At 40.9% G+C, this 60,948-nt stretch overlaps 1 protein-coding gene across 4 annotated transcripts; it reads left to right on the top strand.

Annotated features, from left to right (window-relative positions):
* Positions 1-1,429: 1,429 nt before the first annotated feature.
* On the top strand, positions 1,430-59,327 carry WDR59 (WD repeat domain 59). Of its 4 annotated transcripts, none has more exons than XM_081118164.1 (27): positions 1,430-1,637; positions 5,123-5,172; positions 10,211-10,346; positions 11,400-11,485; positions 12,563-12,643; positions 15,500-15,537; positions 18,111-18,199; positions 20,314-20,430; positions 23,902-23,979; positions 25,129-25,285; positions 27,517-27,596; positions 28,875-29,007; positions 29,140-29,264; positions 30,809-30,973; positions 32,924-33,019; positions 33,167-33,323; positions 33,798-33,867; positions 37,482-37,635; positions 41,027-41,083; positions 46,541-46,674; positions 47,815-47,896; positions 50,946-51,058; positions 52,335-52,485; positions 52,582-52,654; positions 53,851-53,977; positions 54,133-54,275; positions 57,909-59,327. In XM_081118164.1, exons 1-27 carry the CDS (start codon positions 1,584-1,586, stop codon positions 58,142-58,144), a joined length of 2,982 nt encoding a protein of 993 aa, XP_080974290.1. In that variant the 5' UTR covers positions 1,430-1,583; the 3' UTR covers positions 58,145-59,327. The 4 variants fall into 4 exon arrangements, with proteins under 4 accessions (XP_080974290.1, XP_080974293.1, XP_080974292.1 ...); XM_081118166.1 differs by having other exon boundaries at positions 1,467-1,637; positions 10,255-10,346; XM_081118167.1 differs by lacking the exon at positions 41,027-41,083 and having other exon boundaries at positions 1,456-1,637; positions 10,255-10,346.
* The last annotated feature ends 1,621 nt before the right edge of the window (positions 59,328-60,948 follow it).

The following is a 60,948-nucleotide window of genomic DNA, read 5'->3' as shown; positions in this document are numbered from 1 at the left end:
AGAGAACCTAATCACCACTTGTCATGCTAATCACAGCAGTTCTCAAACCTTTTTTTTAAAAAAATATATCTTTATTGATTTCAGAGAGAGGAAGGGAGAGGGAGAGAGAGAGGCAGAAACATCAATGATAAGAGAGTCGTCATTGATCGGCTGCCTCCTGCACGCTCTTAACTGGGGATCGATCAAGCCCGCAACCCGGGCATGTGCCCTGACTGGGAATCGAACCAAGATCTCCTGGATCATATAGGTTGATGCTCAACCGCTGAGCCACGCCTGGCCGGGCGGTTCTCAAACTTTTTGATCTCAGGATCCTTTTACACTCTTAAGAATTATTAAAGATCTCCCCCCATCCCCACCAAACTTTTACGTGGGCTATATCTACTGATAATAATTATTAGAAATCAAAACTGGGAATTTAAAACATAGTCATTATTTTACTTTACATTAACATTAATGATACTTTTTTTTTTTTAATTCTCACCCAAATATATTTTTTCCATTGCTTTTCAGAGAGAGTTGAAGGGAGAGAGAGAGAAACATTGATGTGGGAGAGACACATAAGTTGGTTGCCTCCTGCATGGGGCTGACCAGGGCTGGGGATCTAGCCTGCAACCAAGGTATGTGCCCTTGGCTAGAATCGAACCCAGGACCCTTCAGTCTGAGGGATGACACTCTAACCACTGAGCCAAACTGGCTAGGACAATAATACATTTTGTAAATGAAAAATAACTATATTTTCCAAAACAAAAAAATTTCAGTGGGAAAAGTGGCAAATCTCTTTAATGTCTAGCTTAATTAAAAAAACCGCTGGAGAAGCAGTTGAGTTTGGCTTCAAGTCATCAGTTTGGCTCAAGTAAACTTTTATAAACGTTGAAAACAAAACAAAACACTCAAATTCCTTGATTCTCACATCTGCTTCTCCCTTTCAGTCTGTTTCAATATATATCATGCAGCCTCTGGAAAACTCTACTGTACACTGGTGAGAGAAAGAAAGTGAAAAAAGGCAAATAACATCTTAGTATGATTATCAAAATTGTTTTGCCTTTGGAAATCCCTGGGATCCCTGAACACTTTGGCAGGTGCTGCTGTACCGTATGAAACAATAAATTGTGCATTCAATGACTTGATGGCACACCTCAGGGGAAGAGGTAACCTATAGTTGGAACGAATGTTGAGTTTTGGTCTGTAGACATCCCTGGCCTTACCGGCGAGGAAACAGGGAGGACAACAAGCCACTCACCTCGGTGAGACGTTCTGTGAGCTCTACCTGGGTTACCCACGTTCTACTTGACCTTGGAACTACAACTCCCAGCAGATCTTGCGGCAGGGAGCGTGTGTCACTTAAGCCGAGTGACGGAAGTGGAGGGGGCGTGCTTGCTCCTGTAGGAGCGGTGCCACAATTGGGGGAACCCGGAAGGGAGGCGGAGCCAGTGTTTGGGTCAGCCAATGGTTTGCAGTCAAGCGGAGGGGGGCGTGGCGTGGCAGGGTTCGCTCCGGGGCTGCGTGGGGCTCGCTCAGCCTGGGAACGCGAGTTTGTGAGGTGGAAACGCGTGGTCCTGGGACCGGGGCGACCAGGGCGGGAGATGGCGGCACGATGGAGCAGCGAGAACGTGGTAGTGGAGTTCCGCGACTCCCAGGTGAGCCGGGGGCCAAATGGAGCCTTCTGGGCATGCGCCCTCCCGGTTCCCCTCCCCCACGCTGCCGGGTCTGTCTCTGGGGCGGCGGGGCCGCCCCCTCCGGCCGGTGGTGGGGAGATGAACTAGGGAACAACCGGAGCTGTCAGACCCGAGAGTGTGAGGGGGCGGTTAGGGCAGGCACGAACAGGGTTCCGGGGTTACCCGCGGGGGTACGGAGAGTGGGGTCTGCCTTGGGACCCCGCGGCGCAGAGATTGCGCGCGAGTGAGGGATGAGGAGAGGCTTCCCAAGGCCAGGACGGTGGGCGAGAGGGTGCTTGCTTCTCGAGGCCGGGGGCCGCGCTTAGTGACTTTGGGCCACTCTCCCAGCTCTGCCTCACAGGACTTTGGGGTGGAGTTGGTTTAAAAACACACAGAAGAACTTGAACGCAAAGTGCATGTATCAGCGCCTAAGCTTTTAAGTGGTTGCTGATGCTAGAATTGTGGAAAATCCCAGATAGTGAGTTCATAGGAGTGTGCGCTGCCTTCTTGCCTGGGTTCGAATCCCAGCTCAGTCCCTCGCCTGTCATCACCCTCTGCGCATTAGTTTTCTCACCTGTGAGAAAGTGTGAATCGTACCTACCTAATAGAGTTGGCGTGAGAATTTGGAGGTCATACATTTAGAAAGTGTAAATACATTTACAGTGACAGGCACATGGTAAGCCTCAAAGAGCGTTAGCACTTAGTAGGGATTTTTACCATTTTTTCTATTTCCTGTCTTCTATATGCCAGGTCGTGCTGTCATTTGTCTGCATTTTCTTTTTCTAATTCATGAAAGAGCCAGGCAACATAAGTAGATGTTATCCCCTTTTTCCCAGCGGGGAAGCTGATCCTGGTTTGGCTGATCCCCTGACTTGACCAAGGCCTTTCATTATGTGGCAACAGGCAGCTGTCCGCAGGACTCTTATTGGCGTTCATTACACTACCCTACTTCCTACTGTGTGAGCCTATCACACAGTTGCTCCTCAATAAATATCATAACCACCCACCCCTTCCCCAGCACCTAGGACAGTGTCTGAGTGATTCTCTTTTTACTCAGCAGATATTTCTAGAATACCTTTTGTGTGCCAGGCTTTCATTCATTCATTTATTCAACAAGGATTTATTGAGCTCTTGTGGCCAGGTGCACACTGTGCCTGGCACTGTGTTGATACTCAGGTGATTTATTCTGAAGGGAAAATGGATTACAACAAGGGGTTGATGTGGTTTCTTCTTTCTAAAACCTCATCTGGTTTTTGCCATAAAGACAGTGTGTGGAGGAGCCACCTACCCATTTGTTCTGTAGTGCTCTCTGATGCATAGTTCCCATGGAGAGTTTGAGTAGCATCATTCTGATTAAAGGATCCTGAAACACTTTGCACTGTGAGCATGGTGTCTCTGGGAGGCCTGCTTTCCCAAGGGAGGTGCCAGACTCCTAGGCAAAAAGAACCATATTCCTGTTATCCATATTGTTAATTGCTTACACTGGGGACTAAGAAAAAAATCATGTATGGTACCTCTGAGCCTGCTAATATGGAAGCTGCTAATCTCTAAACCCTTTAATTCTCATAGAAACCTAGGCAGTTTCACTCAGAAATATAATTGAAGAGACCTGCAGAGAGGGTGCTGACACATATGTTAGGATGCTATGAAATAGTATCAAATAATTAAACTGAAACAGCAGTTGTCAAAGTAAGAGGACAGAATGAATTGGGTAATTTAACTGCCTTGTGGGAGCTTCTGTTCTTCTTTCCAATTTTTCTATTCAATTGGAAGGGTACATCTTAGCATGACTTAGCATGGTTTTATGGTTGAATCTGGTGCTAATTAGGAGGGGTAGGGACCCATTTTATTAACTATTTCATTAATATAGAAACAAAAAGTTGAAATTCTTAATATTGTCTTTCTGAAAAGAAAGGCCAAACAATAAACTTTTCAAAACACCCTACATCTTTTAAAAATCATTTAAAAAAAATTAAAGCTTTTAGGTTTTATAGTGAAAACCCTCAGCCTGAAAGGTGAAGCTCTTTAACAGCTTATACAAGCATCATCCACTTTATAAAATAATGCCTTGAGCTGTTACTATCACCAGTTAATAGTGAAGAACCTGTGCTGCTTGGCAACTACTCTGAAGTCGTCGCTGGAATCAATGAGTGTTAACACTGTAATCTTGTAGGGCCACACTGTCCAGTAGAATTTACTGTGATGATGGAAATGTGGCCATTGAACACTTGAAGTGAGGCTAGTGTAACCGAGATACTGTATTTTTTATTAAATTTTAATTAATTGCTATTTAAATAACCACTTGTGGCTATTGGCTATAGTATTGGAAAGTGTAGTGGAGATTGGAATAGTTTCCACTCAGAGAGGTAAGGCGGCGGAATGTGCAGTTAACAAGTCTCTAACTCAATAGTGTCAACAATAAAAATAAATTTAAAAAAATACTACAGGGTATGACTATTGTGATGGTGATAGGAATTTAGGACTCAACACAGCTGTCTGCTGAATGTCTCTACTCCAGCATTTGTGAGATAGCTCAAACTCAGTATGTCCAAAGTAGCTGATCATACTCTGGGACTTCTCTCCCAGCACCCCAGCTTTTTTTCCCCGATCATACTCTGGGACTTCTCTCCCAGCACCCCAGCTTTTTTTCCCCTTCCAATATGTCTTCCACATAGCAGTATTAAAAATCCAGGTTTAATGAGGTATAATTAATGTACAGTAAAATTTACCCCTTTTTGTGTACAATTTGTTGAGTTTTGGCAAATGTATGTAGTCCTGTAGCTATCACTACAATGAAACTACAGAACATTTTTGTTACTCTAAAAACTTCCTGGTGCCCCTGTGTAGCCAGTGGCTTCAGCAGGGGTGGTGTTTGAATGTTACATTGTCATTCAGCTTAGAGGAGTTCATGCCCCTAGCAAAGGCACTGGTGGTGTCTTTGTGTGTGTGTGTGTGAGAGAGAGAGAGAGAGAGAGAGAGAGAGAGAGAGAGGGAGAGGGAGAGAGGGAGAGAGGGAGAGAGGGAGAGAGGGAGAGAGGGAGAGAGGGAGAGAGGGAGAGAGAGAGAAAGAGAGAAAGAGAGAAAGAGAGAGAGAATGAATGATGTTGTCCTAGGTCAGGTTTTGCTTGGGAGGAGCTCTGAGAGCTCTGTTTGCTCCATCCTAGTCAGATTCTTCAAGAGCTCCAGGACTTCTGTCTCCTCAATTTAGAATATGCCAGCTTGTGTGTGTAGTCCTGGTGTTGCAGGGAACAGATAGCAACTGCCCTGTTGTGGAAGGTAAATGTGAGATTTGGATGAGCACTAGAAGGGAATAAAAGTACCCAATGTAGAGAACTAATGATTCCTGCCAGCTGGGGACTGCCTTCGCCGTGGGAAGAGGAAAACCCCACAGTGACTGATGACCTGTCTGTCTTCTTCAACCTGAGACAGCTTTGCTAGCAGAACTAAATCTGTTTTCTCTCTCGCAGGCAACTGCAATGTCTGTGGATTGTCTGGGCCAGCATGCAGTGCTCTCTGGGTAAGTAAGCTTGCTGTTTGTCTGCCCTGACTTCTGGGAACAAATAGCAAATTAAGAGGTTTCTGGGAAACTTGAAAATACTCTTATACTTAAAGGTTATAGTCATAGGGTTTAGTTCTGCTATCCTAGAGACCTCAGGGGGACTTCTAGGGATTATTTGCAGTTATTTTTGTCTCTGCCCTAAGAGGTAAGCAATAAAATTCCTTTAAATTTTAGTGACTTGTAGTTTGGTTTTAAACTTGCAATTTTCTGTTTACTGCCAGACTCTTCAGAAGGATGCCAGCTGGTATAGTTTAACAGGTAGTTACTAGGATTTAGGGGATCCCGGTTCTCTTTTGGCAATGCCATTAATTATGAGCCCTTGGACATTTCAGTTGCCTCCCTGGACTCGGTTTTCTCATGAAGAAGTTTAATTTCACCATGAATAAATTGAACTACCTAATTTCTATAGTGTCTTCTGGCTCAGAAAGTTTAAGACTGGTAATTAAGGGCCATCTCTGAATTTGCTAATCACCCTAACATTGTGCCAGTGTGGTAACATTTAATGGACAGATCCCCCTTTTCCTTTTTATTTTTTTAAATCCTCACCCGAAGATATTTTTTCCCATTGATTTTTAGAGAGAGTGGAAGGGAGGGAGGGAGAGGGAGAGAGACAGAGAGAGAGAAACATGAATTTGGGAGACATACATCACATTAATCTGTTGCTTCCTGCGTACACGCCAACTGGGGCACAGGAACTAAACTGCAACCCAGGTACAGTCCCTTGAATGGGAATCTAGCCCACAACCCTTCTGTGCGAGGGCTGCTGCTCTACCACTCAACCACACTGGCCAGGGCTCCCCTTCCCTTTCATATTGCTCTAGATTAAACTCCTACCTCTCAAATTCAGCTGTATTTTCATTTAACTTAGTTGTTTATGAATCCATTTATAAACTAATGAAGTATTTTCTGTTAACCTCATTTTATTTTGAAATCATGTTTTAATTTACCTTTAATAAAGCACATAGCAAACATTAAAATAATTCAAAAGGATATTCAATGGAAAGTAAGTTTCCTTCCTCCCTCTGACTCCACTGCCCAGAGACAATTATCAATACCATTTTCTTGTGTCACCCTGATGCATAAGTAAGGAAAAATTGCTGTGTTTCTTTTCTGTCCCCTTCCTACTCACTTTTTTTTTTAAAGAGCTTTATTGAGATATAATTCACTTACCATACAATTCACCCATTTAAAGTTTAGTATGTATAAGGCATCCCAAAAAATGTATAAATACACTTTGAATAATTATAAAGGTAGTGTTTATTAAAATACATTACATTTTCAAAATTGAGCTATCAGCTGTTAAAGTATTATACATTTTTGGGAACACCCTGTATTATTAATTTTCTACTTAGTTTTTAAACTTTTGTTTTTGGTTAATCCTTGCCCTAGGATATTTTTTTTATTGATTTTTAGGTAAAGTGGAAGGGAGAGGGAGGGGGGAAGAGAGAGAGAAACACTGATACGAGAGAGACACATCAATTGGTTGCCTCCTGCACGCACCCCAACTGGGACTGGGTTCGAGCCTACAACCTAGGTATGCTCCCTTCACCAGGAATCAGGCCTACCCCCCTATGGTGCTCAGGCTGACGCTCTAACCACTGAGCAACACCTGCCAGGGCTAATAGCCACCAGATGACATGATATTGTACATATTTCCAAATAGTATACATATACTGCTATATCTTGATTCATCCATTGTAAACATTACAAATTGACTTATTACAATAGAAGATGACGATTTAGCACACTTTTACTTTACTCTGTGAGTCCCTTATATATATATGCCCTTCCCCACTTCCATTACAGTTATATAACAGTTGTTGGATTGAATTGGTGTTTAGGGTTCTTTTTCTGAATTATTGTTGAGAGATCTTAGGTCATTCTGATTCTGGACTGTGTATGTGACCTGTTCTTTCTCTTTGGAAGCTTTCAAATCCTATCTGTGTTTCTAGTGTTTATCTCTAGTGTGTGTGGAATTTTCACTGTGATTACTTTCATGTGTGTCTTTTCTCATTCACGTGTGGGCACTTACAGGGCCCCCCCTTTTTTATGTTATTGTTTTTTTAAACAAATGGAAGCATAACATACACTTGACATCATGCCGCTGTATTCACAACCTATAAAATACTCTCAGGTGCCCTGAATATCTGTCTCTCAAATGTTAAACTTCTCAACATTTACTATAAAGTGTGGATATTGTTGTTTGTAGCATTCAGAAAGAGAATGGGGTTAGGTAAATGGAAATTATGTAAATGGAATTATGCAGGTGTTCCTGTTGTGGTGTGTTCTTAGATACGTATACATATCGCACCATGACCTCCTGCTTCGTGGGTCCATGCTCAACCACTGAACTACACCAGCTGGGCCATTTCATTGTCTTATAGTGAACTTTTAAATATGTGTAGCACAGTGTATACTTAAGTGAACAGCTCAAGTAAATTTTTAAATATACACACCCATATGTGATCACCTTTCCAGTTAAGATGCAGAATAATTTTTAGCACCTTGGATGGCCTTTTCAGTCTGGAAATTTGTATCTTTTAGTTTGAAGAAATTTTCCTGCATTATGTCTTTGATAATTTCCCTGCTTCTATTTCCTCTTCTCATTCTTTCTGGAGCTACTGTTAGTCGTGTTGAATATCCTGTATGGATTCCCTTTTGGTCTATTTGTCCTTTTTTTTTAATAATTTTTTTTTTTTTTCAATTAACACTGACATACAATATTATGGTCTTTTTGTCATTTTATTTCACATTCTGGGACTTTTCAACTTTCACTTCGAGCTCTTCTATCAGATTTCTCTATTTCAACTATTATTTTAATTTCCAAGAGCTCTTTCTTGGTTTCTATTCTTTACGTTGTCTTCTTTTACCTCTCTGAGAATGTTAATTCTAGATTTTTTTCTTTCCTCTCCACTACACCTTTCTTTCCTCTCCACTATCCCTTTCTTTCTTTGGATCGTGTTGGCCTCTGTTTTTCAGGTTTCCTCTGGTGACTGATGCTCCTCAGCTTTCTGTTAATATTAGAGAGTGTTGGAATCTCTGTTCACATGGGTGGTGGTAGAGTTCACTGTAGGGAGATCAGGTGGGAACCAGGCCCTTTTGTTGGAGGGTGCCCCCAATGTCATTATCTCCAAGGTTTTATTTGTTTGTTTGCTTTTTCTTGGGCTGATCATTTCCTCCTGAGAAGAATCCTCCTGCCACTAGTCACTGAAGACTAAAGGCTAAGCATTATGAGTGCTGAGTAGGGGGAGAGGCCTGAGGATCTCACATGGCACTTCACATCCTGTTCTGAGCACAGCCCCTTCCTCTTTGCCGTGCCTCTTGTCCCAGGCCTAGACTTCTCTGAAGTAACTTCTCTAAAGCACATCACCTACTCTCTACCTGGGAGAAGGAGCGGTGGAGATGCTGGCTTTGTGGGGTGCTCTTAAACTACTCTCCTCAGTGTTCTTTCAAGCAGTTCTGCCTGTTTGGTTTGGTTTGGTTTTGTTCTGCTTTTGGTTCTCCAGCCCTCTCTCTTCCCCTTTCCTGCAGCCTGAAGTCTCCAACTCCTGAGTAGTCCTGCCAGTGTGAATCAGCTTTTTTCTCATGCACTTCTCTGCAGGCACTTGGGCATTAATTAGCTTTCTTTACTCTAGATCAATTTTCAGTTGTCCATCAATTTTTCGTTTCCTCTCTCGTTTTCTTTGTCTTTGTGGGTTTCTGTTTTTTATGTTCTTACTCTTATTTTAGTAGGTCTTTAAAGGGGAACGAAGATAAACATGCATATTCAATCAGGCATGTTTTTCCTGAAGTACCCACTTTCTGTTCTGTATTTGCTCTGGAATGCCTCTCAAGTCCCCTGTTGAAACCCCTTCCCCCCCATATGTTTAGCTCTTAGCCTTTTCCTGTTTTTTGTTCTGATGGCAAGATGCCAGCCAGCCAGAGGTTCTAGATCTTTGTTCTGCAGCAACTTTTTAGAAGTCTCGGAAGTTGTGTGAATTTGTGTCTTACCTATGCATTCCTTCTTCTCCCTTAACCATCCCTCCTAGGGTGTTTGCTAGGGTTTTCCATGCCATTTAAAAAATATATACGTTTTTATTGATTTTTAGAGAGAAAGGAAGGGAGAAGGAGAGAGAGAGAGAGACATCAATGTGAGAAAGAAACATTGACCATCTGCCTCCTGCACTCTCCCTACTGGGGATCGAGCCTGCAACCCAGGCATGTGCCCTGACCAGGAATTGAACTGTCAATCCTTTGGTGCACAGAATGATGCCCAGCCAACTGAGTCACGCCGGCCAGGGCTTCTATGCCATTTCCTGTGTTTTATGAGTAGGGACTACTAATTATTAATCTTTTTCTTCATTTTTGAGCCCACCTATCGTCATTGATACCTAGGGGCTTCTAGTGCTCTCTAACAGTGAATCGATAGCTGATGGCTGCTGAGATGTTAATTCACATACCAAGGATTTTTCATTTTAAAAAAAGAAAATAAGTGAACACAGGACATCCCTGTTTTCATTTCCTTTATATTGATTGGTACCTTGAACATTATTGGCATTTAATATGTTATTTTCATTATTATTTTTTGTTATTATTTTCCTCCTGATAGACTTCATTTAGTTCCCTTTTCAGGTAGTCGACTTGCAAGGAATTTTGAGATTTTCTACAGGATATCTGGAGTAATGTAGAAGTAGTGACTGTCCTAGCTGGGGGATTGGGAAAGGCTGGGAGAGAGGGGCAGGGCTGGAGCTGGGTGTGATGGGAAGAGGTCAGACTTTCATGGATGTGGTAGGGAAGACAATCTCCAGAGGTAGATTCACAGGAATGTGGCTCCTGCTTATCTAACAGCCACCTCAGGTACTCTTGTCACTTGCATGCCTTTCAAAGTAGATAAAGGGTCAAATATATCTGGCGTGTTTTTGAGCACTGCTTACAAATCATATGTAGTTCTAAATGTGCTTTTCTGTCTCAGTGCTAATGCTGTTACAGTGTCATCATGCTGATGTTGTTCTCCTAGCCGCCGGTTCCTATACATCGTTAATCTAGATGCCCCTTTCGAAGGTCACCGAAAGATCTCTCGCCAGAGCAAATGGGACATTGGAGCTGTGCAGTGGAATCCTCATGACAGCTTTGCCCACTACTTCGCAGCTTCGGTGAGTTTAAGGAGTATAGGAAAAGGCTTTTAAACTTGTGATCTGGGGCTGAAAGGTGTATGTCCTATGTTGATTTTTTTTTTTTTTTTTGAGCCTGAGTTAATTAAGCCTCAGTTGCTTCATCTAGATGAGACATGGGTGATGATACTCAGTGTATAGTGTGGTGAGAAAGAGCGGAAGACAGGTTCGTTAAGGTGCCTAGATCATAGACTGACAATAGCAGACCCTTTGGAAATGTCAGGGAATATTAGAAGATGAGGGGAATTTCTTTTTACTCCTAGTCCCATTGGAAGCTATTTTGAATCCTAATCTTTTCACAGGACTTTCACTGATTTAGAATTGGAATCAGGCATTTCAGGATAAAAACCTCAAAATGTGACACATCTGAGCTGACTCTGAGCTGAGATGAAATTTAGTCATATATATATCAGTTCAGACATTATTATTATTATTATTTTCAGTTCAGAAATTATTAAACTGCTTGTTAATTAGTATCTTTTATTCACTGTCAGTTTGTTTCATATACTCATGATAGTTAAGGAGCCTTTGCTGGTTTGTTGTGTTTTTAAGCAAAATATAGTTTGATCAAAGCTTTTTTTCCTTCTTTTTTCCTATTGTAGTATTTCCTTGCCCATTTTCTCTGTGTCCTTCTGCTTAAGTCTTTAAGAAATTTGATAAAGGCCTATTTTAAGGAGTCTTGTGTAATTTTGTCTTCTAGGACAACCTTTTGATGGTGTTTTTGTTCTTTTTCTTCTGCATCTGTGTTTTTAAAGTGTGGTAGATTGATTCTAGGCACTTGATAATGAGAAGAGTTAGCTAAAAAAATTCTGGCGTGCCAGCAGCTGGAGAGAGATGGGTATGTGACCTTCAGAATGGGGAGGAGGTTCTTCTAGTGGTCTGGGACCATCTCCATTACCCATAACTCACATGCTCAACCTGTAGGATCTTTGCCATGCAAGTTGGTTTCTATATGGCCCTTTCTTGGGCTTAAGCAGATTGGGATGAGAGCATATATTCTGATGTACTACTTGCTGCCTTCTTTCCCGTTTTTAGAGTAACCAACGGGTCGACCTCTATAAGTGGAAAGATGGCAGTGGGGAAGTTGGCACAACCTTACAAGGCCATACTCGTGTAATCAGGTAGGCACAAGCCTTCCACAGCTCCTTGGGCTGTCTTGCTTTGCCATAGTCCTTTGGGGAGCGAAATGGAAACACCCACCTCCTCCCACAGCTTGACTCTCTGTGTTGCGTTGGCCCTGGGTAGCTGTTAGGTCGTTAGCTTGTACTGAGGTGATGGCTTTCACAGCGAAGAACAACTGGCATTTAGGAACCAGCATCCATATAGTATTAACTTTGATCCCAGAAAATACTTAGACAGGTACAGAGTAAGGATTAGAGCTGATTTTTGCCGCAGAAGGGAGAAGTTATGTTAGCAGAATCCCTTAGGTTACAGTCAGCAGTGCCCAGGAGTAGAGACATCAGGGAGCAGCCTTTTGCTCTTTTTCCTGCAGTTGTGAGTCACCACATAGAGCTCCTGCATCACAGTCCATTATCTAGACATGAAGTTGCCTTCCACTCATGGCCTTCTAGTTGACTTCTGGAGTGTTCCTTGATCCACCCTTTCTGGGTGGGGAAAACGTATTCTGGGAGGTAGCAAGCAGGGAGTGCAGGAGTGGTGAAGTGGACTTAGGAAGTAATGGAAAAGACTAGACCCCTGACTGTGCTAACTGTTCATGTAGTAACTGCCTTTCTAGGCATGAAGGAACGAGTAGGGGGACCAGAGGCCTGCTGGCAACGTGGCAGTTTGCCACTGCTTTAAGAGATGTTGGTTTTACTGAACATACCTGTGGTTGAGACTGATTTAGAAAATGAAAAGCCAAAAATTTTCCTTATTTTGCCTGTACCATTTGTGCCTGCATGTGTATGTGCATGCATGCGTGTGTGTGTGTTTTAAGTTGAAACACTCCATTTATTTTTTGGGAACACCTATAATATAGCTGGAGATGATAGGGGAAAAGGACCCGAAAGTTTCTTTCAGAACTCAGTTGAGTCTGTTCATTCCCAAAGAACTTTGGAGATTCCCAGCCTAAACCATTTTAAGAGGCCCATTATTAATAGTGACTTTCTGAAGCCACTAGGGAATAAATCTGCTAGTGCATTGGAACCAGACTTTGAATTATTTTCTCTTCATTGTTCTGTTTATTTCTGTGTTCCCAGTGACTTGGACTGGGCAGTGTTTGAACCAGATCTCCTCGTTACCAGCTCTGTGGACACCTACATCTACATTTGGGATATCAAGTAAGAATAACCAAAAGGCATAACCACATGGTTGTGGGACAATTTGGAACCTTCATTTTAGAGATCAAGTATCTTAGTTTGGTTCCCTAAATGCAGACCCTGAGACAAGGATACTTTGCAGATATATTATTTAGGAGGTGAAATAAATGCTGTAGGGGATGGAGAAGAGACAGGGTGGGGAAGGCCACAAATAGGGGGTGTATTATCCATCTGTGTACTGCTATGAACAGGTGAGGCTTAGTCTTACTGGGGACTGCTAGGTGCTAGTGTAAAACTCCCTCCTCAGAGGTGTCCCACCCTGAGGGCTAACAAAATGGGGGTGCTGTTAACTGTCAGTCATTGATTGTTTCCAGGGGCCTTAATTCTCTGGCACTTTAGTCCTGTCACAACGAGTTGCAAAGTGGGCTTCAGCAGCTAGGGAGATTTTTTTGGGGCAAAGAACACAGGTGCTAGCATTTGGAAGTTAGGTGAGGTTTACTCAAGTGGCAAGTGATGGTGGGGGAATTTTGATGGGCACAGACACACATCTGCTACTGCAGGCAATGCAACGAGGCACCTCTGCTCAGCTCTTTATTTGCTCTTTGTGACGCTTCAGTTCCCCATATGTAAGGGGGGCTGAGAGCCACTTGGTAGGATTACTCTTCATGGGGTAAAGAGCACTCATCCTAGGGCCTGGCACCTTGTAAGTTCTTTTTTTCTTTCTTTTTTAAAAAAATTGATTTTTTAGAGAGAGGAGGGATGAGAGAGAGCGAGTGAGAGAAACATCAATGGGTTGCTTCCCACACACGCTCCAACCAGGGGTCACACCCTCAACTGACTGTGTATGTGTCCTAGAGGCATAACCACATGGTTGTGGGACAATTTGGAACCTTCATTTTAGAGGCAGGAATCAAACCTGCCTTGGTATATGGGATGATGCTCCAACCAATTGAGCCACACCATCCAGGGTGCCTTGTAAGTTCTTAATCAACGTCTCTTTCCCTCTCCCTTTGTAGAGCAAAGTTCCCTTTACCGTCACAGTTCGAGGTGACTAACGAGAGGGTATAGTCTTTAGAGTCCCCCAGACGGGATACTTTTTCCCCTCACTAGGCTGCTGTGCTCCAAATGGCAGTGACTTTGTGATATTTTACACTGAAAGGTGGACTGTAGTAGAAGGCAAGCCAAGTATTGAGGTATGACAGATCTGACAGGCCAGTGAAAGGGATTCATGGAGAGTAAGAGTGTGTACAGCTGACATCACCTGCACTCCCTGCAGGTTAGCACCTCAGAGGTGATTAGTCTAAAGGCAGCACCAGAGAGAGGAAAGGAACATGAAATCCAGGAAAATGAAAGAGAGAAGCTCTTTTTTCTTTTTAAATTGAATTTATTGGGTGATACTGGTTCATAAAACCATACAGGTTTCAAGTGTACAACTCAAAATATCGTCTGCAGACTGCATTGTGCACCCATTGCCCAAAGCAGTCTCTTTCTCCATTTATACCCCTTTGCCCACCTCCACCTACCTGCATTCCCCTTTCCCTCTGGCTATCACCACACTATTGTCTGTGTCTGTATGATGTATATATATTTTTTTTGCTTAATCCCTTCACCTTCTTTCATCCTCCCCCGCAACCCATCTCCCCTCTGATAGCTGTCAGTATCCATGTATCCATGTATCCATGCCTCTGTTTCTATTTTGTTCATCAGTTTATTTTGTTCGTTAGATTCCACATATAAGTGGGATCATAGAAACAAAACCCCCAGAGAGCTCTGGGGCAAGGTTAGAGTATTCCTCATTTACATGAAACAGTTGTTTCCTAACTTAAAGATTAAAAGACACTGAACTGAGATTCCTTTTAAGGTTTTCTAAATAGTAAGTATAAGCTGCAGATTTGCTTTGTCTGGCCCTCCCAGCCCTAGGGTGCTGCTCAGTTCTGTAATTTTACCATTTGTAGTAAGAGCCTCTCCGAGAATCTCCTGTTGTACCCAGGAGTAGGTTGTTTTTTTTTTTAAATTGTGGTTATAAAACAAAAAAAAATTTACCATCTTCACCATTTTTAAGTGTCCAATCAGTAGTGTTAAGTATATTCACATTGTTGTGCAACGGATCTCCAGAACTTTTTCATTGTGCAAAGCTAAAACTTTGTACTCATTCTCAGCTTCCCGTTTCTCCCTCTCCCTAGCCCCTGGCAATCACCATTCTGCTTTCTGTCTCTATGAATTTGATTACTCTAGGGACCTCATGTAAGTGGAATCATGCAATATTTGTCCTTTTGTGACTGACTTATTTGACTTAGCGTAATGTCCTCAAGGTTCATCCATGTTGCAGCATGTGATAGGATCTCATTCCTTTTTAAGGTCTAATAATATTCCATTGTGTGTATATAACACATTTTGTTTATCCACTCCTCAGTCGATGGACACTTGGGTTGCTTCCCCCTCTTGGCTATTGTGAACATCCAGAGTAATTTTTTACCCCACCTTTGAAATACTGTTGGGAAGGTTCTTGCAGAGTTACTCCTCCATGACTCTCCCCTTGTTCCATTAGGAGAAATGACACCCGGAAGGTATTCTTTTGGCTTTCTCTGCTCCTACATCGGGGTCACCGAGGCCATGCTGAATCATGTAATTCATTTTCTGTGGATACAGCTGCATGATTTGAAATTCAGACTTGGCCTCAATTGCAGTGGCTGACAAAGTTCATCTGCCTGGAAGGAGACAAGTTTCTCTTTATGTTCTTTTTAAGGCCATCACATTCCCACTGAACTCCAAGTACTTACTGAAAGGAAAGTGAAGAAAAATGTGCAGAGGGTGAAAAGCACCAGGTAGATGGTAGCATCTGAATTGCGTGTTTGATTTCTGACTTTTATATTTCAGAGACACAAGGAAGCCTACCATTGCACTGTCTGCTGTAGGTGAGTGTATACTCCCCTGGCTTGTCTTTACACTATTTCTTCTATTTTTTCTCTCACACTGACTGCTCCAAGCCTCATGTTTCATCATGGCAAGTTGGAATTTTAAGTCCCATATTGCAAGGGGCTTGCTTCAGGCTGCTCTTAGAAGTTAGAGTCAGGACCGTTGAGTTGTGGTCAGGTACTTATGTCAGAATGCAAGGATAGGAGCCAAATTGATTTATTTTTAAACTTTTTATTGTGGAAAATTTCAAATGTGTATAAAAATAAAAGAAAATGAAGTACCTTTTGTTCGTCATCCAGTAACAAGAGTTGTCAAAATACTGCCAGTCTTATTTCATCTTTACCTCTACCCACTGTACCACCCCCTAGTGTATCCTCTTTGGGATTATTTTGAAGCAAATCCCAGGTATCCTATCATTTCATCAACAAATATTTCAGTATGTATTATTTATAAGAGAAGAATCCTTTAAAAAAACATAATTTTAATACTGTCAACCTACCTAAAAATATTAACAATAGCTCTTTATTATCATACGTTTAAGCAGTATTCAAATTTCCTCAATTCTCTCTTTCTCTCTAAATAATTATTTGAATCAGAATCCAAGTAAAGTCCATACTTGCAAGAGGTTGATACATTTGTCATCTTTTTTAATCAGTAGGGTTCTTCTCCTTTTCAGTTTGTTTTTCTTTTTCTGCATTTTATTTATTGAAGAAACCAGGTTGTTTGTCTTGTGGTTTCCCCACAATCTAGATGATGCTGATTGTGTCCCTATGGTGTAATTTAATACGGAGGCACTGAGTCTTTGCAATTATTTTCTGATCTGTTTTCATTGCTCAGTTGGAATGGACTATGGTTAGGATTCTGCACTGGGGCTGTTAGGGTGTGTTCCCACTAGTTCATAAGAGTCGAACTTGGGTGTAGAACTGGTAAGCCTTCTCTCGTTGTACCTAAGTGAGGTTTCTCAGTGGTGGTAAAGCTGCCCTGGGAAAAAAGAGACACCTGAGAGGCTTGTAGACCTTTATTAGCTGCCCATTTAACATTCCCTGAGAGGTACAGCCTTGGCTACTGCTGCTCCCCATGTCTGTGGTGCTGCCCAACTCTCTGGGCACACATTGTTTATATCTTCAGGGTAAGGAGTCAGTGAGAACATGACTGTGTGTGCTCCATAGTGTTTTCTATGTCTGGGAACTCTTAAAGTCTGGAACCTCTGCTTTACCCTGATGTCATGATCTTAGTAGAGCAGTTTGAATTAGGGGGTGCCCAGAATCTCTGGGAGGCTTCCTGGTCCGATGCATCTCCCACTGGGAAAAGTATTTTCTTGAAACTTTTCAAGTAACTGGCATGAGGAGATGGAGCAGACTCTTCTTACTCCTTCTCTAGCTGATACACTTTCTTGCAAAAAAACCCCCAAAACTGGGTCTACTAAGTAATATACTCCCTTTATTCCCTTTCTTTATTTTAAGGGGTGTCCCCCACTTGCTCTTAGATGACTTAAGTTGCCCTGTGTCTCAAGGAAAAACAAACAAACAAACACCCTCCCCAAAACCAAGCAAGGATGAATCCTGGGCCTTAACTCTATTTCCTGTTAGATTCTAAGTCCTTGCTTTATGTATCACGCTCTCCAGACTTCTTGGATCAGGTTGCTCTCCAAAGCCTTGGATCTTCTATGGTGTCCCCAATAAGAAACTCCTACCCAAAAGGAGAGGTGTCCAAGCAGAAATATTGTGTTATCTGAGCAAGAACAAGAAGAGGTGGGAAGGAGGGCCATTGTTTGGTTCTGGTTTAACTTAAATTATTCTTAAGGGTCAGCTATAATTGCTGCTATGGCCCAGTTTCCCTCATTTCTCATCCTCTTCTGCCGTCTTACACTGTGCCTCCTCTCTTAAGTTGTCATTGTTATTATTTGTATTTCCAGAATGGGAAAGAACAGAGTCCACACAGTGCCTGGGTATTCCCTTTCCCTGCCTCTATGCAGGGCCAGTGGCCATGTCTAACTACTGATGGGGAAATGGAGGGGGGTGCACATAACCCTCTGAGGGCAGAATTGGGCAACACCAGGGCTTATTTTTCATCAGAGCTTCAGCTGTGGGCTTTGTTTTTCCAAGACTGTCCCTCTTAAAAAAAAAAAAAAAAAAAAAGCAGGCATTGAGGTGAGGCTCTTTGGGTTGAGGGTGCAATCCTGGTCATTGGAAGTGATGAAAAGCCAGGTTGTATGATGAATCAGTTACCAACCAGCAGGGCCACATACAGATTCTGCTCTTTAAGAAACTACATTTCCCTGCTGATGCTGCTTAGAGGTAACCCACAGATACTTTTTTTTTTTTCCCCAGATACTTTTCTTAAGTGAAGTTATTTCCTCAATTAGGTGATTGATCCTGTTCTCCTGTGTTATTTAATTCATTTATTTTTTGGCTTTATTTTTCTTATGGTGGAGTTGGTGCAGTTATAGAAACCTGAAGGATTCTGTGCTTATTTCAACCAGAACTCATTATCCTGCTCCCCTGCATGTGCTGCCCTCTGGTTCTGAAGGTGTTGATGGCAGCAGCTTTCTTTCCCTGATTTTTCTTTGCAGCGGGTGCTTCACAGGTCAAATGGAATAAAAAGAATGCTAATTGCCTTGCCACCAGTCATGACGGGGATGTACGGATATGGGACAAGCGGGTGAGTAATCTCTCTTTTCCCCCTAGTTGGACTTTAATCCCTCCCAGAGGGTAAGAAGAGGATGTTGTGATTAGCAAGGCTTGTCTTGAGAGTCTCGGGTGCCCTGTGCAGCATGGTAAATTGCCATTTTCAGATCACAGTACCAAATGACATTTGCCTCCTGATCAAACTGGTGTTGAAGGAAGTTAAGGAAGGTGAGGCATTATGATCAGTGATTAAGAAAATGAACTTGGACTCTGAAGTTAGAATCCTATTTTGCTCCCACCTAAGAATGCTATCAGGTGAGCCACTAAACTTCTCCAAGCCTCCATTTCCTTATCTTTAAAGTAAAAATGGTAATAATAGTACAATAATAGTGAGTGTAGCATTGAGATCAAGCCTGGGGGACCCGACACTATTCTAGGATGGTCAGCTGCCCCAGATTGCAAAGTGAAAACTAGTTGTTCTAGGATATATACCATCCTGAATATCTCTGGTACAAATCACTAAGGTACAGGCTACTCAGTTGTACAAATCCTCTCTAAGAGGCCTAGCTATCTCATCAGCCCCAAATGAGCCTGTAGAGCATATATTCTCCCTGCAGCAGCTTCTGTAACTGACAAGCATGAAAGAGGTGCAGGATCCTAGACTGCTATTGTGATGGAAAGTATGTTAGACGTTTGATATGTTGACATCAGGGACAATAACGATGCAGGAAAAGGGCCTCCCCCATATCTAACTGCCAGATGATTGGGTAATAATGCATAGAGCATTTGGCTTCTGTAAGATCTGGGGTCTAAATACCACTTCTTGCTTTGTGAAATCCTAGGTTGCAGATCCTCAGGCTTTGTGGGGAGCACCTACTTTGAGCTTTCCTGAAACTTGTTCAAGGGGCTGTCCCAACTTGGGTGTTGACTGGAAAGTCTCAGTTTTTGCTTTTGGCTGCCCTGCTTCCTTCCTCTCATAGCGGCAAATTTGGTCTTGCAGTTGCAGAGCAGAGAGGGAAGTGAAGCAGAGATTGGGGGTCTGCTGGATTAGGTACCAGCATCTGCTGGGGAAGCGATGTGCTGGCTGAAGCTTTCCTCCTTAGGTAGCTCTTAGGTTAGAAGGTGATTTTATAAACAGAGGGTGGACAGGTACATCTTCTATATGTTAGTATTTTTCTCTGTCCCTTTTGTCCAGTCTGGTAATAGCCATTCTTCCACTCTCTTCTTTTCTTTTTTCAAATGTTTTTATTGATTTTTTTTTTTTTAGAGAGAGAGACATCGATTGGTTGCCCCCCATACCACCCTGTGACTGGGGATTAAACCCGCAACCTAGGTATATGCCCTGACTGGGAATCAAACCCGCAACCTTATGGTGTATGGGACAATGCTCCAACCAACTGAGCCCCTGGCCAGGGCTCTAAGTATAACTTTTAATGGCTGCATCATACTGTATCAGAAAGCTAGCTGTACTAGAATTCATTTAAAATTTTTAATCATGCCCCACTTACTGTTTGAATTGTTTCTCGTTTTCTGGTGTTCCATGTAACACCAGGATGAACAGCTTTTGTAGCTAAAGCTTTTTGTGAATTTGGAATATTCCCTTGAGAAAGGAAAATTTTAAGTCTCTTGACAAAATTTGTCAAATTTCCTCCCCCAAAAAGGTTGTGGTATTTTATATGTGCATTAGCAGTGATAAATGCAGACTCACTGCATTGAGTATTATTTACAGATCTTTTCTAATTTGATAGCTTAAAAAAATCTTTTAATGTATTTTTCTGAGGTTTCCTTTTGAGCTTGTTCATATGTTTATCAATAGTGTATTGTTTCTTTTTTTTTGGAGGAAAGGAGAGGGAGAGAGAAACATCAGTGATGAGAGAGCCATTGATCGGCTACTCCCTGCACACACCCAACTGGGGATTGAGTCTTCAACCCGGGCATGTGCCCTGACTGGAAATTGAACCGCAGTCTCCTGGGTCCTAGGTTGATGCTCAACTTCTGAGCCAGGCCGGGCGCAAAGTGGTTTTTTAAAAATAGAGACAGTATCTGTAGCATTTTTGTATCCCCACTCAGCACCCAGCAGACCGTTACGTGGTAGACACTCAGTAAGTTTTTTCTAAATTGACAACACTCAGTGCTGATCCTTTGCAGAAACCCAGTACAGCAGTGGAATATCTAGCAGCCCACCTCTCCAAAATCCACGGCCTGGACTGGCACCCAGACAGCGAGCACATTCTTGCTACCTCCAGTCAAGACAATTCCGTCAAGGTGAGTGGTACCCCACTGAGGAAGTTGCGGAGCTGTGTTTGGGAGGCAGCACTTTCTTCTGAAGGAAAGCTACAGTATATTCGCATAGTGTATGTGGTTCAGGGGTACATGTGCTTCTTTGGGAGCTGAGCAAGTAAACCTGGTTATGTAGACCAGCAGGAGTGATGTAGTAGCATATATCTGATATGGCTCCTGGACTTTGTTCCTTTCCCCTTGTGAGAGGAAGTCAGAAACAAAAGCATTTAGAAAGGAAAAGAAGTTTACTTGAAAAGAAGTTGCCAGGGAGTCAGAAGGACTGGCTCAGCAAAGAAAAAGCACAACATATATAAGTAAAGGAGAAAAGCCCACAGAATTGTTAAGGTTACCAAGTTTACCATTAGCCTATCTAGGGTGAAAGAGCAGCAATTTTCTCACATGAGTATTACACCTGCAAAATTATGACATCTTCAGACATCAGCATTGCAGAAGTCAGGAATAGAGTTGTTTTATTAGAAATTCTCTAACTTACAGGAAATGCTCAAGGTTTTATGTGTTTCAGCAACCCTATTATTTTGGGTTTATCTCAGAGTGTAGTGTTTCTTGTTGTTTGTTTTTCTTCTCTGACTGTGGGATGTGATGTGCCCCCTTATTCGAAAGGATACAGGGCAGAGTCAGCCGTGCTCTACAGTTTCTCCTTGTGGTCAGGTCTCTGCCCAGAAGGACAGAGATTTGACCACAGAAATTTGCTTAGCAATTTTGTGATTCAGCATCATCAATTTAATGCTTTGTTTTATTTACACAGGCATGTATGTCTTTTTAGTTTGGTTAGCAAAACTAGAATCACATACCAAGGCTTAAAAGTTAACTTCTGTCTTGAGGTTTATAAATCTCCTAGGGTTGTGCCAGAAGTGGTTTTCTTGTTTGTTTGGGATTTGGAGTCTTGTTCCCCATACCACACCCTGATCAGTTCCAAGTTCAGGAACAAGAAACCAACCAATTCACCTCTGCCTCTTTCTTTAAGGTCCCCAAGTTTGTCAGTGTTCATTGACATCTTTACTACCTGTGAAGCTGGGGTTCCATAGGCAATAAAGCAGGAAACAGGCACGTTCCACATGTGAAACACATGTTCCTTACTCGTAGGTTTAGCTTATGAATTAAATGAGATTTTTGGCACTTTATTTATTCCTCTATATTCTGGTAAGAAGGAATACAGTTTTTATTGAATGTATATAAATAACATAATTGTATAAAGTGAAATAATTTAGAGGCACGTTGCATACTATTTAATCATTGTTTTTAGTAATTTGTAGGTAAGGATGAATATGTGATTTCCCCCTCTACGTAATCATTTTTCTACGTTTACCTGACAATTCATTAGCTAATAATTTGTAGAAATTTTATTCTATTTTTAGTTTCTGAATTCTACAGGGTCAACTGGAACAAGATATTATTGAATGAGCATTTCACTTCAGTTTGTAAATTGTTAACTATAAAACTGTTGAATTGAAGGTTAGAGCTAGATCCAGAAGAAAGGAAAGAATTTTTTTAAAGGATTTTTCTTATATGGCCATTAAAAATAGAACATTAAGCCCTGGCCAGAGTTGCCCAGTGGTTAGAGCATCAGCCTGTGCACCGAAGGGTCTCAGGTTCCATTCCTGGTCAAGGGCACGTACCTGGGCCTCAGGTTCAATCCCTGGCCCCAGTCAGGGCTCTTGTGGGAGGCAACCAGTTGATGTGTCTCTCTCACATCAATGTTTCTCTCTCCCTCCCTCCTTCCCTCCCTTCTACTCTCTCTAAAAAACAATGGAAAAAATATCCTTGGGTGAGGATTTAAGTAAAAAAAAAGGAACATTTAACCACAATGAAATTTTCCCCCCCTGATCTTGGTTTAAGCAGTCTAGTTCATGAAATTGCCTTCTTTTAGACTAAGAGCCCTGGAAATCTAGGCACGGTCCCTTGGGTACATTCTGACAGATGTGTGTCTGCCCATGGGTCAAGGTCAGCCTTATTGAGAATCCTGTACCCCTGATTCTGTTCAAGAACCTGGTTTTTGGGACAGGATCTGGGTGGAGGGGGGCCAACGGGGGGAAAAAAGGAGACATCTGTAATACTTTCAACAATAAAGATTTTAAAAAGATAACCTGGTTCTTTTTATTTTTAAAAACCCCACACAACTGGTTCTTTTTATTTATTTAAAATTTAAAAAAAAAAAAAAAAGGATTTCAGAGAGAGAGAGAAACATTGATCAACTGCCTCCTGTATGTCCCATCCTGGGGATTGAGCCCACAATTGAGGCATGTGCCCTGACTGGGAATCGAATTGGCAACCTCCTGGTGCATGGGAGGATGCTCAACCAACTGAGCTACACCAGCCGGGCTGGTTCGTTCTTTCTTGATTGAGGCCTTTCTTATAGTTCTTCTGAAAACTTCCTTTCTGATCTGTAGCTTATAGCAGGGGCCTTTTGGTAGTGGTAAGAGAAAAGCAGAAATCACCTGTGGATGGGAGGACGGCATGGCTGATTAATTTATTATAATAACCGACTCTACCAGATAAAACATAGTGAAGACCTCATATAACATGTCATCATTTCATAAGACTTCATCACTGATTGCCTTGAGAATAAGAATGTATTATGGACAGTAAGGACTTTGTCACATCTTCGGGATCCATTCCAGATCTCCACTTTTAAAGAAACTGTCAGTCTGTTTTCCAGAATGGCTTCTTTCTCTGTTTTTGAAAATAATTTCTTAATACCCTTATAGTTCAGAGTTTCACTCTTGGTCTTCCTGCCTTTGGTGCTCTGCTATTTTCTGCTTTCATGACAAGTGCTGAACTCTTAAGTGTGTTTGTCTCTCCATTGAAAGTATAGGTATCATCTCTGAGGTGGAGTTTGTATCTGGCTCACCTTTGTGTAACTGCAACTTCAAGTTCCACATCTTCCATGTAGGCGTGGGTGAATGAGTGTGTACGTGAGTGGGTTGGTGCTTATCCAGATAGTCGCAAAGCCACATTTTCCCTGTGTGACCTTGGGCAAGTAATTTAGCTTCTCCGTTTACAAAAGAGATTGATAATGCCCATTATTTGGTTGTTGTAAAAATTAAATGGGGTAAAAAACTTCAAGCTCTAAACATTTGTCTGAAATGCAATAAGTAGTCAGTACCTTTCAGCTATTGTTATTAAATTACTTGTTGTAAAAGTGATAAAGGGTGAAAACATATCATTCTTACTTTTCAGCTAGGAATCTTGTTTAATTGGCAGGCTGACAGTGATCTGCCCTAAGTGTGGAAGTCCAAAAATTCTCCTGTAATGTTTATAAATGTGAAAGCAAGGTTTTCTTTGTGTCTCTGTTACAGTACTGTGGCCTTGGGGGCTGACTGAAATGCACTATTGAAATGTATCTTCAGAGGACAAAACAATGAATTCAAAGGCTGTTTGTATTTCAGTAGTTGAGTTTTTTAATGCCATTTATTTCACAAATTATCTTTCTTTCAGTTCTGGGATTACCGCCAGCCTCGGAAATACCTCAATATTCTCCCTTGCCAGGTGCCTGTGTGGAAGGCCAGATACACTGTGAGTGTGACACTGTTCTTATGCTCGGAAACTTCCATCTTGGTGTTCCAGACTCTAGGGCCCAAGGGCCAATTCTTATTTTCTTTTTTTTTAAGATTTTTTAAAAATTGATTTTTAGAGAGAGAAAAAGAGGAACATCAATGTGAGGGCGAGGCATTGATCAGCTGCCTCCTGCTCACCCCCTACTGGGGATTGAGCCCGCAACCTGGGCATGTGCCCTGACCGGAAATCGAACCCGTTGTCTTTAGGTGTACGGGACGATAGTTCAACCACTGAGAGCCACACTGGCCAGAGCTCTTATTTTCTTTATGAGGCAGTTTTCTCTTTCTGTCTTGATATAGGGGCGGGACAAAGGTGGTCATGATGGCATAAAAGATGTTATCTACTTAAAGATTTGCCCTTGGAATGTTGGATAAGAATCTATGCTAGAATTGCTAACCATAGCTAGACTGGGAAGCTAGGTAGTGGGAAGGTAGTCACTGGTGGCAGGGGAAGAGGGTGAGATGGAAGCAGAGAGTTGAGAGGCTTGTGGTCAATGGATTGTGGTGGAAAGGACCGTGGCTTTTTGGGCCCAGCAATGCCACTTAATTTCCCCCTCAGCCTTATTGAGCTGTAATTAAGATATGACACTGGCCAGGCTGAAAGGGTTTTTTTTTTTAATAGCTGTAGTATTTGGGGCAGTGAGAAGGTTATACTTCATGTGGATGGTATGCCCATGGTGCATTTACACAAGACAGGAATTATGCTTGCCTCTCTGGGCTTTTCTCCAGTGTGCCTTTCATGCTTACTCTGGGAAAGCACTCAATAACTCATAGAGGGAGCTCAGGGAGAGTAGCTAGGATGTGAAACAGTATGTTCCCATGTGCAACAGAGCCATTTGCTTGTTATAGAATATTTTTTAAGTTCTTCAAGTAGTTGGCATAGCTTTGTTTTGTTTTTTACTTGCTATGGTCCCCCTTCCAGAAGCAAATAAAAAGTAAAAGAAGAGTAAGTGTGATGGTCAACTTATGGTATTTGTAAAATTTTTCCCCAGAGGGGTTGAGACTTTCCATCATCTAATTTATTTTAGGAAAGAATTCTAATGCTGTTACTGAAGACTCAGCTAATTATCCCTGGAATCATCACCTGCTTTTCCCTTTCTTGCCATAGCCATTCAGCAATGGATTAGTGACTGTGATGGTGCCCCAGCTACGAAGGGAGAACAGTCTTCTCTTGTGGAATGTCTTTGACTTGAACACCCCAGTCCATACCTTTGTGGGGCACGATGACGTAGTGCTGGAGTTCCAGTGGAGGAAGCAGAAGGAAGGTGAGTGGGAGAGAAGACCACCTCCTGATTTTCCTTTGAGCCCTGTTCAACAGCAGCTCGGTCAGGGTTGGCTGTGTGATCCACGAGAAGGACACAGAAACAGGGCTGGGCTCTAGGAATGAGAGAGTCAGGGGTCCACCACCTTTAATTGTAGATACGTAAAGGGGTGTATAGGCTGTGATTTTTCTCCTAAGTTTCCTCCTCTTCTATGTTCAGTGTAGTCTCTCTCCTATGTGGAAGAGATCTATAGGAAACTGATAGACTTGCTGTTGGATCATTTCTAGGGCTGAAAACTCTGGGGTCACTATCCTTAGAAGCTTCTGGCAGTTGCTTCTTGCCACTGTTGATGAGGGAGACCCAGGGTCATCACTGCTCACCACATATTACCAGTCTCATCACAAACACGTAGTGGTATTTTACCTCCCATCCCCTTGAAGATAAGTTTGGCCAAATGACATGCTTTGAACATGAAACATGATGCAGTCTCTTCTGGATTGAAGTATTATCAGCCAGTGTGCAATTACACACTCTCATTGCCTCTGCCATGGCAGTTGGTGAGACTCCAGATGGAGCTGTTCCGGTCAGGAGTGAGGATGAGGTAGAGATATAGAGTGAGCATGAAATCCTTGCTTTAATCTACTGAGATTTGGGATTGTTAGTGCAGCTTAATCAGCCAGCCATCACTAAATACAGGATCAGAATTACAATGGGAGTCAGGAAGTCCTTGGCCTCAGTTTCTCCACCAACTCACCGTGCAAATTTAGTTGCAGCCTCTCTTTTCTTGAGATCATCCTGCCATGCTCTCTAAATGTTGTACCGAACAGAAGTATATTTCTTGGTCTTTTCATATCACAGAAGGAAAGCCAAGTAGTGGAGTATGTGACTTGTCTAGAGCTCAGGAAAGGTCTCTGGTAGACCTGGGATCAATCAGAATATTCATCTTCTTGCCCCCAGCTTGTTTTTGAAAGGACTCTTAATTTTCCCATTTTTATTTCCATAATCTCTCTTGCTTCTAGAAACATGAGGCTGCTTGGTCTTTATACCATTAATTTTCATGCATGACTATGGCTTTCAACTTATTCTCTTGCATTTTGCCATAGTGAACAGGTGATGTAATTTCCCCACAAAGGCCTAAGGGACAAATAGAGGAGCTGAGTTTAGAAAGGACTTAGGTATAACTTTTCTTCAAAGTCAGGGGTGTTAAAAGAAGCCAGATGGGGAGTCAGAAAATTGTTGATGTGAACATGAGTCTTGATGGTGAGACTCATAACAGGCAGTAGTTCAGAATAACTTCTGTCTTGTTCGGTTTGCACAGGGATGTATTAAAACACTGATTGAAGGCAGTGACAGGGAAGGAACTTTAGTCCCTCACTCACCTGATTAGCTTGGGTAGATCAGGTTTTCTGTTCCCTCAGTTTCCTCATCTGTAAAATGAGGGAATTGGTGAAATTACTTCCAAATTCTTTGCTCTCTGAAGATGCCATGAAGGAGATTCTAGATACTACATAATTACCTGGAAATGTCCTGATCTTCCATAAAGCTCTTTCATAAAGCACCCTGAGCCTTTCAGAATAATTTCCCTTTGACCCTACCAAATATGTGAAAATATAATTCAGTCAATTCAGAACATTAAAGATTTATTATTCATTTTATAAAGAGATGCATGCATCTCGTTATCAAAAAATTATTTTAAACAGTAAGATGTCATGATGCATTTAAAACAATTCATTTTACAAAAATTATATGCATCCCCAGCTCCTCTGGAGCATATAAAAGAAGAGCATTTGTGGAGGTGAAAGTTTAATGTGGCATTAAACCCCAGCACCGCTCTTTACCTGCTAATTTGCTAGTTATTCCACTTCATTTAAATTTTTGCTCAAATGTGACTTCCTCAGGGAGTCCTGTCTTAAAAATAGCTTCCCCATCAGTCTCTGTCCTCTAATCCTGTGGTTTTTTTTAAAATAACACTATCACTACCAGACATTTTATTATATATTTATTTGTTTGTCTATTTCCACCACTGGAATGTGAGATCTATAAAGACAGAGATAATGGTATTCATGCTATAGTCCTAGTGGCTAGAATAGTGCCTGGCATATAGATGTTCAACAAACATGTGTTGAATGGATGGATGAATGAATGAATTAATTAATTAATCTCCATTGCAACCTGTAGCAAAATTGATGTTGAATCCAGAAAAATTTCCAGGATTTTTATTTGGTGATTTCTAGGGTCCAAGGACTACCAACTGGTTACATGGTCACGGGATCAGACCTTGAGAATGTGGCGGGTAGATTCCCAGATGCAGAGGGTATGTATTCATTGCTGTTGTGGAGGAATGTAACCGGATACACTAGAAATTTAAAAAAATACAAAATTTGGTATTTGTGGAAGTTAGAGGTTACATGATAGATACTTAATACATACTTACTGGTTGGCCAAGTGACTTGTGTATGCCACAGTGAGGTTTGAGGTCTTCAAGAGCCAACTTCAGTGTTCAGCACTTAAAGGCTGAAATACCTCTGAGTGTCTTTTTTTCTCCTATCCTGGCATAGGAGGGTATGGGTAGCATACTGAGCAAATGACCTGTGGTCTTCATTCCTTTCTCTTCTAAACGGGCCAGGAAGTTTACCCTTGCACTCTGTAGTGTTCAGAGCCCTCTACGTCCATCAATGACACCTGTTCTATGGAGCCTTTTCAAATGTTTGCTCCATGAATGATATCTGTTTCTTCTTCTTTTTTTAAAATTTATCTTTATTGTTGAAAGTTTCACAGATGTCCCCCGATAATCTCTCTCTTATGAACCACAGTGGTAGCTGGTATGAGCTGTTTTGCTCTGCCTCATCTCATCTCAGGGTTCTGTCTTCTCATTTGGTGGCTACATTTCTTAAAGGCAGGAACTGTGTCTCACTTGTATTGCCTCCCCCACAGCACTCTGTACAGAGTCGATAGAAAATGCTGCGTGAAATTTGCAGCACTGCCTAGTACGAAGTCATTCTTGAACATTTTTGTCAATTATCACCACCTTATTGCCTTTCAAATCTATTTTCTCCAAAAAGCACCATTTGCTCTAAATGCTTTGAAGGTTATGATATTTTGGGGGCTAGCCGAATAACTCCAACAAGGCTTAGAATTTAAAATAATGTTTTCTGAGGCTTGCATAAACTATGAACAGGACGAAAAAATTCCAGGGTAGAATAATAGAGCCTGTTCTCTTGTGTATTTAACCAGAGAGAGTTGGTGATGGATAAAACCTATTTTGATTATATCAGTTTTTGCCTGACATCTCTGTCCTTTGTGATTCCCTTTTAAAAATAAATTGATTTAGAGAGAGGAAGGGAGAGGGCAAGAGAGAGAGAAACATTGATCAGCTGCCTCCTGCATGTCCCCTACTGGGGATCAAGCCTGCAACCTGGGCATGTGCCCTGACAGGGAACCGAAATGGCAACCTTTTGGTACAAGGGGCAACACCCAACGAAATGAGCCACACTGGAAGGGCTGTGATTCCCATTTTTAGATCAGAACCCTAACCAAACACGACCATTTCCACTGACTTCTGTAGACCTAGATCTTCTGCCCTTTGTTGCAGCTTTGTGCAAATGACATATTAGATGGTGTTGATGAGTTCATCGAGAGCATTTCTCTTCTGCCGGAACCGGAGAAGATTCTTCACACTCAAGACACAGATCACCAGCACAATTCAAGCCATGGAGAGGAAGAAGGTAACTGCTCAAACTGGTGTTTTAGGTGAGGTGCCCTCTACGAAATTCAGAGTTGTAGAAGATACCATAGAACTGCTCTCTAACTCAATTTCAAAGATGTTTGCCAACAATTGAACCTCTCTCTCTTGCTAGTCTTGAAGGAAGATCCCCCAAGTAATCTCCTGGAAGAGAAGAAATCAGATCAACCAGGACTGCCTCAGACTCTGCAGCAGGAGTTCTCCCTGATCAACGTGCAGATCCGGAACGTCAACGTGGAGGTGCTCTGAGTTTCATGAATTATCTCTCATGCTTGTGGATGACAGTTGGTGGGAGAGGGCACTATTTCAGCTATGATTTTGGTTAGCAAATATCTTTGCTGCTCTAACAGATAAGGCTCTCTACTTACTTTTCTACTTCTTAGGTTTTCTAAAGAAATTGATGTTTTACAAATACAGGTTTTTTCCTAATCATATTACCTTCTCATAAGATGAACTAAGGGATAAACTGATGCTCATGTGTCTTAAAATCTTAGGTGCTCCAACACATTCTTTTACTGTATGTGAAGATACTTAGATCTGGGAAGGCTTAGTGATTTGGCTAAAGTTACTGGTGAAATTAATGGGAGAGCTGAGTTTGGAAGCCAAACCTCCTGACTCTCCAGGACTTTTTGTGCTTTGCTGTACAATCTTCCCTTAAAGCCAGTCATGTCCTTGGTGATTTAGAGTCATAGTAAGAAGGTGACCAAACCTCTTTGTTCACTTCCCACATGAAGAAGTTTACTATTTTCCTTTTGGGCAGATGTTGAAATTCTTTGCTTCAGAGAATTGAGTCTCTCTCTATAAAGGAATTTGAAAACTTGATTAGTTTTTCTTTTGCCTAGATTCAGTAACAGTAGGCATGGATATGTGCACTTACATAATTATCTCATTCGGCCTTTAAAACAACTCTGCAGTATGTGCTTTTATCCCCACTTTTTCAGTGAGGAAATGGAGACACTAAGAGATGAAATGACTTGTCTGAGGTCAGCAGCTATTTGGTGGAAGAGATAATATTTGGATCCAAGTCTCCAGATTTTCCATGTGTGTGGCTCTTTTCACTGTTTCAGGTGTCTTCTCTAGTTGGCAGCACAGGAAATCAAAAGAGATAAAGGATTCTTAGATTAATTGGTTATCTGTATCAACTTGGTGTATACACCTTTGTCCCAGTTGAGAACAGTGTAGATACCTGGTGATCTAGTTTAAGAAGGCAATCTTGATTCTCTTCCCAGGAATACTTTTTAAAAATTATTGAGATATAATTCACATACCATAATTTACCCTTTTAAAGTGTGTAATTTAGTGGTTCTTAATATGTTCACAAAGTTGTGCAGTTACCACCGCTGTCTAATTCCAGAGCATTTTCATCATCCCAAAAGAAACCCTATATCCACTCACAGTTATTCCCCTTCTTCCTCTCTCCCCACTCCTGGCAACCACTGATCTGTCCATTTCTATGGGTTTCCCAAGGAGTACTTTTTAAATTGCATTAGGTATTTGACTGCTTCATGCTTTATTTTCCTTTCTCAAAGTAAATGTAGGTTTCAGCCTACCTCACAACTTTAGGATGAAGCTTTTTTTAAGTCAGAATACTTTGAAATTATTAAATTGGTGCTAAAATTAATGAGTTGTCCAAAACTTCCAAATTAATTTGTTTTTAGAGATTATACCTTCATCTTTGGAGATTTCAGGATCTAGGAGCATTCAGTTAGTTGATTTAAATCTATTTGCATCTAAAGACCCTTTCTGGTTTGTCTCCAAAGCAGTTGTTGTTTTGTCCCATGCAGATGGATGCAGCAGATAGGAGCTGCACAGTGTCTGTGCACTGTAGCAACCATCGTGTCAAGATGCTGGTGAAATTCCCTGCGCAGTACCCAAACAATGCTGCCCCTTCCTTTCAGTTTATCAACCCCACAACCATCACATCCACGATGAAAGCTAAGCTGCTAAAGGTAGGATCTGTGTTCACATATTCTCCTTGCTGTTTGTAGAGTGCTCTGCTCCTGAGCATGAGTGTTTGAGTTGAGTAGTCAAGTTAAATGAAAACACCAGTAGATAAGATTTGGGAGTCATCTGTCCTGATGCACTGCAGTGTTAACACTTGCTATTCATTTTGTGTAGAAAACATTAGAGCAGTGGTTCTTGACTATTTTGGGTCATGGACACCCTTTGAAAGTCTGATGAAAATGATGGACCCTTCCCAGGAAAATCTGCACAAATGTTGCATATAATTTCAGGAATATTGCCTCTGAATAATATGTAATTCTATAACTGTATATAATCTGGTCAGATATCTCATTAAAACTATGTATTAATCCCAGGTTAAAAACCTTACAGTACAATTTCATTTATCTGGAAACAATAAGCAAGGTGTATTCTGAAGATAAAAGATATTTTGTCATTAGAAAAAAAATGTGTAAGATCATTAAAAAAAATCCATTCCATAAAAAGGAACAGTGCCATCCTTAAGTGAGGCGGCTGGCTACACAGGTGAGTGTGTGAAAGGATGTCAGTGCCTGAGTGGAGGTGGGACAGCCTGGCATCTGGTCTTTACTCCTGCAGGTGCAGAAACTCAGTTGTCAGTTCATGCAGAGCAAATCTGGCAGAATTCCCATGAGAAAGCTCCATGAGCTGGGGATGACAGACCTTTTGTAGTATGAACAGCATCACATATGAAGTAACTGAGATGTCCTAACAAAACCAAGTTGACCTGAATGCTCTTCACTTTTTGCCTAGTTTGTTTCATATGCATTTAATCTATCTTCTTGGAGTATGATATGTAATCAAATAATTTTCATTTTATTTTTAATTAGTTTATAGTCAATATTATTTTTAGTTTCAGGCATATAGCATAGTGGTTACACTTTACAAAATGATCACCCCACCTGGCACCATATCTAGTTATGTAATCAAGAAATTTTTCAAGTGTTGTAAGGATCTCTGAAATACTAATTACTCAGATTTTGTGGTATTTAACATTTTGTTCTTGAAATTTGAGTATTTCATTGTCTTGTTTGGACATGCAAAAAAGACTTCTTTTGGTATAAAAGGATAGGATTAGGAAGTGTCTTTAAAGGTTGAATTCAGTGCTATCCAATAGAAATATAATGCATGCCACATGTAATTTTAAACTAACATTAAAAGTAGGAGGTAAATTAACTTCAATATTTTTATTTAATCCAGTATACCCAAAGTATTATCAAAGCAACATGTAGTCAATATGAAGATAAAAATTATTGAGGTAGTTTACATTCTTTTTTCTCTCTGTACTAAGTCTTCAACATTTTGTATGAATTTTATACAGTCGGTATGATTTTACAGTTACAGCACATCTCAGTTTAGATAGCCACACTCCATGTTCTCGGTATCCCCATGTGGGTAATGACTTAGATATTGGACAGTGCAGGTCCAATTTACATTATGTGTATGTGTATGTCAGTTTATATGTACCACATGTGCCTTAAAATGATGGGATTTATATTTCTAAAGAACAACAACAACAAAAGGATACATTGTAACTTTCACTAAAGTGAAATCTGTTTTCCCTGGCTTATTATATGTACCACTCAGAGCAATATTCAGGTCAGCCCAGGGTGGATAAGGTAGAAGGTGATGAAAGGAGCAGAATTCACTGTAAGTAAAGAATATTGTTTCCATTACTAGAAACGTGCCCTTTCATAACCAGTATGTGCCCACCTAAGGAAAGGACTTCTCAAAGTGGGCTCAGAAATGAATCTCTCTGAGCCTCTAGAGAAGGTAGAAAGTAGGATATTGAGTGGGAAGCCTCAGGCACAGCCATGCTCCAGTCTTCCTGCATCCTCATTGCTTCTGACTGCTTTGAAGAAGAAAAGCGAATCAGGAGAAAGAATGTTGCTATGGACTGTGTTTCGTGCCTTTTCCAGATCCTGAAAGACACTTCCCTGCAAAAAGTGAAACGCAACCAGAGTTGTTTGGAGCCCTGCCTCCGCCAGCTTGTCTCCTGTCTTGAGTCTTTTGTGGTAAGATTCTTATACCAACTTATGCTTTGGTGTTTCTCTTCTGCCCTTAACTCCTGGGCACCCTGATTTTGTAATAATGTATATTTATTTTTCAATTCAGCTTTGAGACAGGTTGTGGTTTTTAGTCTGTTGATTTTTAAATTTCAGAATCAAGAAGACAGTGCTTCCAGCAACCCCTTTGCACTCCCAAACTCCGTGACACCACCCTTGCCCACATTTGCCCGGGTAACCACTGCCTACGGGTCATACCAGGATGCCAATATTCCCTTTCCTAGGACCTCGGGGGCCAGGTTCTGCGGAGCAGGTTGGTCTCTTTTTGATTCTCTGATTCTGGATTTTGAGGGAGAGCAATTTTTCTTTTGTTTTTATTTCCTGAGAACTCAAAAGACATCTGTAGTAGTGTAATATGGTCTGATGCCAGATTGGCATCTGTGGACATATCCTATGAACATTCACCAGAATTATAGTCTTGGGAGTGTGAATTTGAGTTTTACTCAGAGTCCTGATTTTCAACAGGGGACATGTCCCCTAGCTGGGTAATATAAAGTACCTGTGAAGACTTTTTCCAAACGACATACATCCTGTCTCTCCTGGATCCTGGAGATTCTGACCTTTGTTCTTGTTAAGTATGCTGCAGTCATGAGCCTTTGCACCTCACGGAAATGTGTCCTGTCCTTCAGGTATATTGAGATAGACAAAAGATTGACCAATGCTGCCTTAGGATTTCCCACGCCCAGCTCATTGACCTTGATGTGCACCTGTGATTCTCCTTTGTCAGGGTATCTGGTGTATTTCACAAGGCCTATGACGATGCATCGAGCAGTGTCTCCGACAGAACCTACTCCAAGGTGAGTCTGGGAAATACAGATGTAAGCTACATTCATGAAGTGGGCAGACGTCTGGGAATGACCACTGAGTTTGTCTCTGGACAATTTATTTTAGCTTCAGTAAATATCTAGTGTAAGTGTAGTTTTATGACCTTAGGACAGTGCTGGATTCTCCTCAGCAATAGCTTAGGGATGATAATGGCACCTACCTCCCTTACTTACTATGAACATTAAGTGAGTTAGTCCCTATAAAGCATTCAGAACACTGCCTGACACAGAGAGAGTGCTCCAGCTATGTTTCTTATTATTGCCACTTTTTTAAAAAAAAGTTTTTATTAACAGTTTCATTGAGATAAAATTCACATAGTATACAGTTGACCCATTTAACGTGTATAATTGAATGGTTTTTAATCATCACTACAGTCAAATTCTAGAACATTTTCATTATCCCAAAAAAGAAACTTCATATCCCTTAGGTGTCACCCCTCCCCCCAAGACCCCTATTCTTCCAGCCCTGGACAAACTCTAATCTACTTTCTGTCTATAAATGTGCCTATTCTGGATATTTCATATAAATGAAGTCATATGTGTTCCTTTGTTACTGGCTTCTTTCATTTGGTGTAATGTTTTAAGGATCATACATATTGTAGCATGTATCAGTACTTTATTTCTTTTTATTGCCAAATTTTATTTATACACACACACACACACACATATATACACATACACATATATACCACATTTTATTTATTCATTCATTAGTCAGTGGGCATTTGGGTTATTTCTACTTTTTGGCTGTTATGAATAATGCTGCTATGAACATTTGTATATAAGCTTTTGTGTGGACATATATTTTCATTTTCCTGGGTATTACCTAGGAGCAGAATGGCTGGATCATATTGTAAAGTGTTTTTTCTTAATTAATAAACCTTATCATTTAGAGCAATTTTAGATTCATAGCAAAATTGAGTGGCGAGTATAGAGAGTTCCCATATACCCCTGCCCCCCACTCACACAATGTCCCTCATACTACTGGTTTTTAAAAACTTAAATATTATAAGTTTTATAGCATAGACTTCTGGTTCTGCAGTGTGACCATGATAACTTCTAAACCCTCCTGCTACAAACATCTGGATGTATCGGTGTAATATATTAACATACTTATGAATAAGTAGCTGAGCTGACAAGAAAGGAGATTGGACCAAGCGTGTGAGCAGGCGCTGCTGCTGTCCTGGGAGTTTGCCAGTCTCTGCAGTAACACCGGCAGATGAGACATTGGCCCCACAAGAACTAGGAGTTAAGTGCTAGAGACCCCTTACATTATACTGGATTCCTTATTTGACAAGTTCGACTAGAAAACAATCACCTGCTCTCAAAGGAGAACAAGAATATCTATATCTGAACTTTGGATCAATGGGGAAAATGTTCCTATTAGAATGTTTTTCATACTAACAGTATTTTATTGAGTTATAGTTTACAGCACACAAATGTGAAATGTATACTTTGATGACCAGCGCCCAAATCAAGATACAGAGCATTGATTGCCCTCACCACAAAAGTTCCCTGGTCCCTTTACTCAGAGGAAACCGCTTCTCTGACTTCCATCATTGTAGCTGAGTCTTGCCTATGCTTGAACTTCATCTAAATAGACTCATGCAGCATGAGCTATTTTATGTCTGGCTTATGTTACTCAATGTTTTTGAAGTTGATCCTCATTGTTGCATGTATCCATAGGTTCATTGTATGAAAACAGTACAGTTTTTTTTGTTCATACTCTTAATAATGAACATTTGGATTATTTCCAGTTTGGGGCTATTTTATGTAGACCTACAAATACAAGTCTTTTTATGGACCTGTGTATTAATTTCTCTACCCAAGGAGTCAAATCTCTGGGTCATAGGATAGGTGTATGTTTAATTTTATTAGACTTGCCAAAAAGTCTATTCCCAGTAGTTGTACCATTTTACACTTTACCAGCAATGTTTCAGAGTTCTGGTTGCTCCACATCCTCTCCAAAATTTGGTCTTTTCAATTGTTTTAACTGTAGCCATTGTGGTAGGTGTGTAGTATTATCTCATTGTGGCATTAATTTGCACAACCTTGGTGAGGACTAATGATGTTGAGCCACTTTGTGTGCTAATTGACCATTTGGTATCTTTTGTGGTGTGCCTGTTCAAGTATTTTGCCCATTTTTTTGGACTGTTTCTTATTTATTTGTGGTAGTTTTTTCATTTTGGTTACAAATTCTTTGCTGGGTGTATGTATTGATTTTCTTCTAATCTGTGGCTTGTCTTTTGCCCTCCTTAGTGATTTTTGATAAACAGCATTTTTAAATTTTGATGACGTCCAGTTCATCACTTTTTAAATTTTATGGTTAGTGCTTTTGTGTCCTGTCTTAAAAAAATATTTGCCTACCGCAAGGTCATGAAACTATTCTTCTGTGTTTTCTTTCAAAAGTTTGTAGTTTAAAATTCCTTATTAAAAGTCTATAATCAATCTCAAATTAATTTTTGTGTATGATGTGAAGTAGGAGTCAAAGTCTATATATATATTTTTTTCCAGTAAAGATATATCATTGTTCCAGCACCTTTTATGGAAAAGATTTTTCTTTTCTCATTCTACGTTGATACCTTTGTTGAAAGTCAGTTGATCATATGTTTGTGGATTTATTCTTTTTTTCTTAAATCTACTGGTCTTTCCTTATGCCAACACTACACTCTTAATGTTGCTTTATATAGTAAGTCTTCCAATCTGCTAGTGTAAGTCCTCCAAGTTTATTATTCTTTTTCAGGATTGTGTTGGCTATTTGTCTTTTACATTTTTGTAAAAGATGCAATCAGCTTATTTGTTTTTGTGATGAAGCTCAAATTTTGATTGGAATTGTGTTGACTCTGTAGATCAATTTGGAGGGAATTGGTATCTTAACAGTATAGAATCTTCCAGTCCACTAGCATGGTATACTCTCTGTTGTTTTGGGTCTTTAATTTCATTCAGCTATATTTTGTATTTCCTTTATTTTTTATTTTTTTATTTTTTTACCATTTATCCCCCTATACCCTCCTCTACCTCACCCACCCACCTACCCCCTGCAATCACCACACCATTGTCCATGTCCATGAGTTCTTTCTTTTTTTTCCTTTTTGCTCAATCCCTCCAGCCCGTCCCAGCTCCCCCCAGGGCAGTCAGCCTGCTCTCTTATCTATGAGTCTATCTCTAATATTTTGTATTTTCAGTGCACACTGTTTTCATTAAATTTGTTTCTAAGTAGTTGATATGTTTTGCTGCTATTGTAAATGAAATTTTAAAAATGTTTATTTTCCAAATATTTGTTTCTAATATATAGGAATACAGTAAATTTCAGTAGATTGAACTTGTAAATTCACTTATTAGTTTTAGTAAGTTGTAGATTCCTTTGAATTTTTTATGTATATAATCCTGGGAACATTCTCGGCTTCTGCAGATAAAGTATTTTTCAGTTCTAAAAGTTCTATTTGGTTCTCTTTTTGGGGTTTCCATTTTCCCCTCCCATTTTATCCACCCTTTCCTCTTGGTTTCATCAAGTGCTAAGAATGGCACTACTTACAAATATGGAAAGATTGAAGCCAGTATGGATAATGCTGCATTTTCAACCACAGATCTCTCTCGGCATTGTCTGCTTATCATACTGGCTTGATTGCGCCAATGAAGATCCGCACAGAGGCCCCTGGGAACCTTCGTTTATACAGTGGGAGCCCCACTCGCAGTGAGAAAGAGCAGGTCTCCATCAGCTCCTTCTACTACAAGGAGCGGGTAAGCAGCAGAGCCACAGCCTCTTACTCTTATCTCTTCCCTGGATTTTTGTTCTTTGTCTCTCTGCCTGCCACACACAGCAGCTAAATTAGTAATCCCCTGTAGTCTTTCAACCTTTCATAATTAGTTTGTTAAAGAAAGACTGTTGTTTTGTGCTTTTCCATTGGTTTTTAACTACTGTAAATTGTATGTGGGAGGATCTCCCCATTTAACCCTATTCTTGTAATCCCCATTCATTAAATTGATCTTTCTTTCAGATAAAATAATTGAGCTTTAGGTCTTCCTTGGTATTCTGATGTTCGTCAACAAATTAAGGGGTATTTCTGAAGGCTTGGGATCTTGCTATATTTGGAATTTCATATCTGTGAGAAGTTTAAAACCTCTTTGATCTCTAAGAGGTTTTATAGTTTTCCTAAATCTACACTGAAGTACCCATTTGAATGGACCAGTTTATATAAAAATCACCTGAACCTGTCCTTATGTTCCTGGGTTCTTAAGGAACTCATCGTCTCTAAAGTAGATATTAAACTGTCAGAAGCCTTTAATGATGACAATGTAGAGAATGTAGAGCGTAGGAAGGACTCAGAACTCTTGTCAGATTGAGAGTCTGGCTTAAACCGGCTTTTAACTGACATGCTGTTTTAAACAGAGTTACCACTGAGCTACTCACAAACTCAGTCCTTTGGGATTCTTTGTTGTTGTCCTACAGTAATTAGGAAATGATGGATTGACTATAATTTTAAAATTTTAATTGAATTATTTTAAATAATTCTAGCAAGTGTTTTGATTGCAGTATACTATCTAACCTTCTTGGTTCTCAGTGACAGTTGGCCATCTCTGACTTTGTTGTCTGAAGTGAGTAGCAGGAACTGATGCTTGAGACAGGGCTAGGCTTGGGCAAAACCATTCAGTTGAATAGGAACAATGATTTTTTGTTGTTGTCTCTCTAGTCAACCTTCTGTAGTCACCTTCTTTACATCTGTGCTGGAATGAATCCCACTCCTCCGGCTATCACAGACCTTCTTGGAACACCATATCTTCCCAGATATTTTCATTTAAAAAAATGTGTGTGTTGTTTTTTTTTAACACAAGCTAGCTGGTAACCGGTTAGGTGATTTGCTAAACTGGTTGGAACTAAGGCATTTAATTGACATGCATGCTAGCCAGACTAACTCATGGTTGGATAAATGTGCGAATTTTCTTTAGCATCAGTGCCCAGTTAAGGAGATCTTTTAGTCACAGATACAGTTCTGAATTTCCTTCGAATCATGTTATATGCTACTCATGCTTAGATCTGGATTGGGCAGAATGCATGGACTAGCACTTTTGACTCTGTGACAGTGTGTAAAGGCCACGTCGAGTCAAAATAACAATAACTCCAGTTCCAAGTTGGGACCTCTCCTAATACAGAAGCATTTGTAATGCCTGCACTCATGTGTTTGATGGTCTGGCCCCTTTTACTACAAACACCATAATCATAAAGAGGTATCAAAGGAAGGATTGTGATATTTCATTTTGGGGTGGTTTCCACTGTGCTGCTTCTCTACAGAAAATGGGCTATGATTGTCCCCGAGGATGACATAGGAAGTGGTCTTTAGGTTATATTTTAGATAGTGAGCAAGTAAAATGGGGAAGACACTTTTATTATAATTTTACATGAAACTTTTACATTGCTATGTAACCTATACACAGAAAATTTCACAAATTGTAAGCATCTAATTCAGTGAATTAACAATCATACCAGCCAGGAAATAGAAAATTACAAGAACCCGGAAGCTCTGGGGAAGGTACATTTCAATGGATGACATATAGCAATTATTAGGTTAAACCGTATGAAATTGGTGATATTTGACCATTTTGACCTTAAAGAAAAGTTTCAGGTGGTTCAACCTAATAAAATGTTAAAATGAGCAAGTCAGTTATTTTGTGATGAATCTGAAATAAATTCATCTCTCTTTGAAGCTTGTTCATGTCCATCCCATTTACATGGGGCAAAGAGGGCGGATTAAAGAAATGAGATACAGCCATGATATTGTATACAGGCCGTCTTATCTTCCTTAAGGCAATACGGTTTTGTGCCTTAAGGAGTATTTTCTGATTCTCAGGTGTCTAGTTTCATGGGTCAAAAAATAGCATTTTCATTACTTTGGTTCTGAAAACGATTCCAGTTTACTAAATTTCTCTGCTTTTATTTTCAGCCCAGCTCTTTCTCCCACATGTTTCTATTCTCTTTTAGATCTCTAAATGAGTAAGAATAAAGGAAATGAATACAACTGCATTAAAGTATAGTAATGAAGGGATTACAGCATATTTTGGCAATTACAAAAAACATAGAGCTATTGGGGATTACTTTCCTTTTCTCTTGTTTTTGTGTTTCTAACCTGCCCTACTTAGGTCATGTTATATTCAGCCAAATGTTCTCCAGATGAAATTCCAAGATTGCTCCTAAAAAATAAAAAATCAGACACCTTTTATAGGAAATTAGAAAACAGAGAAATGCTAACATTCTTTGGTAACTGGGCCAACTATTAATAGTTGATGAAATATTACTTATTCTAAGGATAAATCGGAAGGCCCAGAACTTCAGAGAAACATTAGATTCTACCCTAGAAACATTTAAAAAATTTTACAACATCCCACATTTGCTTCAGTTCTCATTATGAAAATCGCTCTAATGTAAATAGCTGGGGAGGTCTTGAAGTTTCTAGAATAATTTCTGATTTCCATAAACCGTGTCTACGCTCCCAGTTTTACACTGATGCTCATGTTATTGAGAATGCCCTTAAGAGTGTAAGTCCTCAGCCTTAGCTTCCTTTTCCCCTGCATTTCTCTGGGCTCTCCTTTCCCCATGGCATCACTCTAAAAATAGTCCTGCAGTCCCAAGGTCAAGATTTCCAATTTCTCCAATGCCTTTAGCCACACACCAGAAAAATGTATTGAGTCTATGGAAGAACTTCTTCCTTTTTAGGAATGAGAATCTTCTCGCACATACACATGCCTCCGAAAGGGCAAGCAGAGTCCTCCGCTATTTCTCTACTTGCCCTGTGATCCTAATCCTCATTAGAGAACCACAGACCTTGATCACAGTTCCTTTGTTGGAGCTGTGTGGATGTCAGCTTCCTACTATCTTTAAATGTGTTTTAGGCTGAAGAACAATGACATTGGAGCTGGATTTGGAGTGTGATGGGTTGGGCGGGAGGTAAGGCAATTCACCTAGTGCTATATTTAGGTTCAGATTTTGTCATCATTTCAATCCCGATTTTGTAGTATATTATGGTACCTTTTAATCCATCAGATGTGTGGGAAGTTTTCATTTTATTCTATATTTTTCCCTTTTAATTTTCTTGGTGTTTTTCTTCCCTCCTCCTGGGTGTAACGTTTTCACGCACAGATGTCTCCTCGCTCTGCCCGGCGACGTTGGTCCATACAAGCAATTAACGACTTCCCGGTACTGTGCGCTGTGCAAATGCTCTCCTTGACTAATCTTGTCTCTGCCCAAAGGCCCAAGAATAAAATGCCACCTGCCTGGCTTTGAGGAACCTGAAATGACAGTCTGGCTGGATTTCAGGACCAGCAACAGTAAATTTTCATTCTTGGGAGTCAGGCGCCAAGGACTGCCTCCTCATTCCCTGACAGTTGCAAATGGGTGAATACCGATACCATTAAGGGTTGTGAATGGACTTCTTTGAAAATGAAGCTCAATGCTGGATTTCTTGGAAAGAACTTCGAATGTAAGCCTTTAGCTCACCTGATTACATTTGGAGTGTTTGTATAATTTCATAGAGCTTTCGAAAGCCTACCTTTGGCATTGGGGAAGCAGAGGAAGATATAAGAGGCTTCCAAAAACAAACATTTTGTCTGTTTTTATTGTCTTGGTCTAATTCAAAGAGGGAAGTGCCCACCTGCTTCACTGACGTGACACATAAGCTAGTTTTTATCCTTTGGGAATTTCCTGGAACAAATTTTTTTCCTTACCGTCAGTATTTTGCATTGACAGTAAAGCCTGCACTATGGACATCCTCTCTTCCTTTTCTTTCTTTCTTACTCCTATTGGCCATCTCCCCTCTTCTGTCTTCCTCTCCCGCCCCCTTTATGTGTCTGTAGTGCCATGGTGACCTTGGGCTGTGCAAGGCAGCCTTGAGGCTTTAGCATAAATTTCATTTGGTGTAAACAAATATTTAGGGGACTAGTTCTATAGCCCTTTCATATAAAAACCAGTTGAAATCAGGAGCCCTGATTATCAAGTACCCCTGCTGCCAACAACTTGCAGGTGGAGCCACCAGAGTGGCCACCTTTCCTCAAAAGGTCTGTCCCAGCCAACTTGACTGATAAATTTCCACTGGTTTTTCCAGCAGTCCCCCTCCTGCTGCTATTTAAATAGGAACTCGTGTGGACTCTGCCCACTCTGCTGATTATGCACTGTTGATGGGGTTGCTGCGAAGCAGTTGGTGGCTTATTCTTGGGCTGTTTTTACATTTTACCCATTTATTGGCATCTATGTTGCCTCCTAGTGTAGCAGTAACACTGGTGGTACAGTCGCAAGCTGGCTCTTGGTTGTCATTCAGTGCTATTTGAACCAGTGCCTCCCTTCCTCTCCCTCGCACTCAGCTCCTTCCCTGTCCGCCCTCTTTCCCGTAATTCCATGAACACCTTGGTATGTTCAGAGGAGCATCCTGGTGCTCATTATGTGATAATTTGTCTGTCTTGCTTTGTCTCTCTCTCCCCCCTCAATCCCTGCTTATAATCTGTGGGGAAGGGGCATTTTCTCTTGATGGGGCATTGAGAAGACCTAAGAGAAGTGCAGAGTCCTTTGCCTCCAAGAAGTGCAGAGTCCTTTGTACTGATTTTACAGTGCAGAAAAGTATCCATGTTTTAGCCTGTCAGAGTGGGACTGGAGCAATGCAGGAGGTTTAGAGGGCATTTGGGCCATAGTGCCCCCCCCCCCGCCTGGAAAGACCTGCCACATTCAGACTGGGGTGTCATTGTTCTTTGCCTTTCTTCACCTGACAGTTGCACAGATAAGAGAAACTCCTAAAATAGCCTTAAGATATGAAGGGAAAAGGAAGTCTTGGGGAAGTGTGGATGGAATACGAATCCTTTTTATTGCCAAAGAGGAACACCCTGAAAAATTGTCCATGCTTGTTAGGGAGCAGCAAGAATTTGAGATTTAGCATGTCTTCATTTAGGCAGCCTTCTTTTATCTGAATCGCCAAGAAATTGGCCACGAGACAGGACCACTAAGTGACCCTTGTAGGACATAGGGGAGATATTTCATATGCTAAAACCACAAACCAACAAATTTAAACAAACTGTTTTGTGACCGCTTAAAGATTTTTGATTATGTTTTGTAGCATTCCTTGCTGGATTAAATGAATGAATACTGCTTCCCATAATTGCTTTTATAGTTTGATTCTTGGTGGCGGTTATAATTAGGTGGTCCTGTGTTGGGGAAGCTTCTCCTATTATAGGCTGACAGGAAACTTATAGAAGTTTCATAAAACATCACCTATACATCAAACTATCAAACAGAGAAGCACCTAGAAGCCTGGTGTCTCAAGAAATTGACAAGAAATTCCCGGGAAATATAAACTGTGATTTCCATAATTCAGTGGAGGATAATTATAGATAGTTGTTCAAGACCACTACCTTCACATTGTCATCAAGTACTTACTGACACTGGTTTGTTTCTACTGATCTCTGGAACCCAAGACTGCAAATTGGGGAAGAATCCTAAGACAGCTCATTGGACTCTGAGTCTTCTCTATGAAGGCCCTTAATCCTAACAAATGCATAATGGTAATTAAACAGCGTGAGGTGCAGGCCCTTGAACCTGGCCTGAAACATAGCACCTGGATCTGAGTGTGGTGTGCCCAATGTGAAGCCATGTAGCTGCAGAAGCTGCTGGCCTCTGCCGATCTGCAGCACACTGCCCTGGCATAGTGGGACAGTTAAGTGCTTGGCAGAGAAGCGACTTTAGAAGTGAGGAAGTATAGAGGATGGTATTCTGGCTCTGCCTCATTAGAATCAGATGCTGATCTCCTATATACAGAAATGGATCCATTTAAAAATGGCCCACACTATTTTCATATTAACGGTAGCTTAGTCAGGACTTAATTTTTTTCTTTTTAATCTAAAATCATGCTCTCTAAAACAGATGAACAAATATGGGCTCAGCAGCCTGACAGGCCAGTTTTCAAATCTCAGCTCTTATGAGTGTGGCCTCGAGTGATAGAGGCAAAACCCCTTTGTGAGAGAGCTGTAGTGAGGCTCACGCTCACAGAGTGAGTAGTCTGTAGCAGGAACTAAAATGAATAATGACAGGCTAGCCTTGAAATCCTGTCAGGTATCTGTACACTTGGATTTGTGTCCAGGACATCTCTCATTTTCCACATACGGGCTCCTATGTGGCCATTTGTAGGTGAGGCTCTGGGAAAATAATTACTCATGATCTTCCATGTTCATTACCCACATCCCTCTGTGCAAGTATCTTTGACATTCTAAAATGATCATTTTTAGAAATAATTTAAGTCTGCTAGGAAAAGCACTTTTAAATGAGCTAGTCTATTTGCATATGAACCACTTTTGGCACATGGGTCTTAATATTTTCATTGGGTTTGCTTAAAAAGCCAGGGAATTGTGGTGATTCTCACTGTGGTCTGAAAGCTATAGACCCCATCCCTCGTGAGCCTCCATTTATTTCCCCTGTTTAGTTAAACAGAGCTAGTTCATTGCTTAATTATTCAAGTGCTTCTCATTCCTCTTTGTAATAAGGAACCAGAGGGACTGCCTGGAACAGTGTTTTAGAAGCCTTCTAACCAACCCAAAGACCGAATTAGTTGGGTTATACTCCCTGGCCAAATCTTTTTAGCCTCCCTCCCTCCCTGCCTCCCTCCCTGCCTCCCTCCCTCCCTTCCTTCCACCTAAATCTTATGTGAGATGACCAATTATGTGGGACCTGTGGGTTTATCCTTTCCTAGAATTTTTAAACTCCTGGAAACCTGTATGAAAATTGCAATGAAATGAGTGTTGTACTTATACCCTCCCTGTTCTAGTTAACCACATTTGTGCTGTTCCTGACTCTGCCAAATTACCCTCCCTGTTAAAACCAGTCATATCATAATACCAGTGCACACATGGCAACATCGCCTTGTGTTGGTTAACACTGCCTGGCTCCAGTCCATTCTGACAGGTTGTTTGTTCTTTAGCACACATACTCCCCTTGTACACACGTCAGGATACTTGTGGCTAAAAGGATAGCATTTTTTGTGAGTACGCATATAATTCTAGTTTAGAAAGCCAGGGCTAGCAGAGAAGTGAAGGGCTACCCCACAATAATAGTTAAGCTCCCTCGTGTGTTGCAGAAAAATGTCTTGTGTATGGATAAATAGTAAATAGTAACTGAACTGCTTCTTAAGAGCAAATGGATTAAGGTCCAGATTGATAATGTAGCATATGTATTTATCAATTATGATAAGCAGTTCAAATTTCCAGCTAAACTTCTTCATTTACCTTCCATGAACTAAGTCCAGGTGTCCTGGATTTAGTAGATTCCATAACACTTACTAATCCTATAGGAAGTTACATGCATTGGGCTACTTTGGGGGGTTAGATGGGCCATCAGGGGTCAGAGATGTCTGAATATAGACCTTGACTAATTTACAGAAGAGTGATTATATAAAAATCACTTGTGGAAAGTGAATCTGTGGGTAATATAAAAATGATCTAAGCTAAATTTATGAAGGCTTATATACATTCATAAAAATTTTAGATTTTAAAATTACACTTTTTTAGTTTATAGAGTTTGCACTCTCCTTTTCATTGTACCCTTATTAACCTTGTGAGATTGAACAACCAAGCTCATCCTGAGCCACATGTTATCAGTAAATGAAGAGAGAGTGACATGAGACTAAATTCACAGCAAATACGTAATTTGCCCAGGGACACCTTGAACCAGTACATATGGCATAAAGACCAATAAACATTGGTTTTCTGACTCCAAATTGCAGACCCTTTCACTAGTTCCTTTTGTATCCTTTGTTAACAAATATGTCTCCTTTCTCCTGACTTGAGTCACTTTGGTGACCGCCTTTTTAATTTTTGGCAGTATAATAAAATAGAATATCACTCCCTTGGCTGGTTGTCATTTTGGAGATACTAGATGGTGCTACTCTCTAATAATTTCTAAGATAGTTCTCATTTCCCACATACAGGCTCCGACATAGCCATTTGTAGGTAAGGCTCTGGGGAAATAAGATAGTTTGCTCATGATCTTCTATGTCCATTACTCATATCCCTCTGCTCAAGTATTTTTGACATTCTAAAATGATCACTTTTCAAAATAGTTCAAGTCTGCTAGGAAAAACAGGGTAATTCTCCTTGAGCTGCTAAGTTTTTCTGTCTGCTTACCATAGATTAAAGTTTGCAGAGCTCACACTTGTGAGATTGAACTATGTCTGGATTAAATTCTCAACAAATCCTGTTAAAACTCATTTAGAAGGAAAAAAACTTTGATTAGTTGCAAACAAGAACTTTGAACGTAGGCCTGAACCCAGCCTTAAAAGTTGCTCTTCTCCCACATTTTTGTGGTCTTTACTAACTTACTTGCCTGCTGTTCTTTTTCTTCTTTATTTTTGAAATTCTGGCTTCACGGTGTCTGTTTTTGAGCACCTGCAGAATGTATACTATTCTGCAGGAGGTGCTTGTTTTCCTGTTAGGAATTTGGACCAGGAGCTCAATGCCCTTTGTTACCCTTTTATTTCCTACAGATGCTGACTCATATTATTGTGGGCATGATGTAATGCAAAGTCCCTGCAAATTACCACTGACCCAACTATGATGTACTCTGCAACTATAGGTTTCCTATTCAGCAAAGTCCCCATTAGTTACATCTTGTCATCTCCCCCAGAAATCAAGGAGATGGAAAAGCAAGCGCGAGGGATCGGACTCTGGCAACCGACCAATCAAGGCTGCTGGGAAAGTTATTATCCAGGATATTGCCTGCCTCCTTCCTGTTCACAAGTCCTTGGGGGAGCTGTACATGTAAGTTCAAAATTTCAGGTATGCCATGCCTATCATTTACTCATGATTATCAAAAGTGGGTTTTTTTTTTAAGTATGGGAACCCTTTCTTCAAAAGCAGTTTTAGGAGAAGTCCAGTATATTAACTTTCTATTGTGCATAACAAATTACCACAAACTTAGTGGCTTAAAACAACATGCATGTATTATCTCACAGTTTCCTTGGGTCAGGAGTTTGGGCATGGCTTAGCTGGGTCCTTGCTCAGATCTCACAAGGCTGAACTCAGGTTGTTGACCAGACAGTGTGCTTATCTAATGCTCAGGGTCCTCTTCCTGGCTCATTCAGGTTGTTAGCAGAATTCAATTTTTTGCAGCCATTGAGCTAGGTGAATTTCATCTTGTTTGAGGCCAGCAAGAGTGTCTCACTGTCTCTTTACCTTTTTTCTAAGGTGTTGCTTGATTAGGTCAGGTTCACTCAGGATAATCTCCCTTTTGACAAATTCAGAGTCGACTGATTAATAATAACCCAATTATGGAAGTGATATCCCATCAGTATTCACTGGTCTTGCCCCCATTTAAAGTGAGGGACTTATAAAAGGTACTTAAGCAAGGGGCAGAAATTTTGGGAGCAGTCTCAGCATTCTGCCTCCCATACCCAATCAGGAAAAGAGATAAAACAGAGCCACTTTGGTTAAAGGAAGTTGGGGGATGAGTGACAACCTATGATTCCCCTTCTTCCTGAACCTGAACACATAACAAAAGTATTTATTTTGTAGTATATACACAGCATACTAAGCATACTACTCTCTGTGTTAGAAACTACAGTGTTGTATGTATCTCAATCCATTTTTATTCAACCCTCAAGCCTGGGGAACTTCACAGAAAAGCAGGTTCGCAAATTGGCTTTTGAGTCTGGCCTCCTCTCCTGTCTTCCAAGAGGTGAGCAATTTCACCTTCCCCAGGCCTGAACCCACAGCATAACATCAACTGCTAGTTAAGCATTCTCTCCATGTTACGTGCAAAGGGATCTTTAGGCCAATGCAAAGAAAATATTTCGAGTGACAACCAAAGAGGCAGTTTTTAGTCTTGTTTGTTAAACCAGGAGTTAGTTGACTTAGGAAGTTAGACTAGAGATAAACTTTTTAATTCTTTTTAAATTTCAGATTAAATGTAAATGATATTCAAGAAACGTGTCAGAAGAATGCCACTTCTGCCTTGCTTGTTGGAAGGAAGGATCTTGTCCAGGTATTATCCAACCCTTTTGCTGGAGATCTGATTTTTCTTTCTGAACAGGTTGTTTTCACTTTGTAGTTGTGGTTTAGTGACATTTCAAGGTGTGTCTCATATTTTTGCAGTTCCTCTCCCATTTTCTTTGCCAAACTGCAGGGCTAGAGCAGCTTTCTAAATCTCTTCGATGCTTTTCTTATTAGTGCTTAGTTGAGAGGATCCTAAAGCATTTACTAAGTATTTTTTATTGCATTTCTTTTCTATTTTAGTACCATGGTGATGGTTATATACCTAAATTTGGGTATCTGTATCTACCATTTATACTCTCAATTCTGTTTTCTTTTTACTTTAAAAAATGCTTCATTTCATAACAGGTTTACAAAAACATCCCTTTAGAATAGGTATGTTCAGTTATAAAATATGATGTGATCTTACAAAAATTTAAATTTTCATTTTTACAGGAACACAGTGTATTAAAGCAAACTGCTCCTTTATTGTTTTTTAACAGCTTTATTGAGATATAGCCCATATACCATGCAATTCACCTATTTAAAATGAACCATCCATTGGCTTTTAGTATAGTCACAGGGTTTTATAACCATCACCACAAAAACATTTTCATTACCCTAGCTCTCAATCCCTTCTTCCTCCACCCAGCCCTAGGCAACCACTAATCTACTCTCTGTCGCACCTTTATTTTTTAGTGTGAGGATTAGATTGAACAATGGAAACTACTAGCTGTTATCCTGTCCACTTAGTTTTTTCCCTTATAACCTTCCAGATGACCTGAGCTAAGGCCTTCTTTTGATTTCTATTTGTAAAAAATCCCTAGGATTTCTATTTGTCTTCTAATAAATACTGTCAGGTTTTTGCCCAGACCCTGTTAGGTGAAATTTAAAGTCATGAATATAAGGACCTAGCCACCTAAAGTTCTGTGTACACTAAGAAGCCAAATAAAGTAGTAGAAATATTGTGGAATGTATAACAGGATGCATAGGTCCAACTCAGCACTCTAGTGGTGTAATCCCGGGCAAATTATTTTAGACTCTCTCAGCTTCTGTATACAGGGGGCAAAGTAGGTTTACAGTTGTTCATATGGAAACTATTACAATAATTAATTAATAATAATAGAAGAATAAACTGTGTTTCACATACCCATAACTGTAAACCTGCTTTTGCCCTACCCTGTATTTGTGAAATGGGAACCATAAGAATAATTACCTCATAGGGTTGGGGAGAAGATTGGTAAATGCAATGCTAAGGCAGACCCAATGTTCATGTTCTGAAAAACATTCTCTGAGAAAAAATTACTTCCTAAAATGTTTTTTTATTAAGTTGATTAGGAGATTCAGGCCAGTCTGGTGAAGTGGAAAGATCCATTCCTTGAGTTTAGACAGACCTGAGTTTAAGTCTGGACTCTGTCACCCTTTTGTCATGTGATCCTGGGCAGCTACCTCATCCTTTTGAACCTCAGTTTCCTTGACTATAAAATAAGCACAATACTTCTGAGGTCCTTATGAGAGCTAAATAAAGTTACACATGTAAAATTCCCTTACCTACATCATCTGATAGATGGTAACTACCCAACACACGGTATAATCACTGCTGCCATTGTTGCAGTGATCATCGTCATTTGTGCCATGTTACTGTTTAAGGGGACAGAAATGACATCAATGCAGATGCTTGAAAAAATTTTTATATTCTTCATGCACATGTTGAAGATGATGTGCCTACTGTTGTGCAAAGAGTTGCAGAAATAAGCCTAAGTGTCAACTATTTCTGTTGAAGCTGTTAGGAAATGTATATTATAAGTGAGGAAATAACATGCCTAAGTTGTGAGTCAGGGTAGTAAACATCCTATCCTGACCCTTTCAGCAAGCATGCAGGTGGGTGAGGTGAACATAACCTCAGGTTTCTCATTCAAACCATTGTGCATTATGCAACTAGGTTGGTGCCGCATGATTTAATGGATTTTTTACATACGTGATGTGTTTCTCTGCCTGTTTTTCAGTATTTTTATTTGCTCATTCTTTTTTCTTAGATTATAAATTCCTTGGTTTAAAGTCTGTACTTCCTCTTTTCCAGTTTCTCACAGAGTCTGTATATTGTTTTCTAGTTAGTGGGCATACAATGATGTGTTGCTACTAAGAAAGATTTCCCAAAAGTAGTATTCCATTTTTAAACGTGTGGAGGGGAGTGGGCTCTGTTGATGGCACAATGTATTTAGCTTGTGCTAAATCTTGGGTTTAATAGACACTTAGTGGACATTAGTTTCTGCTTGATCACTCCAAGCCCCCTGAGATTTCAAGTTGGATGGAGATATTCCTCAGATTTGGTGTCAAAAAAAGAAAGCCAAGTCTATTTTGTTGTGGCCTATTTTCTGTAGTTTCAGAGAGTATATGGAAACTTTTGTAAGGGAAACAACAGTTTTTCATTACTTGCTAAAGAAGGTCATATCTTAAATGTGATACAGAATGCTCTTTTTCTCTCTGCCAGTTCACTAATGAAGCAGCAGAGTCCTGGCTGGTCTGGGTCAGTTGGTTGGGCGTCATCCTGTGCACCAAGAGGTTGCCAGTTTCATTCCTGGTCAGGGCACATGATGAATTACGGGTTTGATCTCCAGTAGGGGGCATGCAGCAGGCATCTGACCGATATTTCACTCTCACATTTATGTTTTTCTCTCTCTTTGTCCCTTTCTCTCTAAAAAGAAATTTAAAAATATTTTAAAAACAAAATCTTAAAAAAAAAAAGCAGCAGAAAAAGTTATGAGTTAGTGGTTAAACAGACAACCTATTGAAGTTATTGTATGGTGTCATTTCTCTGAAGTTTGATTAATGAAAGTTTATTAGGCTAGTGTTTCTCAAATGTTATAGTACCCTAAGAATCTTGTTAAAATACTATTTCTCATTCAGTAGGTCTAGAGTGGGGCCTAAAATTATGTGTTTCAATAAGCTCTCAGCTTTGTGGTTCTCAGAGAAGCAAGGACAGGATGTATGAGGTGGGGTTCTTTCATGCTTCCTGTTCCTGTCCTCACCTCAGTCTGAGTGTTTCTTTTTTATTTGTCCAGGTTTGGTCACTGGCTACAGTAGCTACAGATCTTTGCCTTGGTCCGAAGTCTGATCCAGATTTGGAAACCCCTTGGGCTCGGCATCCATTTGGGCGACAGCTGCTGGAGTCACTGTAGGTTTTGAGAGCTGAAAGTGAGGAAAAGTGATGTAAATTTTAGGTCTGTCAACACTTTCAAGGTTATCATCTGGAGTAAGGTGCAGAGGCCCAAGGAATGAGAGGTGGCAGTGAGAGGTACCCTTTTTGCGCTACAATAATTCTGTGCCAACTAATTTTTTATAGCAGAAGGAACTATACAACATTTGTCATCTGTAGCAAGGATTTGAGACTCATGTGTCCTTTTTATGCTTTGGCTTAAAAGTCACATCAGTCTGAACACAGGAGTTGGAGCTCTTGAGATGATAAATTTCTTGGGTGCTATAGAGCTTTGCCCCCGACAGCAGATTAGAGAATTGCGTGTTGGCTTTTCTGGTGCTTTCACCGTATTAGTTTGTGAGAACACTGAACTTTTATTTGATTTATTGCACTGAAATATGGCACACTGGAAATATTATGTGCAAAATGGTTTTCTACCAGGTAAGCCCCTTGGATCTCTGTAACAGTGAGGCCTAGTTCCTGAGAGAGAAGGAGAAAAGGTCTGCTTTTTTCAGGGGAAGGTTTGCTTTACGTACTGGTTGAGGCCAGACCTGGGACAACATGTGCTCACACTTCAGTTGCCTCGTAGTAACGCAGGGATGATAATGCTTTTTCTACACACTTCATGTAAGGCTCACATAAGATAATGAGTGTGAGAACACCTTAAAAAATATTAGTCATTGCTCGGTAGGAAAGTATCAACATTATTTCATCGCAAAGGCCAAGTCCCTGCAGTCCCTACGTCACATTCTAGCACAGTGGTCCTAAACGCAGCAAAGGGCATATGAGGACCGAAAAGGTGAAACTGTTCCTTGTTGTCCTTATTTAATAGCTCGTTTTCCTAATTCCACTTCCCAAGTCTATTGCCTCCACCATACTGTGGGAGTAGAGTATTCTCTGAGCACCTTCACATAGTTTTAGGTTATATGAAAAAAATATAGAGGAACCCCCCAGAAAGCAGCATGATTGTGCCCTGGAGTTGGGAGAGAGCATGTGTGTCTTCACTAAGATGCTAGTTTAGTCTGTGTAGTTCTTGGAGAAGCTATGTTCAAGTCTGAGCCCATGCTTGATGCCAACCAGAAGCTTTCAAATTAGTTTTCTAGGTCATCTGTAGTACCTGACAGGGGGTTCTGAGGAAGAATTGAGCATCCTCTCTTCCCTATTCCTATGGCAACAACCTGCCATGATTGTGATAGCATCCTTCCTCCATCTCTTCTCTTGACTAGTTTTCTCTCCTCTCACCTTTTTTCTCCAGGTTGGCTCATTACTGCCAGCTCCGGGACGTCCAGACACTGGCTATGCTGTGCAGTGTGTTTGAAGCCCAGTCCCGGCCTCAGGGACTACCAAACCCTTTGGGACCTTTTCCCAGTCGTTCATCTAACCTGGTGGTGTCCCATAGTCGATACGTAAGCTTGTGATTTTCTGGTTTGTGTCTGACTTTTCCTAAAAGGTAAAGTTTCATGGGGAATGGTATTCTGATGCTGCTCCTGTTTGTTCTGCAGCCCAGTTTTACCTCCTCTGGTTCCTGCTCAAGCATGTCAGACCCAGGGCTCAACACTGGTGGCTGGACCATAGGTTGGTATGGAACTGACTTAGCCCACGCTGGATGTTTAGTTCTCTAAAAGCTGTGTGTGAATTGCGAAAAATATGTAATTTTTAGTTGAATAGTCTCCGTATTTTTCTTTGTTTCTCATTTTTCTTTAAATTTAGTATGATGGTGATACTGTAGTCAGCAAGGCCTGGACTTTCATGTTTGAACAGGCCAATTTCTGGAAGGGCTGTGTGCCTTTCTGGGTTGCTTTATATCCCATGACCTTGAGAAACTGACAGTGAGACTTCCCAGTGTTTACCTCCAAAACCTAACCCTGTCTTTCCTCCGTCACACCCCTTCCATGGTCATCTGCCGTTTCTTGTTATGTACCATTTTTAATGCAGAGAAATACACTGAGCCTGATTCCAGCTGGCCGTAAAGATCTATTTAGTGTGTATTTGTGTTTTCTGGATTTTTAAAAAAAATTATCTTTATTGTTGAAAGTACTACAAATGTCCCCCTTTTGTTCCCATTGACCCCCTGCATCCCTCCCCCCAGGCCTTCACCACACTATTCTCTGTGTCCATGGGTTATGCATATATGCATATAAGTTTTTAGGTTAATCTCTCCTCACCCACCCCTGCCTTCCCTCTGAGATTTGTCACTCTGTTCTGTGTTTCTATGTCTCTGGTGTTTTCTGGATTTTTAAAATTTCTTTTTAAAGATGATCTTAATATTCTTGATTATAAAAGTAATACATGCACAGTGAAGAAAAAACATAGCAGAAAGTATTAGAGAAGAAAATAGTAATCTTGGTTGCCTACCTAGAAATAACATCTGTTAATATTCCAGAACATTTTCTTCCAACCTTTGTGTATGTGGGGTGTAGATGGGGTCGTTCTGTATATGTGACTTTGTGTTCTGCTTTTAATTTCATCATGAGCATTTTCTCATGTCATTTAAAAAATCTTTAAAAATAATGACTACCTAATATGCTACTATATCACTATTACCATAATTTTCTTAATCATCATGTGTGTACTTATCAGGCTACTAATAAATACCTAGAGAGAACAGTAAGGCTAGGAAAGAGTTCTGTTTAGCTATATTTCTCAGGATCTTCAACTTAGCTTCTTTTTCTTCTGGGGAAAAATTGGACACACACTGCTTTGTGAGAGTTTTTAGATATTTCCATGCCTTCTCTGATTCTCATCTTCCCTTCCTGTTCAATTTTCTTTAGCCGGGAGAGAGATGGAACATATATCTTCACCTTGGGGAGAGTCCTCACCAGAAGAAATCCGCTTCGGGAGTCTGACCTACAGTGATCCTCGTGAGCGAGAACGTGACCAGCATGATAAAAATAAAAGGTAACGACCTTCCCAGGTGAGAGCTGTACTTTCATAGTGCTTAGGTTCCCCCAGATCAGGACTCTTGCATTAAGAAAGGTACGTAAAGTGCCATTTGGTATTAAGCTTGTTTTTTCTTGAAGGAACTGACAGGAAACCTTTTGGATTTTATCCAGGCTCCTGGATCCCGCCAATACCCAGCAGTTTGATGACTTTAAGAAATGCTATGGAGAAATCCTCTATCGCTGGGGTCTGAGAGAGAAGCGAGCCGAAGTGCTGAAGTTTGTGTCCTGTCCCCCAGATCCTCACAAAGGGATCGGTAAATATGCATGTTTTTCTTTTCCTGTCATTATCTGAAAGCTTCTATAATTTAATTTGTCCATAAGACTTGGAATGAAGTTTTAGTTTCTCGTTTGTAAGTAGAAATTTCTGAACCATTTTGAGTCTATGTTAAGCTTCTGAAAACCTTTACATTTCATGGAGAGTAATTTTTATTATAATAGAAGTAGTTTTCTATATAATACTGAGGTATTGATTGTAATTCGGAATATTTATTCATTTATTCAACTAATAGCTATCAAACTTTTTTTAGCACAGTGCTAACACATTTCTTTGCATGGAACTCACAGACTAACGGGGCAGAAAAGTTAAGTAATTAAAAATTGTGATCAATATTTAACAGCAAACAGAAAGGATGTTGAGGCAGGGGGAGAGAGAGAGATTTAGAAGCTGTGCCGAGGTGTATTGTGAAGGCCTCTCTGAGGAGCTGAGGGCTGAAGGATAAGGAGCTGTCTGTGCAGAGGGCAGCAAGAAGAGCATCGTGCAGAGGGAGCAGGCCTGTGGGAGAAATTACTTGTTATTTTGAACAAGTGAAGGAAGCCCAGTGTGGTTAGAACACAATGATTGAAAAGATTGGTAAAAGTTAAAATTAGATAGGATAATTCGATTATACTTATCTATATTATATTTATATATAAAATAAACTAGTAGGATATTTAGGAACTTGTAAGTAAAGAATTTGGATTGTATTCTAAATCCAATAGTAAGCACCCAGCTGGCGTGGCTCAGCAGTTGAGCATAGACCTATGATCCAGGAGATCGCAGTTCAATTTTTGGTCAGGGCACATGCCCGGGTTTCTGGCTCCATCCCCAGTAGGGGGCGTGTGGGAGGCAGCCGATCAATGACTCTCATCATTGATGTTTCCATCTCTCTGTCCCTCTCCCGTCCTCTTTCTGAAACCAATAAAGATATATTTTAAATAAAAAAATAAAAAATCCAGTGGCCAGCTTAAAAGGGCATTAAGAAGTAAGTTATGCCCCGACCGAGTGGCACAGTTGGTTGGAGCATCATCCTGTACACAATAAAAGGGTTGTGGGTTCAGTTCCTAGTTAGGGCACACACCTAGGTTGTGGGTTTGATTCCCCAGTCTGGGCATGAATGGGAGGCAACCGATCGATATTTCCCTCTCTCTCTCCCCCTTGCTTTCTCTCTAAAATCAATAATCATATACTCGTGTGAGGATTTAAAAAAAAGAAGAAGAAGTATGTTACTTGCACTGGCTTCCATTTTAAGTGGATCACCTTGTCTGTTACATGAAGAAAGGATTGGAGGAGCAGAGGCAGAGGTAGAGGGAGGAAGGCTCAAGACTGAGTTGTGAAAGAGAAACCAATGGCCCAGTCTAGGGGTGATATCAGTGGCAGTGGGGAGAGATGGATGGACTAAAAGTATATGTTAGAGGTAGACTCATTATGACTTACAAACAAACTGGATGTGGGATTGAGGAATAGAAACAAAATTTGCATGATTCCTATGTGTGAGATATCAGACTATAGCAGTCATGTAGGCAGTCAGATGTGAGTCTGGAGCTCAAAGGAGGGAGGGACTGGGACTAGAATTAGGGCTTTGGGAATCTTCAGCATATAAATGGTATTTAAGCTGTGAGAATGGGTGTATTTACCGGGGAGCTAGTGGGTGGGGAGGAAGAGTACGGGGGAGCAAGTTAGAGAGCCCTCCCACTCTGAGCCTTGAGAGGAAACTAGTACATGGAGCTTGAGTCTTGGAGGAAGAACCAGAAACAGGGACTTAGAATGAGACACCAGTAGCAAGACTGTGTGATATGAAAGAAGCTAAGAGGAGAGATGTTTTTTAAAGGGTAGAATGGAAGACTGCCAAAGAAAGTGGACTGAACACACATTGATTTCTTCTCTCCTTAAAGTGTCTATATAGAGCTTTTCTGAAAAGGCATAACCATGCAAGGAGAAGTAATGTTGGCAATAAAATCTGGGACCTGGGAGTTGGTTAGGTTAGTGGTGGCTGATTTTATAGGGCCTGAGAAAGCTGAACCCCAAACTGGCAGGCAGAAAAACAGTAAGATCCATAGCAGAACCTCCAAATGGCACAGGAATTAGTGGCACCCAGTAACTCTGGAAGTGGCACGAAGGTGAGATTAAAAACTAGAGTATTGTTTTGTTGTTGCTTTTTGTTAATCTTCACCCAAGGATATTTTTTTCCATTGATTTTAGAGAGAGTGGAAAGGGGGGGAGAGAAACATTGATGTGAGAGAGACACATGTATTGGTTGCCTCCCTCATACACCCTGACTGGGGTCATGGATTGAGCCTGCAACCCAGGTATGTGCCCTTGACCTGGAATCAAACCCGAGACCCTTCGGTTATGTGGGCCAGCACTCTAACCACTGAGCTACACAGGCCAAGGCTGGTGTATTGTTTGATCGCCTTTCCCTGCTGCCAGTTTGCAGAACAGGTGCCTACCCTTCCTCTACCCCAGCAGAAAACTGGAAGTTCATTCTCCAGAGAAGGTAAACGCATTTCTAGATTGGAAGTGCCTACCAAGCACTTAGCAAAATGAATGAAGATGTAGAATAAAGAGAAGACCCCAGGAGCCTCCAGAGAGAGAAAACAGGTTACATACAAGGGACACTTCTCAGGAGCATGAACTAGATACTGGAAACTAGATGACAACGCAGCAGTACCTTCAGAAGTCTCAAGAAAGTGGTTTCTAACCTAGAATTCTGTACCCAAGTTACCAGTCAGGTGTGGAAGTGAACGTTCATCCTACCTAAGGAGGAGAAGCAGATTCAATCCAGGAAACCAGGGAGTTGGAATGACAGTGAAGAGAGATGGTCGTATTTATGTGTGTACAGACTGTCAGCAGATGGCAGCTGAGAAAAGAGGAAAGGCTGGTGAAGCTAGATGGCATTAGCCTCAAAAGGAAAGGTGACAGTATGGAGGCAGTGATGGGACACAGTGCCCACCTCCTCCTGCCCTGCTCCTCTGAGTAGATAGAGCACATGGGACAGTTTGTCCTGGAGGTGGCACTTGGAAGGCCAGGCAGGGAGGAGGAAGGATTCCCAGAGCATCAGGGGATGATGGCAGTGAACACAGGCCACCTGGACTCAGCATAGTGACTGAGGCAGACTGGGATGGGTGGATGGTGGGATTAGCCCTCAGGGTCTCTTCCAGGAGGCTGGGGACCAGTCATAGCAGAATGGTCCTGACATCTTCCCCAACAGTGGGGTGGCACTACAGTGTCCTGACCTGCTTCTTGGTCATCAGCAGTTCAGTTCTTTCAGCACACGTTTGTTAATCACCTGTGTGTCAGGCCCCTGCTGCTGTTGGGGCGGGAAGAGGAATGAGACCTCCAGGCTGCAGACACTGGGAGTTTGACCAGGACTTGTGAGAGCCAGGCGACTGCGCCCCCTCTGCCTGCACCCTGCCACTGCAGTGACAGCAGCTCCTCTTTATAACACTTACTGCGATTGTAAAAGAAGGGGTTCTGCTGTTTAAAAAAAGAAAATTGAAAATCACTGGTCTGATAGGATCCCACAGAGTCCTAAGATGTAGTCATCTTCCTTAGCTCACAGTGCCCAGTTTGCTTTTGCAGAACTGAACTCATGATGTCTCTTGTTTTGGCCATCTCCAACCATTTCCAGAGTTCGGCGTGTACTGCAGCCACTGCCGGAGTGAGGTCCGAGGCACGCAGTGTACCACCTGCAAGGGCTTCACGTTCCAGTGTGCAATCTGCCACGTGGCAGTTCGAGGCTCATCCAATTTCTGCCTGACCTGCGGGCATGGTGGACACACCAGCCACATGATGGAGTGGTTTCGGACCCAGGAGGTGTGTCCCACTGGGTGTGGGTGTCACTGCCTACTCGAAAGCACTTTCTGAACTTACAGACCGTGGGAATTGTCGGAAATCCCAGAGGACCCCATAAGTGCAGGGGACAAGCTCTCTGTCAGGAGACAGGCTGCAGAACCCATTCCTAACTGGACAGGGGTATGTTCCCCTCACAGACAGTGCAGCACCAGCTGTGGGAGCCTGGCTTTCTTCGGTTTGGCTGCTGGTGGCATTGCTGGAGATGGATGAAGGCAGCCATGCAGAACTGTGAAGCCAAGTGGAAGTTTTCTTGGAGAAAAGCAGCTGCCTCTAGAACCGTGTTGACTTTTAAGGTGTTAACCTTAAACCACTGAACAGCATCCTTTCTGATGCCATTACAGAGACCAAGGTCAGATGCAAAGGACAGTCTCCTGAGCCAAAGGACAGTGGACAGTAATTTAGTTGACAAGTGGGCCTATGACATAAGTTGGTACATTTCATGAACTGATGGATAGTGGTTTAAAATATACTTAAATTATAAATATATAATGCACTTAAGGGTTCTTAAGATGTATTTTTTTTGTTCATTATTTCTCTTCCAGTTGTTCTCCCATGGCTAATAAAATCCTAGTAATTGTTTTAAAAAAAGAGAAAGAGGGAAATGAACAATGATTTAGTGAGTCTTTATTTTTACCCGACTTCTAATTGAAGTTAACTCTTGGATATGAACAAAGTCAGTGCTCAGATTTTCAAAGGAAATGCTGATGTACTTTTGTCATCTGACAGGAGAAAATAGAATTTGACATTTAAGGTTCTTCCCCACCCCAAGAGTCTTTTAATAATTTCTTTCAGCAAAAGGAGAATGAGACGGCATCGCAGTGTTGATGTCAGTCTTTGTTGCCACGGCGCAGGGTGCCTGAGTTCTGGTAAGTTCCTCTACTCTTCACTTGGGCTCCTTCACGAGCCTCGCCCCATGTTTATCTGTGTTCCCACTGGTTATAACTCAGATATCCAACAGTTCTTCAGAATCATTTTCAATGCCTTGTATTTTGTATGTGCCAGAAAAAAAAAACCTTTCAGATATTGCTAATGAAACTTATATTTGTCTCTTAGAATCTTACCATTTCAAATTGATTAACTTCAGAAATATATAGCTACATGTGTCACAGTGCATTATACATCATTGTGTTTTAAACTATAGGTCAGCACTCATTAATAGATTTTGAAATCAATTTAGTGGATAAAAACCAGCATTAAAAAAAATGAAATAGAGCCCTGACTCGTGTGGCTTAGTTGGTTGGGTGTCGTCCCGGGCACCAAAAGGTTGATGGTTTGATTCCTGGTCAGGGCACCTGCCTGAGTTGCGACCTTGATCCCCAGTAGGGGACATGCAAGAGGCAGCTGATTGATGTTTCTCTCTCTCTCCCCACCTTTCCCTTCCTCTCTCTCTGGAAAAAAAAATAAATTTTTAAAAAAATGAAATAGAGTAGAAGAAAAATTATCAGAATTACCATATGTAGTTAGGGTAAATATTGTTTTGTGTAACTTGTTTACAAGTGTATATGCACACACTTGCACACATGTGTAGTGGGTCACAGTATAAATTCATTTCTTACTGAGGCTTGTGGTCAGACATTTTCAAAACACTGTTTTGGATGATATTTATACTTTGTCCCTTGTGTTTCTGGATGCAAAACAACGTAACTTTAGAAAAGCCTAGGTCCTTTTCAGTGAGAGCAGAACTTTAACCCTGGGCTCTGATCTGAGGTCATATGCCCACATCTGCGTAGAGTGAACTGAGTAATGAGGTACAACAGGCCCATTGGGAGGCTGAGAAAGGACACAGCCAAGGAAATCTGAATTTGTTCACTCTTTGCCTATCACTTGTTTGTGTTGACAGTTGTGTTGACGCACTGCTATCACGGCGACCACAGAGTAATTTGACTTATTTCCCTGAGGTAAAGGATCAGTTGAGTTCCTCAGTGACATCACACTGTTCGGAGACAACAACCTTTTCCTATTCCCCACTGTTAAAGCTGATGTAAAAGTCTGTCTGTCTGTCCCCATCAAGAATTAGATGTGTTTATTGTCTTAGCTGATTGTTACTGGAACCTTGTCTTCTAAACTGAAAAACCTTAATAATGGGTATTAAGAATTTTAGAGCTTAAAACATTTTATATAATGTCTTCTTTCAATATATATATTGCTCCAGGGAATCTGAGCTTTATAAGTCAGATCTCCTCAGGCTTTTGTTATCTACTTACTGCATAATGGATTTTCCCCACAGATACAGAGCACCAATTTCAATTTTTAAAAAGTCACTAGTAACCCTGGCCAGTGTGGCTCAGTTGGTTCATCCCATGCACTGCAAGGCTGCTGCTTCGATTCCTGGTCAGGGCACATGCCTGGGTTACGGGCTTAATCCCCGGTACGGGGGTTGTGCAAGAGGCAGCTGATCAGTATTTTGCTGTCACATTGATGTTTCTCTCTCTCTCTCTCTCTTTCCCTCTCCCTTCCTCTCTTTCTAAAAATCAATAATAATAAAAAAAAATCTTTAAAAAATAATCACTAACAAAAGTGTTTAAATGAATCACATCAGCTCTGGCTGGTGTGACTCAGTGGATAGAGCATTGGCCCACAGACCGAAGGTCTCGGGTTCAATTTTCGGTCAAGGGCATGTACCTGGGTTGCAGGTTCTGTCCCTGGCCCCAATACGGGCACTTTCGGTAGACAACCAGTTGATGTGTCTCTCTCACATTGATGTTTCTCTCTCTCCTTCTGTCCCTCCTTCCCACTCTCTAAAAATCAATAGAAAAAATATCCTTGGGTAAGGATTAACAACACCACTAACAACAAAAATAAATAAATAAATAACA

The sequence above is a fragment of the Miniopterus schreibersii genome (genome assembly GCF_964146895.1).
Source record: "Miniopterus schreibersii genome assembly, chromosome: 18".
NCBI classification, from domain to species: Eukaryota; Metazoa; Chordata; class Mammalia; order Chiroptera; family Miniopteridae; genus Miniopterus; species Miniopterus schreibersii.
The sequence above is the reverse complement of the archived record's forward strand: the minus strand, read 5'-3'. Positions and strand labels throughout refer to the sequence as shown.

What these genes read in the sequence shown, in the direction of transcription:
- WDR59 (XM_081118164.1), top strand. Translation starts at nt 1,584, where the DNA reads ATGGCGGCACGATGGAGCAGCGAGAACGTGGTAGTGGAGTTCCGCGAC. An exon ending in CATTGCACTGTCTGCTGTAG is followed by an intron (nt 15,538 to 18,110) that starts GTGAGTGTATAC and finishes TTTTCTTTGCAG; the next exon opens with CGGGTGCTTCACAGGTCAAA. An exon ending in CCTGTCTTGAGTCTTTTGTG is followed by an intron (nt 33,020 to 33,166) that starts GTAAGATTCTTA and finishes TTTAAATTTCAG; the next exon opens with AATCAAGAAGACAGTGCTTC.